Source organism: Panthera leo, chromosome B3 (genome assembly GCF_018350215.1).
Source record: "Panthera leo isolate Ple1 chromosome B3, P.leo_Ple1_pat1.1, whole genome shotgun sequence".
Classification (NCBI taxonomy): domain Eukaryota; kingdom Metazoa; phylum Chordata; class Mammalia; order Carnivora; family Felidae; genus Panthera; species Panthera leo.
The window spans coordinates 115,572,598-115,644,686 of NC_056684.1; the positions used below are offsets into that span (position 1 = coordinate 115,572,598).

Below are 72,089 nucleotides of genomic sequence, written 5' to 3' on the forward strand. Positions count from 1 at the left end.
ACCAGCCAGGGCGCGCCTGGTGGTAGTCTGACATAAAGGCGGGAACCAATCAAGTTCTGCTGAGCGTTCAAATTTAAATGTCAACCTATAACAGCTCTGTAACCTCAAAAAAAAATCCCTACCTTGTTTGTGCCTGTCTATAAAAGAAGCTGTAAGATCCTTGCTCGGGGCCTCTTAGCGTCACCGGCAACGAGTGCGCGGAGGACTGGGTTCGAACCTGCAATAAACGACCCTTGCCGCTTGGCTTTGACTCTGGACTCTGGTGGTTTGTTTTCAGGGGGGGTCTCTCGAATCGGGGCATATCAAAAGAAATGGACTTATGTTGATTCATTTGAGAATGGAACTCAGGACCGCTGGCTAACATCAGTCTAATTCTTTAACCAGATTTTCTTCCCTAATTATCAGTCCCTGGAAAAGACTTTCGTAAAGAGCCATCACCAACTTGTCAGAATAGAGCCAACTGTCCTGGAATGTCTGGATCAATTAATCTTGTAAATAGGGACTTTTGAGATGATTTTCATAGTCAAGTTTACAATAATCCAAGGTAGACAGGAGGCAGGGTTGATTTCTTCATGATACTCTCTGCCCAGAAGGAACCTCCAATGGTTAAAAGGAACAAAACATATAAACTTATAGGAAGCAAATAGCTGCTAAGTAAAATATCATCTTATAAAAGGGAGACCCACTGGTATTTTAACACTTATTCAGATAAGGGATAGGAATAGTTTTAAAACCTCAGATTACATTTATTTCAAAGGGATTTAAAACACTTAATAGACTGCCATCTTTTTCATGGAAATTCATTATGTTATCCCACTTGATCTTAGCCAAAAGGCCGAGAAGCGATTCATTATGTTATCCCAAACTGTTTCCAGAATCTGGGAGTTTTGACTGCTAGATCTGACCACTCTGGTGACATCTCTGGTGCCCCTCTGTGAAAGCAGGCAGGACCCCTGAAGCTATTCAGTAGGTCCATTCAAAGGCAGATGCAGGTAAAAGACGAGCCGGATTGCTACTTTTTAGGATCAGATTTTTCCATTTACAAAGTAGTATTTGGTGTTAGTCAGGAAAACTGCATTCACTTCTATTATGCTTGTGAAGAGTTCACTTGTAGCCAGTTTCTGGAGGTGGTGGTAGTAATTAAGCCAATTACACAAAGACCTCATTTTGATAATTGTTTATTGTCAACAAATGACTCACAGTTTTGGTATCTGCAGCTGGTTAGGAAAATTCTGTGGAGACACTGTCACCTTGGCTCACTCCTTCTCAGTGTGGGCAATGGAAACTAGTTCTTAGCAGGGGTGTAAAAAAAAAAAATCTTAACTGCTTTATGTATAAAGCACAGATATACATGCAGCCCATAAACAAGTATATCGTATATCAGCCTTATTAAAATTTCATAGGGACCACAGATTATATGATTCCTTTCATTTATTTATTATTATTTTTATTTTTGAGAGCACACATGTGTGCATGAGCAGGGGAGGGGCAGAGGGAGAGAGAGAGAGAGAGGGAGAGAGAGAGAGAGAATCGTAAGCAGGCTTCACACTCAGTGTGGAGCCCAACACGGGGCTCAATCCCAGAGCCCTGGGATCATGACCTCAGCCAAAATCAAGAGTTGGACCCTCAACCAACTGAGCCACCCAGGCACCTGCACAGGATTCCTTTTATATGAAGTGTCCAGAAAGGTAGATCTGTAGAATTAGAAAGTGGATTAGTGATTGTATAGGACTGGGGGAAATGACGATGGGGGGCTGAAGGTGATAACTAATGGGAACAGGGTTTATTTTGGGATTGATGAAATGTTCTAAAATTGACTGAGGTGATGGTTGCACAACTCAATATACTAAAAGCCATTGATTTGTGTACTCTGAATGGGTAAATTGTATGGTATGTGAATCATATCTCAATGAGGTTGTTAAAAAAAACCACTTCCCTCCTTTAAAATAAATCATTGGGCGTGGGGGTGACTAGGAAAAAATGTTCAAAAAATGCTCCTTAAGGGGGCAATAATGAAGAGAGAGAGAGAGAGAGAGAGAGAGAGAAATTGCCTTGGACCAAAACACCAAGGAATTTCATTTTCAATCTCTGCATTCCTAGCCTAAACATCTGCCCTGACAGATAGTCCCCACTTAGCTGAGCAGTGCCTTGCCTCCTGGATCCTACGCAAGCCAGGTAGTATCCCACACCTCTACCAATGGGTGGAGTCTGGAATTAACTCTGCTGCCCAGAGCCCAGAGTCTCTACTAAGAGTTGGGCTGAGAAAAGGCATTGGGGGAGGTATGTCTTAGGGGAATCAGGAATCATGGCTGCCTTACAGGAATCATATTAGGAACTCTCTCCTAAGACCTGGGTAGCTTAAGACCACGAGAGGCTCCCTGAGCACTTAGATGTTGAACTCAGGTTCAGTCCTCTGGGATACCAACTCTGGGGTGGTTAGAAAACATGGTTTTTGTTAAGGGGTACTCTCAGAATCAACTCTTGTGGAAAAGAGGGGAAGGAAGCAGGAGTCAACTGAGGGAAAAGTTGAGCTATGACACAGCTCTGGCAATGGGCTCAGCCAGCCCCAGGAGAAGCTCTGAAGTTGAGTTAGCCCTTCAGAGTTGTCCCAATAGCTGAGCATGAGCCCTTTATTCCTGAAGGGATATCTGGGTGGCACCTCACAGCATTCACCCCCCCGCTCAACATTTCATAAGGGTCAGAAGAACGCCCATAGAAAGCTCATGAGGTAACCTGGTCGCCATGACTAAAGCAGACTACAGAAAATGACCTCCCAGATGAATGCATTCTTTTGGTCGCAGAATCATAGAGAATGACTTCGTATAGTATTATAATGAGTGTGCAGTTAACACTAGCTAATATCACAAACTTATATTGATATTATGATGACATAGATGAACCAACAGCCACCAAAGAAGCGTCATCTGTCAATGTAAGGATATTTAGTAAGTGCTGTCAATAATGTGCATGTCAAGGGGCGCCTGGGTGGCTCAGTCGGTTAGGTGGCCGACTTCGGCTCAGGTCATGATCTCGCAGTCCGTGAGTTCAAGCCCCGCGTCGGGCTCTGTGCTGACAGCTCGGAGCCTGGAGCCTGTTTCAGATTCTGTGTCTCCCTCTCTCTCTCTGACCCTCCCCTGTACATGCTCTGTCTCTCTCTGTCTCAAAAATAAATAAATGTTAAAAAAAAAAAAAAATTAAAAAAAAAAAAAAATAATGTGCATGTCAATACCATGCATCAATGTGTTGTGTTATCTGACCTGTGGTATCAGGTATGTTACACTATTTCCTTAAGGCAGATTGCCACATAATATAAAACACTATATAAATATGTTTAGTTTTTTCGAACATATTGAAGAATGTACTCGTCAAGATCTCACATGTTCTGTCAGACATAGTTTTGGGAAACCCTGCCTTTTTTTAAAAAAATTTTTTAATGTTTACTTATTTTTGAGAGAGAGAGACAGAGCACAAGGGTGTGTGTGTGGGGGCGGGGGCCGGGGGGCAGAGAGAGAGGGAGACACAGAATCCTAAGCAGGCTGCAGGCTCTGAGCTGTCAGCACAGAGCCTGATGCGGGGCTTAAAACTCACGAATTGTGAGATCATGACCTGAGCTGAAGTCAGACACTTAACCGGCTGAGCCACCCAGGCACCTCAGAAACCCTGCTCTTATCAAAGCTACTCCCATCCCTAAGCCTTCCATGCTGTGTTCCTACTACATCTTTCTGGCTGCTATTGCTCTTCTAAAGAACCCTATATTTAGAAGGCATGAAGAACTCAGACTGTTCACAGAAGGGCTTTGGAGAGACTGTGAATTCCCTAGAATTGAATGAGAAGTGTGTGCATCATGGTCTATGTACATTTTTCTAGGACAGGGGTGTATAACTCTCATAAAATTCCCAAAGGGGTCCATTCCTTTGGGTTTATTAATCATTTCATCTTCAGTGATGCTCTTTTTACTGTTTTCTTACATTCAGTGTGTATTTTTATATTCCCTCGGGTGTTATGAAGCAGATGAATTCCCACATTTCTTCAGTGCTTCCACTAAGGTTCCTCTTTTAACACACTCTGGAGTTCCTCCTTAAAAAAAAAAAAATCCCCAACTTCTTATGTGTCTTTTTTGAACAGATACCTCTTAACTGATGACACACATACATTAATATTCACCCCCTGATAGTGGATATAGTCCAAGTAGGTTCAGTTCTAATATATCCAAGAAGCTCCCTACAGTGGTTGACATGGCTGCCCAAGATGAGAGCATGTTCAGGGAGTTCCTTTCCTTGCCTCTATTTCCGCATATACTCCCTTGTCTTGGTCTGAAGAGAAAGCCACTGGGCCTGTTAAAGCATACAAGCAAAGAAAAAAGAAAAAAAAAAACGCCATTGAATGTTTGTCTTTTAGCTACCACTTACTAGCACTTAACTAAGTATCAAGCACTGGGCTAAGTGCTATATAAATAATCTCACTTAAGTCTCATAACAAGTCTATAAGGTGGATGTTACTGTAATTCTCATTTTACAGAGGAGGAGACTGACGCTTGTCAAGGGTAGAGAGCTCCAACTCACACAGATCATGAGTAGTCGAGCCACAGTTGACTCCCAAGTTGATTAACTCCAGGGCTCACACTCTTCACCACTAACCTCGACTACCCCAGAACCATGCAAGGCTGGCTTTTTAACTTTTTTATTGGAGGGGAGGAATATATATGTGTGTATATATATATATGTATACGTGTGTGTGTGTATATGTGTGTGTGTGTGTGTGTGTGTGTGTGTGTACTAAAAAAAGTTACAAGGCTTGGGGCGCCTGGGTGGCGCAGTCGGTTAAGCGTCCGACTTCAGCCAGGTCACGATCTCGCGCGGTCCGTGAGTTCGAGCCCCGCGTCAGGCTCTGGGCTGATGGCTCGGAGCCTGGAGCCTGTTTCCGATTCTGTGTCTCCCTCTCTCTCTCTGCCCCTTCCCCGTTCATGCTCTGTCTCTCTCTGTCCCCAAAATAAATAAAAAACGTTGAAAAAAAAAAATTAAAAAAAAAAAAAAGTTACAAGGCTTAATTAATGATTACAGAATGAATGCCATTTAACCACCACCTGGGTCAAGAAATAGAACATGGCTGCCCTGTGTCTCTTCTTATCTCAACTTCCTCCCTTCTCACTGAAGGTAATCACAATATTGACTTTTATGATAATGGCTTCCTTGCCTTTTAAAATATTTTTACCAACTAACAATGCATTCCTAAACACAATTGATTAGGTCTGCCCTTTTTTTTTTTGGGGGGGGGGGGAGGGTGGTGTGTAAATGAGATCATACAATTTCTCTTTTTCTATCTTGAGTTTTCCATTTGCTCGACTTTATGTTTTAGAATGACCTAAATGCTTATGGCTGTAGCTTGTTCGTTTTTGTTGCTGAATAGTGTTCAGTTGTGTTAATGTGTCACGATTTATTCTTTCTGCTGCTGGTAAACATTTGGGTTGTTTTCATTTTGAGGCTATTTGGAATAATGCTGCTATAAGCACTCTTGAACCCGTGTCCTGAGGTGCATGTGTACACATTCTTCTAGGCTATAAACCTCAAAGTGGGATTTCTGAGTCATGAGCTATACATGTATTCAACTTTAGAAGAAAATACCAAATTATTATCAAAGTGACTTACTCCATGCTCCCAACTGCAGTGTATGAGATTTCCCATTGCTTCATGATAACGTGTGTTTAAAAGATAGGCTACAGCTTTGTTCCTTGCCTTTTATGGGGAAGAATCTCAAGTCTAAACACTGCCACTCTATCTCCCATAGGTACACCAGGGCTGCTTTGGTTAGTGAACTTCCATTTTCCAGCCACATTTCCTTTTTCCACTTATATCCTGTCTTTTGGAAAACACCTCTGAATTATTATCAGAAATGAATTCAGCAGAGCTCACAGAAAGGAACAGGAAAAAAAGACCAATAATGGAAATTCCCTATGAAGATATTCTCTGTGTAGCTACGCTACACAAATGTCCCAGACATAGGAATGATTTTCCATTTTTCAGGTTATAACACATACAGCCCACATGCTGACCAAACACACAGGTTTAACCAAGTGTTTCCTATTGATGCTGTACTACGATTAGTAATGAGGGGGTGGCAGGTTTAGTTTGTCAGAGGATTGAGTCAGACTGGAGAAAGAAAGCTCTGGAAAGGATTTTTGTCTGATGTTCAGAACAGAGTCCAGCACATAGTAGGTGGTCAATGAATATTTGTTGGTTGTTTAATGTAAGCTAAGTGTGTCAAACGTCATTTCTAATTTTTTTTAATGTTTATATATTTATTTTTGAGAGGGAGAGAGAGAGCACAAGTTGGGAGAGGGGCAGAGAGAGAGAGAGGGAGATACAGAATGAAGCAGGCTCCAGGCTCTGAGCTGTCAGCACAGAGCCCGATGTGGGGCTTGAACCCATGAACCATGAGAACATGACCTGAGCTGAAGTTGGACACTCAACAGATGGAGCCACCCAGGCGCCCCTCAAACATCATTTCTAAATATTTCAGGGAGAAGCCCAGTGACTTTATGGGTTCTTGAATCTGTAAGGGATGGAAACTTTTGACATCCCAAGCTGTTACTATAGTCAGCATTTCAACACTCCTGAATCAAGCACTTTTCTCCCTCCCTCTTCCCTCTAGGCTACATGCACTGGACTGAGCATGTGATGGGATGAAAAGTCCCAGTGATGAACTTGCTGAAGACTCAGATCAAGAGAGAACTTCAGGATCTTTCAAGTTCCAATTACATGTTGATATCACCAAATATAGCTGATTTTACCTTAAGCGGGCTGCCACATGACAAAAGGATATTTTTTGTGTTATTATTCATAATTTATTTAAAAATATATTTAGAATGTAACCTCCTGTGCCAACCACTATAATAGATGACAGAGAAATAACAGTGAATAAGATAGAGATGGTTTCAACATTTTAGTCTAGTGAGGGATGTGGACCAAGTAAAGCCCTGACAATTAAACTTCATTGTAATTGGAACTATGATGGAGGAAACAAAGGAGTCTGAGAGCATGAAAAGAGGGTATAAAACGTGTGAGGGAGATGGAGGAAGGCTTCCTGGAGGACAGGATATCTAAACAGAGACAAGAAAGAGGAGTAGGGGTTTGCCAACTGAGCAAGAGAGGTAAGAAAACGCAAGGCAGAAGGTAGGGCATGAACCAAAACCAAGAGGCAAGAGAGAACAAGAAAGTGAAAAATGTTCAGAATGACTAGAGCACAGAATATATGAAAGATTGGGAGAGATAAGGTTATAGCAGAATTCAGTGGCAAGATTATTAAACACCACATCAAGGAGTTCAGAGCAGTGGGATACTAAAGGAACATTAAAAAAAATTTTTTTTAAGTTTATTTATTTATTTTGAGAGAGAGAGAGAGAAGGAGAGAGAGAATCCCAAGCAGCTCTGCACTGTCATTGTGGAGCCTGATGCAGAGCACGAACTCATGAACCATGGGATCATGACCTCAGCTGAAACCAAGAGTCAGACGCTTAACTGACTGAGCCACCCAGGTGCCCCTAAAGGAAGAATTTTAAGGAAGAAAGTGACAAAGTCAGATTTGGATTTAGAAGTGTGTTATCATAATCTGAGCCTGAAAAGATGATGACCTATACTAAGCTAATGACAGTAAGAAATGAACTATATTTAGGAGGTGCAATCGATAAGGATTGGTGACGAGCCCGGGGTGAGGACAGGGAGAATTCAAGAAACTTAGCTTGGCAGTTGGGTGAATGATTTACTGAGATAGGATACACACGGAAGAGCAATTTGGGGAAGGGGGTAGAATAGTGGGTTTTATTTTAGTTGTGTGTGTTTGAAGTGCTGGTGAATTATACGGTGAAGATGTGTACTGGGCAGATAAAACTCAGGAAAATCTCTGAGTCTTCTATGTAAACTTAGGAGGTCCAGCGGCCACTGAGTAAATGGTAGAATACTGGGGCTGTGGCAAACACATTAAAGGAAGCTAACTGGTTTGGTGGATATTTTTTATTCCTCCATCATAGGCTTACATTGGTTTAATTTTCTGTTCTGGCTTCCTGGCCGTATTTGTTGAATAAGGACCTCAAAACCTGGTGTTTGTTATAAAGCAGATTCCAACAGCTAAAATCCAGATCCTTTCTTTCCAGGCAGCTACCTGGGCTGCATTTCAAAGAAGGGACTCGAAGAGGGTAGCAATGAAGTTCACATTGCTTATTGGAATCAACACAATGACAACTAACTTTTTAAGTGTTTGGAACAGGGTGATGCCTAACACCTTTACAGCTGCCTACAGACACAGAAATAACTCCACCAACTGCCTCCTCAAACGAACTCTAACTCATTGCTGCAAAGACTTAGGTGTTCTTCCAGGTAGGGTCCAGCCTAGACTAGAATGAGGGTAGTTCTTGCTGAAACATAAGTTAGGTTGACTTGTATAGCTTAAGAAACATATTAGACCTTTGAATTCAAACTTCAGTGAGCTTTTTAAAACCCCAACCTCTGCTACACCCCTCCCTTTTAAGGATTATTGAAGTGTTTTTCTAGTTTGCCAACAAACCTTTCTATATCTCAGTTTATATCTCAGTTGTTCAGATAATGAGCTAAGGAGAGACAACATTTTTCCTTACCTCACCACAATCCTTGAGAGGGCACTGGGGCTGAGAAAGGTTAAATCATTTTCCCAAGGTCAGAGAGCCCACATTCGTTAGCAACAGTGCTATGTTGGCTCCCATTTGCTATCCGATATCTTAATCTTGATGGTAAGAATAATTTCCACAAAAATGATGAACATGTATTGAGCATTTATTATGCCCCCTAAACTCAATGAAAACACTTGACACAGATTTTTGGCATTTAATCTCCACAACAGTTTTATGAGGTACTATCGTTTCCACTTCTAAGATGCAGATTCTGAAGCCTAGAGAAGTTATCACCTGCTGAATGCATGCAGGTGACCGGTGGCAGAACCAGGATTTGAACACAAAAGACTGACCTCATTGTAATCAAATACACTTTGGTTGGGGGGACCTCTGAGGACCTTCTCCCACCACCCAACCCCCTGGTGCCACCTGTTCAAAGATTCGGTGATTTATTTCTGTACTCTGGAGCCTTCACATAAGTTGTATCATGAAAAGTATGGTTTTGAGTGGTTGTGTTGAGTTTATCTGGTTTAACAAATTTTTTTGTCTAGCTTAAACATTGGAAGTAGGTCAGGAAGAAGTAGGTAGAGCCAATCACAGATTGGCCCAGGGCCAAGCTGAGGTAGAGAGATTTATTTTTCAACCTTGAAGGTGCAGAGAAAGGACTGAATTGGTCTTCCACTTCACAGCTTGGGAGAGCCTAGTGCCTCCCCATACAGTGGAAGCCATCCTTGCCAGTAGGGGTCTCTGCTTCACAAAACAATATCCTATTGGCTCTTCTTTTGGATCCAGAAACAGGAGGCTGGCTGGATTTTGTTCTCAGTGCTCAGAAGGAACTCTAGAGCCCCGATTTACCGGGGGGGGGGGGGGGGGGGGGGGGGGGGGGGGGGGGGGGGGGGGGGGGGGGGGGGCGGGGGGGGGGAAACATATATATATATATATATATAACACAACATTTTACCTTTTTCTGGCTTTATTTTTTTAACTGAAAGACGATTGGTAACAGGCAACTAAAACATAACAAAAACTTTAAAAAATAAATCCTGAGCATGGTCGCCCCCAAAGTCTCTAAGCTAATGCAATAGACTTGGAAATGTACATTTGTCATGCTTTTTTGAACTTGTACCCTAGCTGTCTGATCGTCCTCCATTCCCATGATACTCCTGTCCTGCCCTTCCATTCAGGTCTGTCTGTGTTGATTCTGAACTCTTCTCCACACCTTCCCCCTCTTCTCAGTCCTGCTAAGGTGGCCCTGTTAAAGCTAGTACTTTGCCAATAATAGCCAACTCGAAAGGATGTAGTGCCTTACCTTCTCAGCATAGAAAGGTACTTGATGATTATAGAACAAATGTATCAATTATAATGCAACTTAGTTGCTAGAAAATAGATGTAAACGAAGATTGGAAGAAAAGAAAAAGGAAAGAGGTGAAGAAAAAAACCTGTTAATAAACTCCTCTATGTGATAGAACATGTGTTTTCACATGTTTCTCTCTTAATATTAGTCTTAGGAAGTTTCCTTAATCCCCACCAGTGAGCCTGAACTTTGATTTACTGAGAAAGCTCAGAGAGCCCTGAATCTCTGTTCTTGATAGGCCAGATATTTTACACTCCCAGCATATGATTATCTTGGAAGCAAGTGTAGTTGAAGCTGTATGATCATCCTCATTCTTTTTCTCCACCCTACCCACCGTATGTTCAAATACCTCCCTCCCAGGCTCTTACTTCAGCCCGGAATTTACTGACAAAGCCTCTGCAGCCTGTGAGCGGGAGGGTTGGGGCAGAATGTAAGGAAAGGAAATAAATAATGGATGATAAGTTTGGCTGGTGACATATTGTTACAACAGCAGCAGAATCTGCAGGAGTTTAGATGCAGTTCTGCAGATTTTAAGAGATCTTCAGTACAAGAGAAAGCAAAGAAACGCTGGCTGCCTTCAGCAGCTCTATAATTATGAGCCCACACTTCACAGTTATCATAAGGCAACCAGAGTGGGCCCACACGTCCAAACATTTGTGGTCGTCAAAAGTGTAATCCAATCCACCAAAAGGTGCAAGAAAACAGCTACCTGCTCAAAAAAAGCCCTCTCTTACACTCCCTCAGCCTGAAATGTCCCGTTTATTCATCAAAAATTAGTAGTTCTCTAGTTCTAACATTATGGCACCAGGGGAACAATATTGTATAAGACAGGTACTCAAATTCAACTGATCTGAGTAGAGGAAAGATTTGTTAAAGGTTTTGAGGGGAGAGAAAGACAACAGCAAGATGATGGACTAAGAAGCTATAGGCCTTCCTTCTCCAGAGATGCCATGTTAACAATATACTGATGAGAATACCCCTGTGAGAACCCTAGAGACCAGTCAAGAAGCTACAGCACTCAAGGCATTGTAAAACCAAGAAAGGATTCCAACAAAAAGGGTAGGAAATGTTCAGTATTTTCTCATGCAGAATAGTATGGAGCAACTGGGAGGCGATCCCTCAGACCAGGGGCTCTCCATCAGGATGTTAGCAAAAGAATGGGCCATGTGCCCAACATTCTATTTTGTCTGGGGTTGCCTGAATGACTGGTTTCTATCCTGCCTGACTGGGACCATCTAAGAAACTGGTACCAGAGTTTGGAAGCCTTTGAAAACAAGAGGTGAGCAAGTCAGAGCTGCAGAACCCCAGGTAGACACCAGGGGGAGCAACAGATCAGAAAAGGTTTGAGATGTCCTAGAACCTACAGCTGAATTGATTGGTGAAGGTCTTCCCCTGCGCAAAGCTAGCACACAAAGACCAATACTGCTGGGAAAGGTGGTTGTTTCTTCAGATGCTCAAATCCAGTAAAAGATTACAAGGCAAACAAGAAACACGGGCCAATTAAGGAACAAAAATAAAACCCCAGAAACTGACCCTAAAAAACCACAGATCTGGAGTGTCTGGGTGGCTCAGTCAGTTAAGCATCTGACTCTTGAGCTCAGCTCAGGTCATAATGTCACAGTTCGTGAGTTCAAGTCCCCCCTGCCCCATGGGACTCTGCGCTGACAGATTGGAGCCTGCTTGGGATTTTTTCTCTTCCTCTCTCTCTCAAAATAAATAAAGTTTTAAAAATCACAGATCTCTGAGCTCTCTGACAAAGAATTTAAAATAACTGTCATGAAGATGGTCAATGAGCTATAAGAGAACACAGACAACTAAATGAAATCAATAAGATGATGCAGGAAAATGAACAAAATAAGAATATCAACAAAGAGATATAAACTATAAAAAATAACCAAACAGAAGAGATCGAGCTTAAAAATACAATAACAGTACTGAAAAATTCATTGAGGGAGTTCAACAACAGACTTTGTAAGGCAAAGAAAGGATCTGTGAACTTGAAGATAAGTCATTTGGACATGACTTACTCTTCTGACTCATCATTGAGTCAGAGAAGTAAAAAGAAAAAAAGAATAAAGAAAAGCAAAGAGAACATAAGGTATGCATGGGACTCTATCAAGAGAAATAATATACATATTAGGGAATCCAGAAGAAGAGAGAGAAAAAGGAGTTGAGAGCTTACTTGAAGAAATAATAGCCCAAACTCTCCCAATCTGAGGAAAGAAATAGACATACAGATTCAAGAAACTTAGAGAATCCAACTATGATAAATCCAAAGAGAACCACTCTGAGACACATTACAGTCAAACTGTTTAAAGTCAAAGATAAATAGATCATTTTAAAAGCAGCAACAGAAAAATAATTTGTAATGAAGAAGGGAGTTTCAGTAAGATTTTCAGTGGATTTCTCTGCTGACACTTTGCAGGCCAGAATAGAGTGACCTGATATATCCAAAGTGCTGAAACTAAAAAAAACAACTGTCAACCAAGAATACTGTATTCAGCAAAACTGTCCTTCAAAACTGAAGGAGAAACTAAAACTTTCTCAGATAAACAAAAGCTGAGCGAATTTATCACTAATACACCTGCTCTACAAGAATTATTAAAAAGAGTCTTTGAGTTATGGCACCTGGCTGGCTCATTGGAAGAGTGTGCAACTCTTGACCGCAGGGTCGTGAGATCACCCATGTGGGGTGTAGAAATTACTTAAATAAATAAAAACTTTAAAAAAAGAGTCTTGGGGCACCTGGGTGGCTCAACTGGTTGAGCGTCCAACTTCTGCTCAGGTCATAATCTCGCAGCTTGTGGGTTTGAGCCCCACGTCGGTCCCTGTGCTGACAGCTCAGAGACTGGAGCCTGCTTCAGATTCTGTGTCTCCCTCTCTCTCTGCCCCTAACCCACTCGCATTCTGTCTCTGTCTCTCTCAAAAATAAATAAACATTAAAAAAAAAGAGAGAGAGTCTTTTGGGCACCTGGGTGGCTTAGTCAGTTAAGCGTCTGACTTCAGCTCAGGTCATGATCTCGTGGTTCGTGAGTTTGAGCCCCATGTCAGGCTCTGTGCTGACAGCTGGAGCCTGGAGACTGTGTCTCCCTGTCTCTTTGCCCCTCCCCTGCTCATGCTCTGTCTCTGTATCTCTCAAAATTAAATAAACATTTAAAAAATTTTAAAAAGTAAAGAGTCTTAGAGGAGCACCTGGGTGCCTCAGTTGGTTAAGCATCAGACTCTTGGTTTCGGCTCAGGTCATGATCTCACAATTTGTGGGTTTGAGCTCTGTAATGTGCTCTGTGGAGCCTGCTTGGGATTCTCTCTCTGTTCTCTCTCTGTCCCTCCCCTGCTCTCTCTCTCTCTCTCTTTCTCTCAAAATAAATAAACTTTTTTTTTTTTTTTTTTTTTTAGAAAGAGTCTTTGAGTTGAAACCAAAGTAGAGTAGACTGCAACACAAAGATTTATGGAAATATAAGACTCTCTAGTAAAGTAAATATGTAGACAAATACAGTAACTTGTACTATTGTAATTTGGTACATAGACTATATATAACAAAAACATTTAAAATAACTATAAATTTATGTTAACAGATATACAATATATAAAAATATAAGTTGTGGGGGTGCCTAAGTAGCTCAGTTAGTTAAACATCCAACTCTTGATATCAGCTCAGGTCTTGATCTCAGGGGCATGAGTTCAAGCCCTGTGTTGGGCTCCACCCTTGGCATGAAACTTACTTAAAAAAAAAAAAAAAAAAAAAAAATATATATATATATATATATATATGCACCTACATATACATGTTGTGACATATTAACAAAGTGGAGGGGTAATGCTGTAAAGGAGTGGAGTTTTTATATACATCCAAAGAAGTTATCAGTTTAAAATAGACTGCTGTAACTTTAAGATGTCTTATGTAATTTTAATGGCCACAGAGAAAACATTATGTGAGATATCTAGTCAAATTCATAAAAAGTGAAAGTGGAAAGGTGGTTACCAAGGACTGGGAAGGGAGGGAGGTGAGGTTTTTAATGAGTATAGACTTTCAGATTTGCAAGATGAGCAAGTTCTGGAGATCTGCCTCAAAGCAATGTGAATATACTTAACACAACTGAAAATAGACTTTAAAATGATTAAGAGGGTACATTTTATATTTTTTACCACAACGGAAAAAAAATGGGAGAGTTAGTGTTTAATGGGTACAGTTTCAGTTTTGCAAGATGAACAGAGTTCTGAAGATGGATAGTGGTGATGGTTGCATAACAATGTGCATGTATTTAATGCCACTGAAATGTATACATAAAAATAGTTAAGATGGTAAATATTATGTTTCATGTGTTTTCCCAGAATTAAAAAAAAACCCACTAAATCCAAAGTAACCAATAAATATCAATGAATTCACTTCAATCTAAATTGTGTTCCACTTTCCCTGGCATAGCACATTCAGAATCCATGACATAATATTCCCGAAGATTTGCCAATAGAAATAAGCAAAATGTTGGGGGGCCCTGGGTGGCTCAGTCGGGTCAGTCTCCAACTTTGGCTCAAGTCATGATCTCGCTGTTTGTTGGTTTGAGCCCTGCATCAGGCTCTGTGCTGACAGCTCAGAGTCTGGAGCCTGCTTCAGATTCTGTGTCTCCCTCTCTGCCTCTCCCCTGCTCACACGCTATGTCTCTCTCTCTCTCTCTCAAGAATAAATAACATTAAAAAATATTTCAAAAGGTGCGCCTGGGTGGCTCAATTGGTTTAGCATTCAACTTCAGCCCAGGTCATGATCTCACGGTTTGTGAGTTTGAGCCCCGTGCCAAGCTCTGTGCTGACAGCTCAGAGCCTGGAGCTGCTTTGGATTCTGTGTCTCCCTCTCTCTCTGCCCCTCCCCTGCTTGTGCTTTCTCTGTCTCTTAAAAATAAATAAACATTAAAAAATTTTTTAAAAAAAAGGAAAGAAATAAGCAAAATGCTGCCATTAAACCTGCTCCACAGGCAAGAACGGTGCCCCCAATCTACAATGTGGGCAGCAAGCTACCAGCACGAGGCATTGGACGTGCCACCTGCTCCACTACCACTGGACTCCGTCACTGGCAACACTTGTCAAAGCAGTCCACATCTTCTCCCCCGGGGAGACCAACACCCAGTGAACCAAAAGGTAGCAACTGACAGAATCATTTTATGGAAACTTCCTATTAGCCGAGTAGCTCCAAAGCAATGTTCCAGAAACCAATGATATTGTAACACCTTAAAGATGCATAGATAATATGTTTCAATCAGGAAGTTAAATTTACAGAAAAAGCCCCCACAAAAAAATTTAAATTCCTTTCAATGCCCTGAATTCCATCTGACTTTTATAATAAAAACGCATGCTTTTATACATATTGTGATCCATAGTCAGCCTACCTCATTTTTTAAAAAACATCATATAAAGACCCTCTTAAGTTCTAGCAGGTACCCTGTAAGTTGTAGCTAGGTACAATAAAAAAATAATAATACCTACTCTCTTGAGACAGCCGGTTTCCAAAATGTTCCCCTAACATTCACATCCTGTGTAGTCCCTGCCACTTGGTACCAAGGTTAGCCTGTGTGACCAATAGAATATGGCAGCAAGTGATGGTATATCACCTTCAAGATTAGATTTTAAAAGACTATGGATCTCTGAGATCTCTTGCTCTGGGGGAAGCTAGGTACTGTGTCATGGGGATACTCCAGAATCCTATAGAGAGACCTACCTGATAAGGAACTAAGGTGTCCAACCAGCAGCCAGCAGACAATGGAGGTCTTCCGACAAGGATGTGGGTAAGCTTGGAACTGGAAGCATGTCCAATATAGCCTTCAGACAATAAGTTCAGTGCCAGCCAATAGCTTGACTGCAACTTCCTAAAACACCTTGAGTCAGAAACACCCAACTAAGATGCTCCCACAGAAACATTTAAAAATAATAAATGATATGTTAAGCTGTTGAATTTGGAGATAATTTGTTAGGTAGCTGTATATAACCAATACATCTCTCCAGCCATTCTGTAAGGGAAAGGGGTGTGTGTGTGTGTGTGTGTGTGTGTGTGTGTGTGTGTTAAAATGTTGAACACCTGGTGACACACACACACACACAATTATGAGAAACGGAACAATGACCCCAAAATGCACATACTCATAATCTCACATACCAACAGCAGAACAGGTCTCAGTCCTTGGCCAATAGACTGCTGCCAGATTAGCTCCAAATAGCTAACCCTACTAACCTGAAGTTTTACCAGGAAAGATAAATGTCATTGGGTCTTGTAGTATCAGGTCTTTGAGAATCTCCTGGAAGGCACAACGTCTGAAAATAGCATTTATGATAAGGTCATGACAAGAAACAAAATCTAACTCTAATGATTCATCTAAGGAGACTTTTCACATGGAGACTCTTTACAGAAGTGTGGGAATGGTTATAGGAACCAAGAAGAATGTTGAAGCTTCCAGAGACTAGCGAGCTAGAGAAGATATTTGGGCAAAAGGCAGAAATTGTGTTACCAGAGTCCACTGACAGGTGAGCCCAAGGAGTAGGGGGCACCCAGTCATACCTATTGTAATGACGGGACACAGCCACCCCAAAACCATGGTGCCAAAGCAGGGAGCGAGTGGGAAAGAAATGTATTAATCTTTCTCCACTCCCATCCTCCAGTCCCATCTTGTTGGTGCTTTCCTTTGGGCAAAGCTGACCAGCAGCAAGAGGGCAAAAGAGCCCAGTTGATGCACAGGTCAGTTTCCCAGGGTACAAAGCTAGACAGAAAAGGGCGGAGGATGGATGGTGGAGTGGCACAGCATTAGAGCATTTTCAGATTCTTTTTCTTTATAGTGTTATTTTTTTAATGTTTATTTATTTTTGAGAATGAGAAAGAGAGAGAGAGAGCACAAGTGGAAGAGGGGCAGAGGGAGAGAGGGGGGAGACACAGAATCCGAAGCAGGCTCCAGGCTCCGAGCTGTCAGCACAGAGCCTGACACAGGGCTCGAACCCACAAACCGTGATATCATGACCTGAGCCAAAGTCGGATGCTTAACTGACTGAGCCACCCAGGCACCCCACATTTCCAGATTCCTAAAGACTCTTAAAGATTATCTAAGTCCACCAGTCTGTGTAAATCCTCTTTATCTCACCCCTAGCAGACATCCAAAAACTCCAAAGTTCGCAAAAAGCATAGCTTTTGGAGTCAAGCAGGCCCTCTCCCTGCTTCCGAGCTGTGTGACCTTGGGCAAATTACCTAACCTCCCCCAAATCGCAGGTTTCTGTTTTGTAAAGTGAGTGCCATAATAACCTAATAGGGTTATGGTGAAATTAAATATTAAGTGCAGAGATGAGGAGACTTATAATACTTAGAATTTAATATAGATAGGTAGGTAGATAGATAAACCGGAGTGATGCATGAGAAACAAGTCACAGTGAATGCCCATTGGGAAGAATTTTGAAGGAATGAGTCCAGGGTAGAAGGGAACTTTTTTTTTTAATTATCTGCTCTTTTTTTTCTTTTTTTAAAAGTTTGTTTGTTTGTTTGTTTGTTTGTTTAGAGAGTAAGCGCATGCACACACACACACATGTGAGCAGGGGAGGGGCAGAGAGAGAGGGGGAGACAGAAAATCCCAAGCAGGCTCCATGCTGTCAGCACAAAACCCCACACAGGGCTCAAACCCACAAACTGTGAGATCATGACCTGAGCCGAAATCCAACATCAGATTCTTAACCACCCAGTCACCCCTATTATATGCTCTTTTATAGACAGTACCGTTGGGATTTTTTCCACTTATAGGTACGATCTTTAAAAGAAAACCAGGGGCGCCTGGGTGGCTCAGTCGGTTGAGTGGCCGACTTCGGCTCAGGTCATGATCTTGCGGTCCGTGAGTTCGAGCCCCGCATCAGGCTCTGTGCTGACAGCTCAGAGCCTGGAGCCTGTTTCAGACTCTGTGTCTCCCTCTCTCTCTGCCCCTCCCCTGTTCATGCTCTGTCTCTCTCTGTCTCAAAAATAAATAAACGTTAAAAAAAATTAAAAAAAAAATAAAAGAAAACCAAAAAAACTCCCTTGACACCAACAGTCTTTCCAGTCAGTGTCTTGTATTCTGCTGCCTATCCCATCCATTCCACAACTATTATAAAGTGTTTACTACTATAATAGGTATTGGGGCTACAAAAAAATTAAGATACATCCCTGCTTTCGACTAGCCAGTCTAGCTGCAGAGACAAAAAGCAAGCAGATAAGCATTATGCAGTGTAGTTAAGTGTGGCCTATCTGATTTTTCTTATTTAAAATTTGAAGACACACACACAACCTGCACTTACCACATTCTAACATCCTATATAACTTATTTATTTATGATGTTTATTGTCAGACTCCCTCCACTCCGTAAGGATGAGGATTTTTGCCTACTCTGTTCATTGATAGATCTCCAATGCCGGAAATGGTGAAATTTTTCAGTGGATGTTTGCTGGATGAATAATTGCTATGTAATAGAAAAACATGACAAATGAGCTACCAGAACAAAGCATAAAAGGAACATCGAACTTGTATATGGAGGTCAGTAAGGCTCTACAGGAAGGGTGACACCTCGTACTTAAACTTGAAGCAAATCAGGTGGCTTTGGCTAAAAGACCTAATGTTGTTAAGAACAAGCAAATGAGAAATACAGAAAAAGGAAACACACAAGAAACTTGAGTCCAAAGGCATAGAGAGAGATGTAAGAGAATGGAACATATGGAAAACTGAACATATGGTAATAAATATTGGTTGCTGATAATTGTTTGTGCTGGCTGGGTGGTGGGTTCTTGAAGACTTGTTATACCGTTCTTTCTCTAGGTTTAAAATTTTCCATAAGACAAACTTCAGGGTACATGGATAAACTATTTTCAATAAGTGTAAAAGAATTTTAAAGATGAATGTGTTCTAGGCAGGAGGGCATGGTTATAGTTACCAGCCACATGTAACAGCAGCCCAGCTCGGATGGCAATAGTGGTGGGTGAAGAGGTAAATACCTGACAAGAAATATATAAATGCATCGTTTTTTTAACTGTAAATGACAACTCAAAATAGCTCAAGTATAAAAGGGAATTCATTGGTTCACATACTAGGGAGTACAGACTGTCTCTGGCATTAAAAACTACCGGATCTGGGGCAGCTGGGTGGCTCAGTCAGTTAAGTGACTGACTCTTGGTTTCAGCTCAGGTCATGATCTCACAGTTTGTAGGATGAAGACCCGTATGTGGCCCAGCGCTGACACTGTGGAGCCTGCTTAGGATTCTCTGTCTCTCCCTCTCCCTCTCTGCCCCTCCCCTGCTCACTCTGTCTGTCTCTCAAAACAAATAAGTAAACTTAAAATAAACCTACGGGATCCAAGAATTTAATTGATACCACGGGAGCTCTGTCTCTCCCCATATCCTTTTGGCCTCTGTTCAGTTTCATTGTTGAGATACTCCTCTAGGGGGTGAGCAAGATGGCCATTGATAGCCTCCACCTCAAATCCTCCCAACTTAAAGAACTTTTCTCTCCCAAGGCTCGTTTATAAATCTCATGGAAATTTCTGATTGGCTCTATTTGGGTCATGTGCCCCCCCCCCAACCAATCACTGCGGGATAGGGTGATGGAGTAATGTGATTGGTCAAGCCCAGAATAGGTGCTATAGCAAGTGAGGGAGGGGGAAACCTCAGCCATGATTGACAGCTCGCCAGGATCACATGGACTAGGGGAAGGAAGAATCCCCTAAGGAAGGGATGCTAGCAGATCCAGATAGCTGGTATCATGGCTCCCACTGAGGGCCATAACTGATACTGGAGATGAGAAGGTTGGGGGGTGCAGAGTGGATTGAGTAGTAGCCGAGGGTAAGGATAGGCAGAGAGGCCTTATTTTTCTAAATAAGGCTAGACTGAACTGGACCCTGGAATTATAAAGAAGTTTGTTGTTGGGTTGGAGGTGAGTGGACAGATGCGAGATGAGTGAAAATATGAAGCCTACGTTAGCCCTCATACAGCTAATGCTACATCTGCGCAGGAAATGGTTAAAAACCTCCCACTTTTCCATGGAGGGAGGATTGAAGGTTGAATATGGATAAAAACTTGTACTGGAAATGCTGTAATTTTCTCAGGTAAATTGTGAAGTTGAATGAGATTAGAAAAACATCCCCCAAATAGCTTTGGTTTGGTTGGCATGTAACCAAACCCTGAACAGCTGAGATTAGTATAAAAGAGATTCAAATGCATGTCTTTCGCACATGCTTAAGAAACCGAGCTGAAGGAAGGGGAAAACAGCACACACCATCTGTTTAGGAGGTGTGCAAGCTCCAGAGTGAGCTTGGAAGGAAAGGGGGCTTTCGTCTTTTAAGACCAGTAGGCAGGGAGAAGGGCACAGGCTCAGGGAACCAGAAACAAGGTCAGAAGGCAGGGCAGACAGAGCGTCTGAGACCCATAAAGCCAGCAGGAGCACGGTGCCTTCTGCTGTGTACCACGCCAAGTCCTTTCCATCAAAATAGTTCCACATACACCTTCTCTAAGAAACCTCCCCATGTATCTCAGCAGTAATGAGTTATTCCATTAGTGGTGAGGTCATCCGTAGGATTGCCCGTGCCCAGCACTCGCCTATTAGGAATAAAAGGAGAGGTTTTGGTTTGAGTCAAAGGACCTACTGTGGCTCGATCATCTCTCTCCCCTGTGAGGTTCATGAACAAGCAATACATTCAAGAGCCATCAACGGGTGAGAAATCAAAATACGACTTTATTTTCACTTGAATAAATGCTCAGTCTCTTAGTGCAGAGCTCTCTTGTGAAGACAAGGCTGGAGTAAGCAGCTGACGGGGAGGGCCCACCTGAGCCTCTCCTTCCCCACTACACACCGACCTCTTCCCACCCTCTGCCCTGCCACACGGGACCAGAAACCACAGCAATAAAAAGTATGTTTGGCTATGCATCTGAGGAAGAGAAAACAAGATGGCCAGATCCCAAGAGGAGGCCTTGGCTCAGCATACCTACTCCTGCTGCATGAGCTAGAAGGAAAGGCTGATGGAGGTTCCTAACCCTGCCCTTGTTAAATGTGGCCCAATTAATTTCCTGGAATCTGAACGATCCGATGAACAGGTCCTCTCTGGGAGAAGGCAAAGGCCAGGAGAGAAGGGGAGAGATGAACCTTCCCTTTTCTCTAAATACTTGCTCCCCGAAATGTGGGCCCTCGACCAGCGGTATCGACATCACCTAGCAGCTTGTTAGAAATGCACAATCTTGGGCCCCACCCTAGATGAACAGACTGAGGGAACTGCGTTTTAACAAGATCTCCAAGGGATTGACATGCACATTAAAGTTTGAGAAGTACTGAGTTTCTGAATCCTAAATTCATGCCCAAACTGTCATTTCAATCTCTGCTTGCTTCCCAAAATAGTGCTCTGCATATGGTCAATCGTTAATGAAAGGGTGTTTGAGAAATTCTCTTTGGCGTCTATTTAATTCCATGTGAAGGAAGGAGATCACTTCTGAGAAGCCAGCACACATTACCAATGAGTGGCTGGGAGACAGAAGCACACTGAAAACAAGCAAACAGAATAGTTCTAGACATACACACACGGCTCTGCCGAGCAGGACAGATGGGCATAGTAAATCTCTCGCTCCATCCCCCCACCCATAATATTCTCTCCCTCACTCATGCTCTCCTTCACCCAAGCTACTATTAAGCTCTTGCGTCAGCTCTGTTTCAGACACAGGATAGTACCACGTGGATTACATGTCTCTTGCAGCCCTGTCTTCAAGCTCAAAATCTGAGAACGATATGCTGCACCACTAAGCCAGGACATGGGAGGATGACAAAAAGCAAATCGGCACATCAGTGTTTCTCACCTTTACATAGTTGTGACTGTCACGACCCAATTCATATCTTATTTCGGAGCCGGGCCTGGATCTCCACTTGCCTGAGTAGGAAGTTAATGACAAAAACTCAGAGCACCCCACCCCCAATTTCTTCTCTTCGCTCTACCTGATAGAATACCTCATAGTAAAAAGGGCCAGGGGCTGGCAAATATGTATGGATAAACAAGAGTCTACCATAATTATTAGGGGATCTGGAGCGCCTGGGTGGCTCAATCGGTTAAGCATCTGACTTCCACTCAGGTCATGATCTCACGTGAGTTTGAGCCCCCCCCCCCCCACGCTCCCCTACCCTCGTGGGGCTCTGTGCTGACAGCTCAGAGCCTGGAGCCTGCTTCAGATTCTGTGTCTCCCTCTCTTTCTGTTCCTCCCCTGCTCACACTCTGTCTCTCTGTCTCTCACACTCTGTCTCTCTGTCTCTCTCTCAAAAATAAAGATTAAAAAAATTTTAAAAATTATCAGGGGATCCAATAATGACAGGATTTAATGACGCATGATTAAATGCACACTTACAATGTACTTCACAACAATTCTGTGAAGGAAGTAGTATTCATTGCTATTTAACAAGTGAGGGAATTTGACGTTTTCAAATGTCAAATAACTTACCCAGAAGCAGCAAAGACAGAAACCCAGCATGCACCTGAAGTCCAAAGCCTTTCAACCACTACAATAATATGGTATTTTACTTATCAGAAAACAATGCAAACTCACTGAGTGACTAAAGAATTATTTTTCTTCTCTGGGGCTAATGTGAGTTTTAAATGAGATTAAAGATGTTAACGCACTTGGAAAAGTAAGATACTGTAACATACAAGGTTTAGTTTAATTTAGTATATTAAGATCCTGCCCAAATAAAAGCCCTCAATACTATACAAATGGCAACTCTGCGTGTAACAAATGTCCACCCTTATGATTCAAGATACCCCAGTCCACTCAATATACAGTTCTCATTCATCACAGGCTTTAAAAGACTATTTAATCACATACAATTGAACATAAATAGACCAGGAAGCTGTATATAACACTCCCTACCACTCATGTTGGTTAAAAGAGTACTTTGTACAAATAAGGATGTAGAACACAAAGGGTGGGAATTACACCAAAATATTAGCAGAGTATATCTGGGTGTATACGTTTCTGGACTTTGCGAATCGTCTAGGGCAGTGCTTCTCACACTCTAATATCTTTGTCCCTTCACAGCAGCCAGTTCCCAGCCGACAGCCGACACTCAGACAGGCTGGAAGAGCAACCGAAGGAATGGAACCTCCCGGGAAAGGGCACTGTCCATGGAAACTGGAACGCATGCACGCCCAGCCCGATGACCAGCAGTAACAGGTGTTTTCCATCTCTGATCTGTGATTCATTCTGCACAGCTGCGGGCACACAGAGGTGTCAGCGGCTCCTGGAATACCGCGCCCCACACGCCGAAGTGCACAGGGTTCCGGGCGCCTGGGCGGCCACAGAGGGAGACACACCTCGGCGACAACCTGGATCCACAAAAAAAAAAAAGAGGCCCTGCCACCTTAAAAAAATATTACTGCCTGACTGCAAAGAACAAGAAGCTCGGTGGCTTGTGCCTACGCCCCTTGCTCCTCGCCGCACCTTCCTTTCTAGTTTTCAAGTAATCTATTGAGGGTGAGTCTGCATGCGTCTGGTTGCTGGCGGACCCCCTCCCTAAATACACACACACACACACACACACACACACACACACGTGCGCGCGCGCGCACACACACACACACACACACACACACACACACACACACTACACTCTCCTTCCCCCATCGGTCTCTTGCAGACAAGGCGCGTCTCCGAGGGTTGGGTTGAATGGGAAAGAACGGGGCCGTCTTTGTCATTAATCCTCCCCTCCTTCGGGCGAGCCAAGCTTCTTCCGGGTCAGCGACAATCACCGCCACCCCAATCAGGCCCACGGTCCCCCATCCCGCTAGTCCCGTGCGCGCGAGGGCCAGGTCGCCACCGCCCGCAGGTTGCGGGAGGGGAGGAGGGCGAGGAGGAGGAGGAGGAGAAGGGCGGGCGGCGCGGGAGAGGGGGAGGGAAGGAGGGAGGGAGGGGACGGCAATCCGAGGAGGAGGAGGAGGAGAGAGCAGCCTCCCGCAGCTGGCGAGGAGAATGGGAGTGCGGGGCGCCAGACCGCCGCGGGGTGTCACGGCCGCGGCCGAGCTCGGCAGGCGCGGAGCAGGCGCCCGCCGCTTTTAAAGCCGGGAGGGCGCGGCGGCGGCGGCGGCGGCGGCGGGCGGATCGCGGCGCGCGCGGGGCGCCGGGCGGCGGCCGGATGGAGAGGAAGGGCTCGGCGGCCGCGGCCAAGGGGAACCCGAGCCCGCCCGCGGCTGGCGAGGCGCAGCGGCCGCCGCCGCCACTGTGCGTCCCGGGCGGTGGTGGTGGTGGTGGCGGCGGCGGCGGCGGCGGGGTCCCGACGCGCGGCCAGGTTGGGGCGGCGGCCGAGCCCGCCGAGTTCATCCGGCGGGCGCACGAGTTCAAGAGCCAAGGGGCGCAGTGCTACAAGGACAAGAAATTCCGCGAAGCCATAGGCAAATACCACAGGGCGTTGCTGGAGCTGAAGGGGCTGCTGCCGGCGCCCGCGGAGCAGGAGCGGGACTCGCGCGCGGCCTCCCCGGCAGGGGCCCCCAACCCCGGCCGCCTCTCGGAGGAGCAGAGCAAGACGGTGGAAGCCATCGAGATCGACTGCTACAACAGCCTGGCAGGTGAGCTGCGCCGCGCCCCTCCTCCCCTGCCCGTCCGCCCCCCGCCCGGCGCCCGGCGCCGGGCGCAGGGGCCCCCCCACCGGTTCTCGGGTCCGAGCCTACCGCTGCGGCGCGCCCGCGCTGCCCGCTTCCCCGCTGGCACCGTGCTGCTCCGGGAAGGAGAACCCGGGAGGGGGGCGCTTTGGAAAAAGTGACTTTTAGGATTATACCGTCCAAAACTCGTTGTCATCCCGTGTCCCTTCCCCCTCGTCCGTCGTAAATCTCACCTAAAAATAACTGGACACACAGAAGGGGACCCAGCTGGCCTGGTGGCGATCGCTGCTGCTACCGCTCACCAGTGGACCTGGGTCCAAATGCGGGAAGTGGCGCCCAGGGTGGGCACCCGCACCCACCGCATGCCCAGTGGCTGCTCTCCTCGGGTATCATTGGCACCAGAGCTCGCCCTCACCTTGCCCTCAACTGACCGCATCCCAAAGGCTAAGGTCCTTCCCCAAGTTCCCTTGGCCTCAGTAGCAAAGGGCAGTTTGCCACGAGCCTTCAGCATCTTGAGCAAAATGGATTCCAAAATGCCACTTTCTTCTCTCTCAGCTCTGCTGGGGCCCCCGGTTGCCAGGTGAAGAGAGCGATCTCAAAGGGAAGCTAGTTCATGGTTGAGCTTGAGCTGTGTGTAACATCCTCCCTCCCTGTAGCGCTGGTCCTCTCCCCAGCTGGCTGCTGGGCCTGATTTGGAAAAAGGGGACCCTTCTGTTGGGATGAGAAGGTGAGATACACATTCCAGAGTTCACTTTGGGGATTTAGGTCAAAGTCAGACATTTTTAAAAATTTAACTTTGCCACAGGAAAATGTAAAACCTCACAAACAACAACAACAAAAACAAAAGGAAGAGTCTGGGTCTTTCCAGGGCCTTCCTGTGAGAAGGTGGGAGATGTTGGCAGACGCAATGACCTTATATTTGAAAGGCACTCTCTACTCCTCTCTCACCCCATTTGATGGGATTTGGGCATGGTCCAGCTCCTCTGGCCAAGTAAAAGGCCATTCCTCCTAGTTCCTAACCCTTGAAGTTGCCCAAAACTAGCTCCGGACAGTTGGAGCAGAGTCACTTTTCGAGAGTGACTGGGTGTGGCTGGGGATGGTGGATGTGTCTGGGGTGCAGGCGGTCGGGGCATGAAAAAAACCTGGCAGTGATTCTGCTCTGTTCCCTTTGAGGTTGCTAGTGCCAGCCTGCCTCTGTCTTCCCGTGATGCCATGTCCAGGATCATCCCGACCCAGGCAAAACCCAGCCACTTTATGAATTGTAGTTTGCAAATGTAAAGGATTAATAGACTGGTGGTAGTAGCGGCCGTAAAAATGGTGGTGCTAGCAGTGATGGGGGCAGATAAAGTAGTGGTATAGCCAGATGGACTCTCTTGGTCCATCGTAACGTACAGCTTGATTCTCTTTATTTCCTGTAAGTCTCTGGCATCCTTGCTTCCGCCTGATGAATAGTTAAAGGGCAGAGTGGCCGTGGGTGGAGGAAGAGGCACTCTGGATCACTAATGCGGCGGTTTCAGAGTGGTAATGGAGTCTTAATATTTAGTGTTGTCCATGGGCATTCTAGGCTTGCCCCTCACCCCACGCTTTTGGCTGCTGGCCTGTGGCTAGGACTGCCCATCTCCTACCACAGAAGTGGTTACATTTCCATGGTGAAACCAAAGACGTGTCCTGGGTCAGGCGAGCCCAGTCAGGGTGGGGCTCAGGTCCGCCAGCTCCTCCCCACCCTCCCCACCCCCACGCCCCACCCGCGCCCCAGGCACTTTGGAAAACTTCTGTGGTGGGAGAACGGGGAGTACAGGAGCAGATTTCCCCACTGCTGCCTTCTCCAGCACTCACCACTCTTCATATTAATACTTTATTGTGTGCACTGCGCTGGGCACTTCACGCACAATGTGCTTTTTAATTTTTTTTTTTTTAATGTTTATTTATCTTAGAGAGAGAGAGGGAGACAGAGAGAGACAGGGCGCGAGTGGAGGAGGGGCAGAGAGAAAGAGAGACCTACAGAATCCGAAGCAGGCGCCAGGCTCTGAGCTATCAGCACAGAGCCCTACTCGGGGGCTCAAACTCACGGACTACGAGATCATGACCTGAGCCCAAGTTGGACAGCTAACCGGCTGAGCCACCCAGACACTCCAATGCACTTTTTAATCTTTACACCAACTTGCTAAGAGATTGTAGAGAAACAAAACAAAACAAAACAAAAAACAACCCCAGGTTCCAGAGCCATTCAAGTTCAAAATCAATGTACTTGTCGTCACACCTTGATGCACAAAGTCAGTGTCTGTCTCTAGGCCTCTGTCTCCCTGAATCCAGGGTCAGGTGGGCTTTAGAGCCCTACCCTTGAAAAATTCTGTTGGGGGATCTGAGCCCTGGTAACCAGGAGGAAGTCATACAGTACCTTAATTCAAAAACCTGATAGGGCTATTTCTAAATATTTTCAAGTTTTAATGAAAAAGAAAAGAAGAGTAATTACAAGCTGAGCAGTCATGTCAAAGCCAAAATCTGTATACTGTATAGAAAATTCAGCTGGGAGAGGGGATCCTGGAAGTCACCTGGAGAGGGAGAAGCCTGATGTTGGTTTCCTTTGGGATAATGCATTAAATCTGTTACTACGATCTCAGAAATTCTAGCTAATAGGAAAGTATCCTTTCTTGTCAGATTACAAAAGTAATCCGTACCTATAAAGTGTTTTTTTCTTTTAGAAAATATCAAAAAGTTTAAAGAAGAAAATACCAAATTACCTTTAATCCCACCACCTAAAGGCATTCCTTGTGATGTATTTTCTCCCTGTGTTTTTTTTCCTACACATAAACGTAAACTGCTCGCAAAGCAAGGACCTCCTTTTTATTTCCACTTACCATTATGCCAGGAACACTGTTACGTTTCATTAAAATATTGTTGTGAAGATTGTTCGAAATGGGAACATGAACATTTTAAGTGTGGGTTTACAATTATCATCGGATGGCAAGGGAAGAAAAGATCACTGTTATTGTTGTCAGTGACACAACAGTGCAGTGTCGCCCATAATGTACCCTGTCCCCCTCACGCCTGCTAATAGGAAGGAGACAGCAGCTGCACATTCTTTCTGGCAGAAAGGCAACTGACCCTTCCATCTGGGCCACAGTGCCTGCTGAGTGGCCCAGCCAGCTCCTGGTGGAAGCAGCCTGAAGATGTTCGTGCCCACAAGGATCTATCCTCCTATGATGTCCTATGGACATCAGCTGTCCATAGAGGGAGATGTTTGGGAACTTGGACTAGCCCAGAAGTACCTAGAGGATTAGGCTCTGTTGCCGAGGGCATCTTCGCACCAAATAAAATGCTGCGGTGAGGCTTCTGGAGAAAACTTAGGTCTGATGAACCCTGGTACTCTTCGTGGAAGGCTCTAAGAGAATAACAAGAGGGCAGCTAGAATGTGCTAAGAAATGCTAGTCTAAAAATCCACTTAGATGACTCGAGGAGGTCTCATGAAGGGTGTGAGAGCGGTTATCAACGTGCCCATAGTTGTGGTCCATTCTGGCTTGGAGTCCCTCCTGATTAGGAGGGATCTGGCCAGTGCCTCAAGACCCCTGGATTTGATTTTACCTGTCTTATTCTTCAAGGAATTAAAAAAAAAAAAAAAAGATAGGAAGCATCCTGTTCTTTCAGAATTTCAAATGACTTTGACACAGTGATTGAAAAGATCTTCTGACCTGCCTGGGGAGACACAGGAATCTAATCCTTACCAAAGCTGCCAAGGAAGGCTGTGTTGGCCTGGTGATCGACTCCTGTTGACCTTGAACAAGACACAAGACTCCCCTGGGGCCTTGGAATGTTTTGTGCAGAATCTCTTGAAAGGCAGGGCCTTTAGCTCTACATGATTCCTGTGGGGCTGTGGTGGCCCCAGCTGGGGTGTGATCAAAAGGTTGCAACATGTAATGACTTTGTTGGTATTTTCAAATGATATTCGAGACTCAAATGCCAGTGGTAAAGATGAGTGCCAACAGGCCATGGCATTGGATCTGAAGGCTAGATGAGAGTCAGCTTGTGCCTCTATCACTGACATACCCTGGGACGTTGGTTAAGCCCATACCATGTCATTTTACCCATTTTCCCATCGATTTAGAGCTATGTTTCAGAGGGTTTTTTCATTTTTTTATTTTACCAAAGGGACAGATAATATCCACTGATCCCAACTGAAGCCCCAGGACAGGGGTGTGACAAGGCCTAGAGGAGTCACACTGGGTAAAGGCCTGGGATGGACGTGCCTTAAAGCCACGAGACCAGAGCTGGCTACATAATTTATGGAGCCTAGTGCAAAATGAAAATGTGGAACTCCTTGTTCCAGAAGCAGGGAGAAAGTATCATTAAAGGTGTTAAGAGATAAAGCTTTTTTCTTACTTTCAGGATCTGTCTTTCTCTCTCTCTTGACTTGACATGGTGCTTTTATTTGCTATTTAATGTCATTATAAGAAAGTTGAAATTTTAAATTATTGGCATGAATGTCACTGTTCATCTTTATATTGTGCGATGCTAGTTTTAAGCGCAAATGTGAAAGCACTTATGTTGTGCGTGAAATCACATAAATTACACAATTCACATTTTGTAGCTTATACAGGCATATGTAGTTTATTCTTGCTAGAACAGTGGAAATGCTGACAAAGCAAAATCAACTGGCTTTATTTCATTTCTTTGTATGCATTCTTTTTTTTTTTAATGCTTTTTTTCTAAGATTATTATTTTTTCTTTGGAGAGAGAGAAAACGATCTGGGGAGCGGGGCAGAGGGAGAGGGAGAGAGAACCCTAAGGAGGCTCCGAACTCAGTGGGGAGCCTGACCTGGAGCTTGATCCCACGACCTTGGGATCCCGACCTGAGCCGAAATCCAGAGTCAGACGCTCAACCGACTGAGCCACCCAGGCACCCCTCTTTATATACATTCATCATGTGTGCACTTTCCACCAAGTTTGGCTTTCTACTGACTAGGGAAAGGAACAGGAACTATTCCCTACTCTTACCCTACTCTTTGCTTCTGTGTCATCACTTTCAGCACAAGTGGTTGGCTAGTATCCAGGGAAGTGACATAAGTAAGAAAGGATATGAGGGGACTTGAGGTCATTTGTGCTTCTCACTGCTTTCTTTCTGCATGTGTAGCAATTTCTGGGTTGAATGAGAAGCATACCTCTTGGGGCTGTTAGCTGGTCTGCCTGTTGACTTAGTTAACATCCCTGACAGTCTTACCTTGTACTCGAGCTGGGTCTTGATGAACTCTTACGCACTGTGGGCCCGCTGGAATTCTGTGCTCATGGGGCATCATGACTGCTCTATGCAAGTGGGGCTGCAAAGAATGGCTGTGCCTGTCTCCTCTGCTCACATTTGTGCTTCATTCCCATCGAACTTCACTTACAAGACACAACTCCAAAGATAAAGTTGTTAGGAATTTCCAGGAAGCAACAGCAGAGCATTAAGCCCAGTGCAGGGCCCTTCTGAGCACAAGTCCTGTGTGATTGCATGAGTCACCCACCCTTGAAACCCCCCTCAGTGGAATACCAGAAGATGACTGACTGGGTGGATACATCTAAGGTGGACAAAATTAGATGTAGACTCTGAGGCAGGTTGTAAGACAAAGGGCACTCAACAGAAATTGATGTGGAGCCAGAGAACCAAATATAAAGATGGATGGATTACAAATGCAAGAATTCAGTGGTAAAAAGGGAGATGATGAGCTAGAGTCAACGTGTACCTCAGTAGCCAGAAGATGAGTTTTGGGGTTAAGGATTGGTCAAAGGAAGGGGAAAGAAGAGGGGTTTCATGCTGAGATGCTCAGCCAAGAGCTTGCCATCTGGACAGGAGAGCTTGACCGGCCAAGCCATTGCTGGTCCAAAGCTGTTCCTTGGGCAGCATCTTTGCCAATAAATCTTTGCCTGTAAATGTGGCTTCTAAGATCATGTTCCAGGAGAAGATGGGAGAGTTGAAACTTGTAGGATGCTTTCAAGGAAAGAACGTTCTGAATGTAGACTTTGGGCTGAGTTTCAAGAGTGGATTCTGGGGCACCTGGGTGGCTCAGTCGGTTAAGTGTCTGACTTCAGCTCAGGTCATGACCTCATGGTTCATGAGTTCGAGCCCTGCGTCAGACTCTGCTTCAGATCCTCTGTCCCCCCTCTCTCTGCCCTTCCCCGTGTTCTCTCTCTCTCTCTCTCTCTTTCAAAAATAAATAAACATTTAAAAAATAAAAATAAAATAAAGTAGACTCTGAAGGTCCTTAGTTTACCAGCAAGGGAAATGAGTTGGGTGGCTTTTCGCCGGAAACTCTTTAGGACACCTTAAAGTCAAAGTCCCTACAGCAAAAATACATGGGAGTGTCCCATCCAAGGCAAGGGGACTCAGCCGCAGTGAGGACAGGAAGGCCAAGATCTGGAGCATCCAAAAGTTGCTACAGGAGCTTTACAAGTTGTGAGTGACCTTCAGATGGGATATTCCCTTCTTACAGCCTATCTCTTTCACCACCAGCCTATGTCTACTCCAAATAGCTCGGATAAAAACGAAGTGTTTCAACCAACCCGCCATCAACTTCCTGGTTCCCCAGTGACTTTGGGAAGTCAGATATTCATGTTGGGAACAGAGTTTCCCATTTTCACCAAAATGGTTAGTCCTGCCCCAACTACATAGCCACAACCTCTAGCACTGACAGTGGTACCAGACATAAAAAAGCCAAAGATAATGCTACAAAAGATGAAAGGAGTTTAGCCTTCTTGCTGGTATTCACGTGACCTTGAAATCATTCATTAGCAATGTAAAACTCATTCCCTTTCTCTTATCCATAGACATTTTCATGTCAGCAATAAAATGATGCCAACGTCTAGTAGGATCCAAACCAACACTTCCCAGATATTTTTGAAAACGAAGCAGGATGTGTAGTGCCAAGGAAGGTTGACTTGAACTAAAAGCATCTCAAGTTGAAATGGATCCAAGTGGACCTTCCCTTCCCTTTCTGCCAAAAGGACATTCAAAGAGTACTCAAGGGATATCTGGGTGGCTCGGTCGGTTAAGCATCTGACTCTTGATCTCAGCTGAGGTCTTGACCTCAGGTTGTGAGTTCAAACCTAGCGTTGAGCTCCCTGCTGGGTGTGAAGCCTACTATGAATGAATGGATGCACGAACGAATGAATGAACGAATAAATAAAATAGCGCTCAAGTTACAGACAAGGTTTACATGGAGGAAGCTCATAGGGCAAATGTTTCCCTTCCATGGTGTTTCTGCATATAAAGAACAAAAATTGAGAAGTGGTGCTAACTAGCTATCTTGAGAGTTATGTAAAACCAGAATTATGATTTCAGATTTGGTTGGGACCCCAAACCTTACTTACGTGTGTGAATTCCCTTGTCAGCCTGACCAACCTGGCATCTAGTATAAACTTAGGTACTTCCAACAATAGAGATACTCACCACCACCACAAAATAACAACTACAATAATAAAATTTTAGTAACAATCATGGAGCTAAAGACTACCATGACAAGCCCAATTCCTAGCACCAGGTTGATGTTTTAAGAATGTGTTTGAAGAGTGTCCTGGCGGCTCAGTCAGTTAAGTGATCCGACTCTTGATTTTGGCTCAAGTCAGGATCTCATGGTAGTGAGATCAAGCCCCGTGGCAGGCTCTGCACTGGGTGTGGAACCTGCTTGGGATTCTGTCACTCCCTATGCCCCCCCTCACCCCGCTCAAGTGCACACGTGTGCACTCACTCTGTCTGTCTCTCTCAAAAAACAAAAAAAAAAGAGAATGTGTATGAAATAAGTGACAATGCTTATTCCAGCAGCTGTCTCATATTAAGGATACAGTAAATTCAATCATTCCATTAATATTAATTGAGCATTTAATATGTACTAGACCCAGGGCGTGGGGCCTGAGTATACAGGAATAAACATGAAGGACAAGGTCCTCCACCTTGTGTGTGTGTGTGTGTGTGTGTGTATGTATACCACCTACATGTATATAAACATATAAATTACATATAATTTACACATTTATATTATAAGTATATTTGTTTTTAATATATATAATTTCATTTGATCTCCCTTTGTGAGACAGAAAACTTAAACTTGGAATAGCTATGTCACTTATCTGTGGTCACATAGTAGTATGTGGCAAGCTGGGGTTTCTCATCTGCCACTCTGTAATTCCAAAGCCCATAGTCCTAACCGTTCACCTCACAGCCTCCATTTTTAGGAGTTTCTTCCTTAACTACTAAAATTTGTCTCCTTGAAATCCATCCATATTCTGTCTACCCTTGGAGGCAACATAGACATCTCACATAGACTACATCTCTTCACCTTTGTAGTAAGGACAAGCCTTGGCATTTAAAAAAAAACATTTTTTTTAAACGTTTATTTATTTTTGAGACAGAGAGAGACAGAGCATGAACGGGGGAGGGTCAGAGAGAGAGGGAGACACAGAATCCGAAGCAGGCTCTGGGCTCTGAGCTGTCAGCACAGAGCCCGACGCGGGGCTCAAACTCACGGACCGTGAGATCATGTCCTGAGCCGAAGTCGGACGCTTAACCGACTGAGCCACCCTGGCGCCACAAGCCTTGGCATTTTTTTTTTTTTTTTTAAATTTTTTTTTTAATGTTTTTTATTTTATTTTTGAGACAGAGAGAGACAGAGCATGAACGGGGGAGGAGCAGAGAGAGAGGGAAACACAGAATCTGAAACAGGCTCCAGGCTCTGAGCTGTCAGCACAGAGCCCGATGCGGGGCTCGAACTCACAGACCGTGAGATCATGACCTGAGCTGAAGTCGGACGCTTAACCGACCAAGCCACCCAGGCGCCCCAAGCCTTGGCATTTTTAAGGCAACTCACTTGCTCATCTTCCAGTCTTATGTTCTGTAGGTCAAACATCCTTTTGTTGTGATTGTGCCTTCTGTGATTAGGATTTCCATTCCGTGACCATCCCGGGTGGTGAAGAGGCAAGTGGCCTGCATTCTGTAACCAGGTCAGAATTTCCCTGGGTCTTTTGTCATTAGGAAGATGACCTGAATTTGTATGGACAGAGAGGTGTGAGGAGCCAGTGAGGCATAATTTCCAGTGAGCCTAAAGACTGCAGAAGCCCCACCCATATGTCCTCCTCTTTTCTGTCCCCCTTGCTCCAGTTAGGAGGTCCTGAGAAATTTAAGTGGAAGGGTTAAGAGCGGAAATTCATTTCAGCCATTACCGTCTCAGTAATCACTTTGTGGACACAGTGAGAAATGACCCACTAGATGAATAGCATCTGGAATTATCCAAATGCATTACTCTAGACCTGGTCAGTTTTAATGTCATAAGAGGGATGATACCATCTTTTTAAAGTATGTTTCAGTTTTAGTACCGAGTGAGGTTGGCCATGTATTATTTATTCCGTGCAGTGTGGGGCATTTGCAATCCTAACATCCCGGAAAGTACTATTTATTTTTTGGTTAGTGTCTTTATGATCGGCTGGTACTAGGTTCTGACTTTGTGGGTCCAAATGTCATCTCCCAAGAAACAAAAACAAAGAAGCCCCAAAGCCAACACTAAGGAGACCAGCTGGCCCTGTGTCTAGTGCAACACTAACTGAGGTAGACCCGCATGACATCTGGGGGCACATTCGCCACATATGTGAACTTGTTCGCAAAATCCCTGACCTTGATTTTCCTCACTTATTAAATGGGTATGGTCAGGCCGGCTTGACTCACAAGGTGAGGGCGAGGCGCAAGAAGATAATGTATGTGAATGTGCTTCCTAGCCTACAAAGCATTAGAAGTATAAATTGTCGTTTTAAGTGATATGAATTCGTCCTGAACGTTAGCAATGTGCCTCTGGTGTTGAGGAAGGGACGGCGTGTGTACTCAATGCTCCAGATTCTTATTTGGCCCCTGAATCTCAGAAATCCTGACCACGTGTATTGGTAGCTCAGACGCAGCAGACTGAGTATTGGAAGGAAACTCACTCATTCATTGAATCTTTACTGTTCACTGTGCAAATCGAAATCTTCTCTGTTCTCCTCCAAACATGGCACGGGGGCAGTGGGAACTAGGGTTCTAGTCTAGGGTCTGCTGCTCACTTGCTCCGTGACTGTGGACAAGTCACAGCACTCTAAGCCTCCGTTTCCCCAAATGTAAACAGTGGGGGTTGGGCCAGTGCCCTCACAAGTGCTGGACTGTCTAGGATTTTGAAGGCCTTTCGGCGACTCCCCCCACCCGTGTCCCAGCCTCTCTTTCTGGGAGCAGATTTAGGAAAGAGACAAGAAACAAGCTCTCTTTTATTCTAGTTTACTGGTATGTGCTGACAAATAGCCATGAAAAGATCTCGACTAAGATTTCCAAGGCAACCCTTGCAAATATGGGAGTAAACCGAAATAAGGGACCTCACAGCCTCCCAGGATGATAGAGTCAGACAGAGGGTCTCTGCCAGAAACCAGGGTAAGTGTTGGAAGCCTATTTAAAATGCCATCTGGCCCCTGGACTCTTAATGGATGTCACAAAATATCACCTGTTACTGCTCTATCTTCCCAGATTATTTCAAAATTCAGACTTCGATTTGGAGCAGGCAACAGTTGCTGGCTAAGTTAATAGCGTCTCAGACAGTTGCTGCCCTTGGCCCAAAGCTAAAGATCCCTCAGGAGTCTGGGGTACAGCCAAGCATTTGGGGATATGGTTCTGGGCCTCATGCTCACCCTGAGTCAGAAATGAGCTCCTTGCTCAAATGGATCTGCACCCTCAGGCTGTGGAGGCCGCTGGGTCATTGGGAACTCGTGTAGACTCTTCTTTACGCCATTATAGGGAAGAAGGGCTGTAGCCCTGTGTGTGCCAATGAGGATGGGAGGGAAGAGAGAGAACACAGAGGGACAGACACAGGGCAGTGTGGCCTCATGGGAGAGAACTTTACTTAGTATGACAGGATCTAGGTTTGAATCCTGACTTCCTGTGGACTCCTCCATTAACCCCAGGCAGGTCCTGACCTCTCTGAGCTTGTTTCCTTTATAGTATGGGAGTGATAATATGCAGCACACAGGACTGTGATGGTGATTGAAATGAAATGACACAGCAGGCGTCATTAATAAATGATGGCTTGTGTAAATCTAACCCCTACTCCGGTAGGGACCAGGACGGGAAAGTATGTGAGACGGGAGGGACAAAGGACCCTGCAAAGGAGGTTATGGGGGCGTAGGGGAAGCAAGTGAGCAAACAGAGGAGGTCAAAAGAGAGGCCAGTGGCTTTAGGGCAGGGGAAGTGACCAAGGTGTAAACTAACAGCCTTCCGTGTGGGTGTTTCGAACCTGGTGCGTTCCTGGGCCCAGGAGGCTGAGTGAACAGGTAACCCATCAGGCTTCCTCTGAAGGGCAGCAGAGCCAGAAGCAAGGGCCGCCGGGACTTGGGGTCTGTGCCTTCTTGCAGCTTCTCGGGATACAGGTTGGTCCAGGAGACAGAAACTGCTGGGCTCTAGGCAGACGTGTTTCGGCATGAAACTGTATCAGCAAATAAGCTCCGGTTAGAGTCCGTTCTCTGCCATTTTCCATCCTCTACCTCAGGATCCTCTGACCGTCTCTTTGAACTGAATGAGTGGGGTTAGAACCTGGGCTCTCTCACAAGTCAGACCAGTTCAGAGTCTGAGAGCAGAGTGTAGGATTTGCCAGGGAGAGAAGACGCATGCTGTGATCAGTTGGGTTCCCTGGGGAGCCTAATGAGCAAGAAAGCTTACTGGCGGGAAGGGGACACGGAGGAAGGCAAGGCCTCCTTGAGAGGAAGACATCTGAGGGAGAGGCTGTGAGGCCGGTAGCCTCAGGCCTGCTCTGTGTGCTCTGTTGTGCCACATGCTGGTGCCAGCTTCCCAAGCTTCCCTCCTGGCGTTCCACGAGGAAGGCCCTTGGCTTGCACAGGCATCCTGAGAGTGAACACACTAGCAGGCGTGTCCCTTGGACTCTCCTGGTAATCCCCCCTTGCAGGCGTGCCTCCGCCATGATGCCCAGGGCCCTCTCTTGGCCCCAGGTCTTCCCAAGTCAGGGCCCCGGGAACAGGCAGTGCTTTCCACTCAGGACACCCTTCAGAAGCCTTCTCTGCACTCTTCTTTGGAGTTCTACCCCTGCTCTCTTTGAAGACATAATGGGCGGAGGTGATTTTTAACATAGTTTTCCAATTACAAAAGTGAAACGCCGTAATTGTAGAAGATGCTGCAAATAAAAGAAATTCAAAGAAGAGGCAACAACTCACTTGTCATCCAGCCATCCTGTCAACTCTTTTCTGTTTGGGTTGATTTCCTCCCAGTCTTTCTTCTGTGTCCATATAAACATGTATCAGCTAGCCCACTTCAAGGTCCACCTTTCTCCAGTTTATTTAGGAAGGAAGGGGTTTGTCTCATTTGTGCTGGGGCTGCCCCCGGGGACCCCTGACTTCCTTACCCTGTCCCCGCAGGATGCCGCTCACTCTCCCCGGGTGTCAGCCAGGGGCACTTCTTCCCTTTGTGGCCTCTTCCCTTTCCCGTCCTGTGCTACCACCCCATCAGGCTGTACAGTTACTGAAGGTTGCGGGATCCAAAAGGGTTTACATCTCAAAAACTGAATATTCAAAATTCTTTTTTTAAAAAAAAAATGTTTATTTATTTTGAGAGAGAGAAAGAAAGAGAGCACGTGCAAGCAGGGGAGAGGCAGAGAGTGAGGGAGAGAGAGAGAATCCCAAGCAGTCTCCACACCATCAGCATGGAGCCCAATGTGGGGCTCGATGTCACGAACCATGAGATCATGACCTGAGCTGAAATCAAGAGTTGGACGCTTAACCGACTGAGCCACCCAGGTGCCCCCTTCAAAATTCTTTTTCTTAAAACTCATTTGGCTATCAGACTACCAGGAGTCTCTTATTGACCTCTTAACTTTTTTTTTTTTAATTTTAGGGAGAGAGAGGGAGAGAGAATGCACACAAAAGCTGGAGAGAGGAGCAAAGGGGAAGAGAGAGAATCCTAAGTGGGCTCCATGCTCAGTGCAGAACCCACTGCAGGGCTCGAGCCAATGACCATGGGATTATGACCTGAGCTGAAATCAAGAGTTGGGTGATCAATTGACTGAGCCACCCAGGTGCCCCGACCGCTTAACTTTTTTTTGGCAGGTTCCAACATCCTACCATGTTTCCCAGATTCTTTTCTCCCCTACAAACCTTCTGTTTCTTAGATTCTCCCACTTTCACATTCAGGTCGTTTCACAGACAGAGCAGTTTGCTCATCTTTTTATCTGCCTTATTTGCCTCCAACTCATCTCTAAATTTCACCTTACCCACTAGAGCAGTTGGTGAGGGTATTCTTTTTTTTTTTTTTTTTTAATGTTTATTTGTTTTGAGAGAGAGAGAGAGAAAGAGTGCAAGGGGAGGGGCAGGGAGAGAGGGAGACACAGAATCTGGACTCCAGAGCTCTGAGCTGTCAGCACAGAGCTCAATGCGGGGCTCGAACCCACGAACCATGAGATCATGACCTGAGCCGAAGTTGGATGCTTAACCGACTGAGCCACCCAGGAGCCCCTGATGAGAGTATTCTTAAAAAAGGGTAATTTCTTCCCTAAGAGGAACTCTGATGACTGCTATTGCAAATTCTCCACCCTGATACATACACACACACACATGGTTATTTTTCACAAGATTCACATTGTACTGCACAAATGTTTACAACCTTTATTTTTCCACCAATGTTTTCCACTAAAAATGTCTTTTCAGTGTCATGAAGTATTTTTCTACAGCATGATTTTAATGTCTGTCATGTTCCATTATACCCATGTCCCATTATTTATTTAACCAGTCTTCTACTGGTAGATAGTTTGGTTATTTCCAACACTTGGCTAATATATACAGTGCTGCCATAGAGAGGCCACAGAAGTGCTCTGTTACATATGTGCCTGTTAATTAACTTACCCCCAAAATATCTGGTGACGTGATGTTGGCACAGGTGCCATGGAAGGATTGTGGGGAAGGCAACAGGAATAGGAGAGAGGATGCTGGGGTCCTAAAGGGATGGTGGGCGAGGTCATCAGACCAGGAAAAGCCTTCTTTAAAGTCCAAAAGGAGAATAGGATGGGATTTTGCCTTCTGAGATTTCCCTTCATCCTGACTCAGAATTCCTGACACTAAGCATGACATGTGTCTTGGCCAGAGCCAGCAAGGTAAACATAATTTCAGGCAATGGGTTTCTTCTATTGCTAGGTATATACTTATCATCACATTCCAAATGGCCCAGCTGCTCCCCCCACCATTCCCACTTCCAACCCAAGAAAGGGATGTTAATGAAGACTCCAATAAGCATTAATCCTGTCCTACCACCCACTCCTATCCTGTGTGTCTACCACAGTGAGGTCAAGAATGAGAGTTAGGGGCCACAGGGAGATAGCTTGTCAGTATGCCACCATAGCACCTGAGTGGTTCCCTCATGAATAGGGGTATGTGGAAGGCACCAAAAAGCTGAACTGACCTCAGGCTTTGGCATTACACTCTGTTGAGCAGACTCTGACATCTCTTAAAGGACTACCAACATGAGCCTTCAACGTAAAGGATTTTAGATGGGTTTTTCACCTTAGCTCTCTCACCTGCCATGTTAACACCCAAGTGCTGGCCAAGAAAGGCTGAAAAAGAAGAGTGTCAGCTCCTTGAAGGTACCACTGTCTTTTCAACGCTGTCCATTTTTCTTATGAAGCCCTGGGCATAGGCCGTGATGAATAATTTTTTAAAATTCTTTTAATGTTTATTTATTTTTGAGACAGAGAGAGACAGAGCGTGAGTGGGGGAAGGGCAGAGAGAGAGAGGGAGACACAGAATCCGAAGCAGGCTCCAGGCTCTGAGCCATCAGCACAGAGCCTGATGTGGGGCTCGAACCCACAAGCTGTGAGATCATGACCTGAGCTAAAGTTGGACGCTCAACCAACTGAGCCCCCCCAGGCCCCCCTGAATAATTTTTTTTTAAGTTTATTTATTTTGAGAGAGAGAGAGAGCACGAGTGAGTTGGGGAGGGGCAGAGAGCAAGGGAGAGAGAGAGAGGATCCTAAGCAGGCTCCACCCTATCAGCGCTGAGCCTGAAGTGGGGCTTGAACCCACAGACCATAAGATCATGACCTGAGCTGAAACCAACAGTCAGACACTTAACTGACTGAGCCACGCAGGTGCCCCGAATATATCTTTTTCAAATAAGTTTACTAAGAGGCCCTGCCCAAATTGTGTGGCGATGGTGAGAGCAGCATCCCTTGTTCAAGCAGCTCTTGAACGTTGGGGACATCCAAGTGAAAAACTCAAAGGGTGGGGAAACAAAGAGCAGCTGGGTCCTGGTGCAAAGTAGGGATCTTCAAAGACAGTTTTGCTAAAACAAAGAAAGCAAAGGAAGCCATTGGCAGTGTGTGTTCAAATCAAATGCGAGCATGTGCTGGATTGGAAAACAGAAGGCCAGAAATGAATGTGAATGGCCCCAGAGGAGACTGAACCCACTGGACAAAGCCACACAGTCCTGGCAGTGGGAGCTGCAGCATCACTGGCGGGAGAGCTCTTGTCTGGGCACCAGGCAGGGCAAGGCTGGTGTGAACAGATACAGCCATCTTCCTGCTCTTATAGTTTCCCAGTGCCTTGGACTCGGAAGAGACCTTTAGAGATCATGGAGTCCAGGTTTCCAGGTCAGCTGGAGTGGAACCAATATGGGACTTGGGTTTAGATGACTCTGGCTCTTTCCTTACAAGTCAGATGGGCTCAGCAAGCCACTTAACTTCCTTAAGCCTCAGCTTCTGGAAACAGGACGAATAATACCTATTTCCCACAGTCATCTTGAAGGTCAAGGGAGTTGTGAAACAAGATACTAATGTTAGGTATTGCTACTTATCAAGCATACAATGTATGCAAATCACAATGATGTGATTTTGCTGTGGGAGGATTTAAAGATGCCCTACAGAATGCTTGTCTGGAAGGGCAAAGAAGACATGTTTCATGAATAATTGCAACGATGGGCATGATCTGAGTATATGGCTGTGAAAAATCATTTTATTCTCGGGAAAACTAAAGGGTCCACTTGATAACTGTACCTATAGATCTGACCTCATTGGAAAAAAAAGAGTACCCAACAGGAAACCATTACCATCAGGTAGTAGAAACAAACAATGATTTCCCAGCAAGTTAGAAATAGAAGGAAATTACCTGATCTTGATAGTTTCTACCAAACAACTAAAGCTAACACCATGCTACATGATGACAGATTGAATGTTTTCCCTCATGACCCAGTGCACCCTTGGGCATTTGTCCTAGACAAATGAAAGCTGTCTGTGACTGTTCACAGCAGCGTTATTCACAACAACCGAAACACCAAGAACAGCTCAGATGTCCTTCATCAGATGAAATGGTCAGATGATGGTACATCCACACCGTGGAATACTACTCAGCAGTGAAAGGGACGAACTGTTGATCCATGCGACAACTTGGATGCGTCTCAAGGGGATTATGCTGAGTGAAAAAAAGCCGACTCCCAGAGGCTTCTTACTGTATGGTTCCTTTTATGTGATGCTTTGAGATGACAAAATTTTAGTAAGGAAAAATTGACTAGTGGTTGTCACGGGTTAAAGAGGAGTTGGGGATACAGGAGGGGTAAAGATGCAGTTATTAAAGGGCAATAGGAGGGATCCTGATGGCAGTGGAACTGTTTTGTAACTTTGAAGGTAGATAGAGGAATCTACATAAGTGATAAAATGGCATATAACTAGACATACACGCACGAGTACAAGTAAAGCTGCAAAAATCAATCTGAGGATTGTGTTAGTGTCAGTTTTATGGCCAACACATTATGCTATAGTTTTATAAGATGTTACCATTTGGGGGAGACTGGGTCAAGGGCGCAGGGGAGCTTTATGGATGATTTCTTACACCTGCATGTGAATCTACAGTTACCTCAACAAAAATTTCTGTTAAAAAATAATACTAAGGGGGTTGGTTTTACAAGCACCAGCTAAAGTAGGGGTTGTTTCAGGAAGAAACCAGAGACGGATCATGTCAGCCCTAGGAGGATAACATAGACTCTCGATGGAATTGGAGATGGTGGTGGTTTTAGAAGTTTAAAAAAAAAAAAAAAAGGCTTGGTGGAAACTCTGCACTTGGTTTTGTTTGTTTGTTTGTTTTCCTCTTTGATGCAGAGAGGGATCTAGAGAGTTATACAGGAAGCTTCCAGATGAGAAGTATACATAAAGAGCGGGCAGTTTGGCACTGTTCAGGGCCTCACACTTATGCCTCACAAGAAGCAGAACTCAGGCCTCAAATCTGTCCAATGAAGGAAACGAGTTAAAATTCGTTATAGGCAGTTGAGCATCCTGGGAAGGCAGTGTGTGTAACACTTGGGAGCACAGTCTCGGGGGCCAGGTGGCTCAGGTTCAAATCCTGGCCCTGACACTTAGTTGTTTGTGACCCTGGGCAAAGTGAATGAACTTCCCTGGGCCTCAGTTTCCCCATCTAGAGAAGTACTAGAGCCTTAGGTTGTTATCCAGATGAAATGAGTTAATGCTTACAACAGTGCTTGGCCCATTCATACTTAATAGAAGTTATCTGCTCTTAATTTAACTACCCTTCCGGAAGGATGGATGGACACTTCCTCCTGGTACAGGGCTAGATTCTCTTGAGCTTATTATGGACCATTTCAGCCTTCTGCCCTGTTTCCCCATTTCCCTGGCCTGAGCTCCTGTTCTCCAGCGAGAAGTCTCTAGACTCTAAGAAGAGAAGAACCCAAAGTGTCACAAGCTGATCATCTGCCCGAGAACAATTGTTTTCCCACACGTGCAGGTTTTTCTAGCTCTAGGATTGGCCATCTGGGACGTGTTTGCCCTCGTGGGTAATCCTGGAGCTCCTCCCTGCTGTCCTGGGCTCTCAAGGTTTAACCAACTGGTTGATCCCTAAGAAACATATATCCAAAATGCTAGTATATAAAGTACCAGCTCAGAAGGTGAAGGCCACCTGCAGGCACCTGCTGGGGACTTACTAAATCACCCTCCAGAATGTCTCTGACCCATATTGAAAATTTGCTTTAAATCCGGCTTGAGCTCTGGGTGTGTATGTGTCATACCCTGTGTGTAGGACTCAAAATGGAAATGTTCTCTGACGAATGTACACGTTGCTGGGGAAACCATGTTTGACAAATGGCTTCCTAAAGAGCTGGCGCTTATGAGAATCGGTTTCTGTGCCCAGCACCGTGTGAAGCACATACCATACGTCAAGGGCTACTGGGCCTAGCCCTTGGGAATCCACATCACTGGGCATGGGGTCTAGGATCTCCACGTTAAACAAGTTTCCACGGATGATTTAATGAGAAACATTTGTCTGTGGGGTTCTCGTCAGATGTCAGACTTTTTTTCATCCTGCCAGCAAGCCTTCAAGGAAAAGGTGGATAGTGGGGTGCCTGGGTGGCTTAGTGGGTTAAGCATCCGGCTTTGGCTCAGGTCATGATCTCACAGCCTGCGAGTTTGAGCCCCTTGTCGGGCTCTGTGCTGACAGCTCAGAGCCTGGAACCTGCTTTGGTGCGGCTCCCTCTGTCTTTGCCCCTTTCCCCACTCACGCTCTGCTCTCACGGGCTCTCTCTCTCTCAAAATAAATAAACGTTGAAAAAAAAATTTTTTTTAAGGAAAAGGTAGATAGCAACCACAATTATCTTTATGTTTACCCACTTCAAAGTTGAGACCCTGAGAGGTGACGCATTTTAACCCAAGGACACACGCGTGAATGCCACTGCTGGGAACACCGTCGCATCAACTAACTCAGAGGCACTGAAACTGACCAGCAACTTGTCTGCTAAAAACACTTCCAACTTCCCTGCTCCCCCCCACCTGCCAGACTCTCTATTGCTGTATAGAGTCAGGAGCTGACTTACTAATTTTCTTGCCACGCTGGCATTTAGAGCTCCTAGCTCTCCTGGATTATTGGGGCTGCAGAGGAGCTCAGTGACTTTGGGTCCAGCCCCACCCCATCCATAAAGCTGTCAGCCAGATACTGACTATGCAACCTGCTCATCCATCCTCGGTGAGGGAGCAGGTGCAGACGGCACTACTATTTGCGGTTGGGTGTGTAGAGGGGTAGAACCACCTGTTGACTCAGAGGCTGTCCCGGGTGTAAGGGAGGAGAAAATAGGCCCGGAGCCCCACTCCATTCATTCCCTTAAGCCCCCTTTTCTGGCTGCAAAGCTACTTTTGGAATGTTCTCTGCATATACCCATCCACTCCCAGTAGAGAAGACCCACCTCTGAAAGGAAAACCGGCAGGGAAGACCAAGCCTCAGACCTGGGTTTGGGGAGCAGTGGGGGCACGTGTGAGTTTATATACATCCAGGCCATGAAGCAAAACCGAGAAATCAAAAGAAATCAGGGTTTTCAGAACTCTGAACTCCAGCATTTGTGTATGTAGAGGAGAAAATCAGCGCTTTCATGGAGAGGTGGAACTGGGGTGGGGGTGGGGTTGGTCATTCCAGTCCTGGATACGGAGCCACACGCGTAAAGTTTCCATCGTTTCACTGCCCAGGCCGCATTCTCACGGCTCTGTCATAGAAAGACCCTCTAAATCACCCTCCAGAATGTCTCTGACCCATATTGAAAATTTGCTTTAAATCCGGCTTGAGCTCTGGGTGTGTATGTGTCATACCCTGTGTGTAGGACTCAAAATGGAAATGTTCTCTGACGAATGTACACGTTGCTGGGGAAACCATGTTTGACAAATGGCTTCCTAAAGAGCTGGCGCTTATGAGAATCGGTTTCTGTGCCCAGCACCGTGTGAAGCACATACCATACGTTAATTTTCTCATTTTCTCATCACAAGTGTTCCCACAAAATAGATATTATTATCTCCACTTAATACATAAGAAGAATGAGGCCGAGGGACATTAAGTAACATGCTCAAGGGCCTGGGCTACTAGGTGGCAGAGCTTGGATTGCAGCCCAGTCCTGGATCTCCAGATCGAGCAATTGATGTTCAGCCAGGACACCCCAGAACTGGCACAACGGCACGATACTATATGCCTATCCGGATAGGTTATGACCTATCCCGGTCGTTAAATATTCCGAATGTCACCTCTGTCCCGATCCAGACTCCATCCACTTTACGTCTATGCCGTGACCCCTTAAAAATAAATTCGAAAACCAAATAATGTGGTCCACTTTTGGGAGATTTCCCCCCACTAATGCAATGGCCACTCCCTGAGCCCACGTCTCAAAGGGATGAGCAGTAAGGTGTATTAGTTTCCTAAGGTCGCCATCACAAAGCAGCACAAAGTGTGGCTTAAGATAACAGAAGTCTTGTCACAGTTCTGGAAGCTAGGAGGGCAAGGCCAAGGTGTTGCTCACGTTGGTTCTTTCTGAGAGCTCTGAGGGAGAGTCAGTTCCATTTCTCTCTCCTAGCTTCTTGTGGCCTAGGTTTCTTGGCTTGTAGATGGCCGCCTTCTACCTATGTCTTTTCACATCGTCTTTCCCATATGTGTGTCTGTCTCTGTGTCCAAATTTCTCCTTTTTCTAGAGACACCAGAACCCTGTATTGATGGGCCCTGTCTTGAATTAGGGCCCATCCTAGTGACCTCATGTTGACTTGATTACCTCTGTAGAGACCCTTTCTCCAAATAGGATCATATTCTAAGGTATTGAGGATGAGGACTTATCTTTTGGAGAAGTCACAATTCAACCCATAAAGTGGGGCAACCTCCTTCTCCTCACTCCCGGCCCCAATCCGGTCTTTCCTTCCCTCCCATCCAGTCCATGCTTCCCTTCTGGGCAGCTGGTAAGGACAAACTATAGCAGATCAGTTGTAAGAAGAAAACCAATGACTGCATGAACTTGTTCTTCCTTCTCTCATCCAGCTTCCCTTCATCTCATGCCAGTGAGTGGCACTTTGCCCAGGCAGTCACTATGCCCTGCGTGCACCAGGAAAAACAAAAACAAAACAGGTGCCAGAGCCAGGAGAACCTGACATGTTTTAGCCTGAGGTCTCAGTGTGGTTGCTTTGGAGAACATCAAACATATGATTTCCTCTGTTTGAGTGCACGGCTGGGCCATGGGGTTCTTTCGGTTGCCGACTCTCTTTTTCCTACCACAGACCCCTTTGTGGAGTAAAGAAAGCCTGCCAGCTCCTTTTATAAAAGCATACTCTAACCACCCAAGGTTGGCAGTGGAAGAGGAATCTCCACATACAAGGGATGGTTGGACATTTATAGCCCAATTTTTGTCCCCCCAATTTACCTTTCTCTTGTAACTTGCACTGTCTACAACTTCTGTCACCATTATGGGCTTGGGGAAGGCTTTTCTCTTCTAGAACTTCTTCCCAACCATTAGAAACTTGTCTTAATTCTCCACAGCTTGGTTGATGCAGGGCTGCAGCATTTGTTTAAACATGTCAGAAAACTCAGAGACCGGAAGGTTAATAACATTTCTTTCAAAAGGGTTTCCGGGTGTGATTGGGAACTCAGGGCTATCTTTACATGTCCACCGTGGACACGGCTTCCCACTTTGCACCCCCTCTGCCACCACATGACTACATCTTTGGATCCAAATATATACTCAGAGTGGAGGCCACAGACAGGAACAAGCTTCCTCTCCATCCAGCATGAGGCCTGCCTTCCCAAGTTCACAGCCTCCTCTGCTGAGACTGACTGATGGTGGCTGAACTTACTCCCTTCAGGGAAGATCCTGCCCCGGACCATGGCCTTGGGAGACCACATAATCCAATCTCTATGTGGAAAAAAAAAAAATCTCCACATAGAGGGAGATTTGTCTTACAGAAGCCCTTTTGATCTCTGCCCTACCACTCCTGAGTGCCATCCCCAACAGAAGATACCTCACCATAAGTCACAGGGAGACAGAATTCCTTTCGAAGAGGAACCAATGAAACAATGGCATCTTTCTGTTAAATGACAACCATTTGTATTCATAGGCTGTTAGATTGCAATGGAGAGCACAGATTATTCAGCCAAGTGGAGGCCCCTCCCTTTACAGATAGGAAACTGAGGCCCAGAAAGGGAAAGTGATTTTCATACTGTTGGCTAATGGCAAAAGTGGGACTAGAATCCAGTTTTTTCTGATCCCCAGCCCAGTACTCTAAAATATTGGCCCATTCCATATAGCAGAGCACTTAGACTGTCGTATTGTAAACTTTAATTCACATGGAGACCAGGTTACAACAACGTGGAAGAATACTTCTGAATCATCAGTGAACCCAAAATGACAGTCTTAGCCCTCCTGGATGAAGGGCTTTAACCACACGAATGTGACAGCAGAGGGAAAATATTTCAGAGGTCCCCTAATGTTCTATCTCCTGGTTGCCTCTTAAACTGATCCCCCTCCCCTGTCTTTCTGCCTCCACTTGAGCCAACCTAGTCAAACCATTTCTTCATCCCAGGGTGACTAATAACAAAGTCCCAGATCCTAAACACAGTCCAGAAGGGTCTGGGTGTCCTGGTTTCATCTTACTTTTCCAGCTTTTTTAGAAAAATGTTTTTATTTTTGAGAGAGAGAGAGAGAGAGCATGTGCATACATGAGTGGGGCGAGGGACAGAGAGAAGGTGACAGACAATCTGAACAGGTTCTGCACTTTCCACACAGATCCTGAGGGGGGGCTTGAACCCACGCACCAGGAGATCATGACCTGAGCGGAAGTACGACGCTCAACTGACTGAGGCACCCAGGTGCCCTCACCTTTCCTTCCTTTTACCCATCCTTTCCATCTCTCTATTCCAACCAGGCGTGGTTCCCCAGAACTCCTCAAATAAGTCATTTGCCCCCTACCACCATCTCTTTCTCTAACAGAGAAAAGAAAAAGTTCTGCCTAGAAAGAAAAGAAGAAGGAAAAGATTCTGCCTAGAAAGCTTTTTCTCCTTTCCACCACCGAGATCACTGGTTCTCCAACAGGGGGGAATTTTACCCCCCACAGGACATTTTGCAATATCTGGAGACATTGTTTTGTTCTCACAACTGGCATCCAGTGGGTAGAAGCCAGGGATGTTGCTAAACATCATACAACGGGCAGGGCATTCCCCCACGACAGAAAATTATCCAGCCTAAGATGTTTTAGTGCTAAGTTGAGGAACAGTCTTCAGAGCTTCACTTAAATACCACTTCTTCCATGAAGTCCTCCCATGATACTGTATATTGGTTGAGGTCCCTTCCCCCTCAGTGTGTTTCCACTCTTCCCTTCTCCTTCTCCATCTTGGCACCTGGGAGTATCTGAGATCATGGAACCCGTGCCTTCCCTACCAGCCCATTAGCTCCAGGACAGAATAGGTGTTTGGTTCACTACTGATCCCAGTGCCCAGTGCAGTTAGGGATTGCTTTTTGCCTTATTGACCCTACCACACAGAGAAAGGTGGTTTACACAGGTGACGTGGCTTTTACCAGGGCTTACTTGGGTTTTGGAGGGCTTCAAACACAGACCCACAGATACCCATGGTCAAGAGCACAGTCTGGGGATCCTGGCAGAAGTGGGTAAATATCATAATTCTACCACCTCCTAGTTGAGTGACTTTCAGTAAGTTAATTTCTCTGGAACTGGGTTTCATCATTTGTAAAAGAAGCATAAAAATAGAACCTGCTTCATGGTTACCGTGAAGTTGAAAAGGTGTGGTATATGTAAGGTACTGAGCGCCATCTCTGACATGGGGTAAGGGATTAACCACTAAGAGGAAGGGCCTTGGGATAACGTGACCCATTCTAAAAGTCCACCATAATCCCCAGGCCCTGGGTGGTGGGCATAGTGACGTGGAAGGAACATCAGGAGATTGCCGATCAACCTCTCCTGAACTCTCTCCACTCCTTAGAGTGTGCCTACAAACATCCCCTCTTACCTCTCCCTTGGGCTAGTTGTATGAACCATAAATAGCTCCCCACCAAACTAGAGGGGTACCTAAAAATCATCTATAGGTAGGGCTGCAGGTAGGGCTGCAGGATAATTTCCAGACTGCCTCTTTCCCCCTCCCTCCTGGACCCTCTTAAGAGCTCTGGCCTGGCACCCCAGGTTTCTCCTCTGGATCCCACCTCTCTGGCCAGCCTTCAGACGGCAGCCCATTTAGACCCAACTCTAGCTTTCTCTGTCTTCCTGGGCTCCGCCTGTGGTGCCAGCTGGGGCCCACCCCCTTACCAGCCTGGCCCCACCTCCCACCCGGTCTGAACCCTGGTCCACAGTCAGGTATCACTGTTCCCAGCGGATCTGGCTCTGCAGGGGAATTTGCAACATTTGCACGGAACGATTCCCAGAATTGGATTGCATCCTTCCTTTTGCCCCGGAGGAGGAGGATCTTTTCCATTCCCAGCCCTCTTTGCTTCCTTTCCCCAACACCCCACCCTCATTTGAGACATTCAAAAGCTGTTTTTAAAAGAGACAAAGGTCCATTTCCTACGCTGCTCAGGTCAGCAAACAGAAGTGTCCATCTGAAGATGGACGGCTAGATGGGAAGAGGGCGGCCCCGCCCGGGCAGTGAGAATGCCAAATGAGGCACGTGGGAGCCCAGACAGGAAATCCTTTAGCTCTGGGAGCAGGTGTGGGAGCCGAGTCCCACACGGGTAGCCATGCACAGGAACCCCCTTGAGAGAAACCCCTCCCTGTCCACAGAGCCCTGTGAGCAGCAGGGCGGACTCCAACAGGGGTCCCCACAGCTGATGGAGGAGAGGAGGAGGCTGGTGGCAGGAGCTCCGCCGGATGGACCCCTGGCCACCAGCCATCCTGGTTCTCTGTGACCCAAGCCGCCCACTCCCAAGGGACTAGCAGGCCTGTCACTTCTGTCAACTCCTTTGGCTTTCTGCCCCGGGGGGGGGGCCTGTGGAACCTGATGGGTCAGTTTCTAGATCTAGGCTGACTCTCTTTCCACTTCCTGGTTCTCACACCTTCAACCCGAGAGAGACTGTGTGGTGCCCCTCCCCCTCAGCCTACAAGAGGGATGTGGGTTTTTTGGTTTGGGGTCTTATTTTTGCCCAGAATGCCCAGTGAAAGGGCATTAGGTCTCCTACTCAGCAATTCTGACCCCTGGGAGGTTGTTTAAAGGACCAAAACAGCTGAAGTTAGACCCCTGAAGATTTAAATCACTGACTTGTCTCCATCCCAAAGAGACCATGCTTCGTCTCATGTAGGATAAATGGGAGCACAAGGCCTGGAGGTCTGCATTCTCCCACCACCACCCAGTCTGGTCTTGGCGGGAAGAGCACTTTTGTTTCCTACATCTCTTTTTATTCTCTCTTTATTCACTTCAAAGAAGCAGACAGGTGTCTTTCCCTGCCCTGCATCCCATTTTTTGGCAATCCCTCCGTCACGTGTAAGACAATCTTTGCTCAATGCCTACTAAACATTTGAGTGATCGCACAGAGGGGGAGGTAGCTAGCTCAGCAGGGCTGGGAGTAGGGTGAGGCAGGGAGGCCCCTGGGCACACGAGGAAAGAGGGCATCACTCTCTAGGTTCTCACGCGCTTCCTGACCCTGACCCTGACCCTGGCCCTCTGGTTGATTTCTGGTGAGAGAAAGTTTCAAGGAGAGATGATTTACTCAGAGATGGCTGATAGAGAATAGGAACGGGCCCCACCATGGGTACCTGCCAGCCTCAGCAGGGACACGGGGCCTCGCGGGTCCAGAGGTGTGCCCTGTACAAGCTGGGCACTGGCCCATCAAAAGGTCCCTGCTCCCAGGAACTGCAAAGACAAATTCGTATGAAAGGGAACTTGAAGAAAGTCAGAGGCAGTTGTCCCTGAAGGGGTGCAGGGTTGAAAAGAATTGTAAGAATATTAAATAACACCTTGGGTACTTGCTGTGTACCAAGCCCTGTGTTAAATACTTTATGGCCATTATTTTAGAAAATCCCCCTCACCAACTCAATAAAGAACTTGGGCTGTGGAGCCTGGCAGCTTAGATCTGAATTTCAGCCTTGCCTCTCTCATGTTATGTGACCTTGGGAAATGACCTGATCTTTCTGAGCCTCAGCTTCCTCATCTGTAAAATGGGAAGAAGAGTAGGACCTATCTCGTGGTATCCCGAGGATCATGTCAGGGAATACAAGCAGTGACACAAGCGCCCCGCACAAGGTGAGCACTTGACAAGTATTAACCACAGTTAGTATTGTTATTGCTTCTTGGAGCTTATTCCTAGGGCTGCCACAACAAGTCTCGTAAACTGGCGGCTTAAACGCTGGAAATTTCTCGCGTCAGAGTTCCAGATCAAGGTGAGGGCTGTGAGGGAGAATCTGCCCCATGCTTCTCTCCTACTTCCTGGTGACCTCAAGCATTCCTTGGCTAATAGATGGCCATGTTTTCCCCGTGTCGCTTCATGTCGTCTGAGCTCCGTGTGTTTCTGTGTCTGTGTCCGAACTTCCCCTTGTCTTAGTCTGTTTGGGCTGCTGTAACAATAGCATGGACCAGGTGGCTCTAACAACACAATTATTCCTCACAGTTCTGAAGGCTGGGAAGTCCAAGATCAAGGTAGTAGATTTGGTGTCTGGTGAGAGTCTGCTTCCTAGTTCACAGACGGCCATCTTCTCGCTGTGTCCTCACGTGGCAGAAGGGGCAAGGGAGCTCTCTAAGGTCTCTTCGAAGAGCACAACCCTCATGACCTAGCCACCTCCAAATACCATCTCACCGGGGACTGGTTTTCAACACATGAATTTGGGGGGGGAAACATAGACATTCAGTCTATAGTGTGTTTTTTTATGAAGACTCCGGTCATATTGGATTAGGACCCACTCCAACGACCTTACTTTAACTTGATTACCTTTTTTGTAAAGGTCCTATTTCCGAATAAGTCACATTCTGATGTACTGGGAATTAGGATAGGACTCCAACATATCTTTTTGGAGGGGACACAATTCGACCCATAATGCCACACCAGGTAACTCACTTAAGGTCACACAGCTTGCTGGTCATGAAACTGAGTCCGAGGACCCTGGATTATTTGATGACAAATCCCATGTGAAGCCCCAACACGACTAAACCTTTTCTGGGCAGGGAGAAAGAACCAAAGAGAGACATTCTGAGTCTGCTGTGTTCATAACTTTTCCCTTCCTTTCTCTCTTCGTCTGTAGCCTGCCTGCTCCAGGCCGAGCTGGTAAACTATGAGCGAGTCAAAGAGTATTGCCTCAAAGTCCTGAAGAAAGAAGGAGAGAACTTCAAGGCCCTTTACCGGTCTGGTGTGGCCTTCTACCACCTTGGAGACTATGACAAAGCCCTCTACTACCTGAAAGAAGCAAGGACCCGACAGCCGACAGGTAAGGAAGGTGACAATTGCTTTGTTTTCTTACCGTCAGCCCCGCTGGCAGCTCCTGAGGCCTTCTCTTGGCGGTGCTCAGCTCCCTGGCTAGCACAGCCCAGTGTGGGCCAGGACCTGGAATGAGGAGAGTAAACAGTCCGTGCATTTGCCTGGGGTCTGGGTTCCAGGGAGCTTGGGCACCTCTTTGAAATAGAATATGGAATTCTTTGTTTTTTTTGTTTTTTTTTTTTCCAACCCAGGATCCAGCTCTTTTCACTTACTCAATAAATACATACTGAATTTTTAGTGCATGCCACAGTTTGTGCTGGGCGCCAGGGATGTGACTGAGAAGGTATAGTCCCACCTTGTGACGATCTCACGCTCCACTTGGCGAGACAGAATACGAATGGATGCTCTTGGCACTAGGCTCGGCATCTTACGGGAAGTGTGCTCTGACTTCTCTGGTCAAGTGCCGTTTCTTAGAGCCTGCATTACCTGGACCACCCACTTAAATTCATATCCACCAGCTCAGCCATGCATTCATTCCACGGATATTTATTGAGCGGGTCCAATGGGTCAGGAAGTATTGCGTAGATAGCGAACCAAAGGAAGCTGCTACCTTCAAGGAGTTTCTTACGTCATGACAGAGGAAGATGGACAGTAAACAAATGGACAGATAATGTAATATTTAGTAGTGGTAAGTGCTAGGAAGACAATAAAGCAGCGTAAAAGAATCAGGAGTAAAGGGGGTGCTGTTTTAGGCCGGGTCGTCAGGAAGAGCCTCTTTGAGGAGGTAACCGGTGGCATTACTGTTTGCCTTGAGTTTGACTTGATGTTGCCATGGTCGTTCACGTGGCTGATTTTTTAAAAAATGCGATTCTCCTTCAAAAAGTCTTTAAGAACCTCAGGACCAGTTTGCCAACATCCAAATGTATACTTTTCTCCCCATAGTTCGAAAGAACACCCATATCTTTCCTTTTATGTGCTGTTGATTTGTTTTCTGCATATAAATTGTGTTCTATAGAGCAGACTAAGGGAGACGTGAGGACGAAGAACCAGACTCGTTTAACAGAATTTTCTTGGACGCTTCTATATGCCAGCACCATTCTAGATGCTACCGCTGGCATTTTTGAGTAGTAGACGACATCCATTTCTGCTTCCTGAAGTGTCGCATCCCAGGCAGCCCCGAAGTCCTTGTATCGCGGTGCGCGTAGAGCTAGGTGGCTGTTCCCTGCCATGCCCCAGTCACTAATTCAATGCCTGACATTGGGGGGGGGAAATGCCCCATTTGTGGCGAGGTGGTGCCTGACCTTACTGATCAAGACAAATATAAGACAATGAAGCAGAGTCATTTTAAACTCTTCGATTGGAAAACATTTACATTCCCTCAATATGTATCGCTCATTGGATGAAGCGCTTTTAGACTTACCTATTTTGGTCCTCGCAACAATTTTATGAAGAAGGCACCATGATCCCCAGGGGAGGCAGGCTGCCGAGTCAGGTGCACCACTCACCGCGCGTCTCCTTGGGCGTCTTAATCTCTCCAGGGCTCAGCTCTCCCTTTTGTCACGGTGAGGATGATGCCAGGTACTCGAGATGATTGTAATGAGGGTTAAATGGATAATGAAGGTAGCAAGCGAGGCCCAAAGTAGGCATTTGAAAAACGGAAGCTGTTTCCTGCGGATGAGACAGGAGGCTCAGAGAAGTTGGTAACTTGCCTGAGGTGAAACTCCAGAGTCTCCACCAGCTGTGCTGACTCAGCACCACTGGGATGTGCTGCTGCCTGGGAGTAAGTGGAGGGAGTCCCCCCCCCCCCCCCCCCCCCCCCCCCCCCCCCCCCCCCGCTCTCCTCTCCTTCCCGTCTGCCCCCTGGGTCCCAGTGACCCGTCCACATTTGGTAGGGGCGGTGGAGGGGAGGCCGGACTCCTGGTCGCCCCCTCAGGCTCCGTGATCTGCAGACACAGCTTTTTTTTTTTTTTTTTTTTAATTTATTTTTGGGACAGAGAGAGACAAAGCATGAACGGGGGAGGGGCAGAGAGAGAGGGAGACACAGAATCGGAAACAGGCTCCAGGCTCCGAGCCATCAGCCCAGAGCCTGACGCGGGGCTCGAACTCACGGACCGCGAGATCGTGACCTGGCTGAAGTCGGACGCTTAACTGACTGCGCCACCCAGGCGCCCCAGCAGACACAGCTTTGACCTGAATCTGCGTAGAGACCCCACAGTTCCCCCACCACGCGTTCCCTAAGGTGTGCTTTTGTCCTCGCAGACACCAACGTGATCCGGTATATCCAGCTGACAGAGATGAAACTCAGCAGGTGTTCCCAGAGAGAGAAGGAAGCCATGTAACCAGAGCACCTCCCTAGAGCTGCACCTGCGCCAGACCTGGGACTTCAGGTGAAGAGCCCGATGAAGAGCCCCTCCTGGGTTTTGTTCCCTTCTCCCCACTTCTTCCGGCTCCCCCTCCTTCCTCCTGCTACTCCTCCACAATCTGTCTGCTCCCGGTGTGAAGAGAAGGAGACACGCAGTTTGGGAATCTGGTCGGTTGCCTGCAATGGAGAGTCCCCTTCTCTAGTAGGTCAGCTACTGAGAGGGACCTCGCTTCTTCGGGGACAGCTGGAGAGGACTCTTACGGGCTGGGAATGCTGTTGCAGCCTTGACTTTGGCCAGTGCTTCTGACGCAGGCAGAGCCTGGTAGGTGTACCGTCGTCCCAGAGGCAGCAGGCATGGAGACCACGGGCTGGACCCCTCCACACTTTCCCGACACGCCAGAGCATCTCCAGGCAACCGTGTCGAATGCGGGGAGGAGACAAACACCAGAAGCATCGGTTAAGCCAACAGACCCTGAATTTGTACACTGGATTCCCCACCCCGACCCCCCGTAACCTCAGCCCCTGCCTCCCTCCCTCACTTGTTGTCTCGGCTTTCTTCTCTCCCCGCTTGGGGATCTGAGACTCTGCCAGGTTTCACATGCCACTGAAGCCCACTCTCAGTGCCCTCTGGTGACCACACATACCATTCTGCCATACTCCCACCCAGCAGGCAGCTGTGACAGCAGAGGGGCAGGGTGAAGTGGGCCCCGGGGCCGACTGCATAGGTGACGGAGGGGAGGGGAGCTGACGTCTAGGGGAAGGAGCATTGTATGGACTGGGGATCGAACTGTGGACCGAGTGTAAATAAAGATACATTAACGGGCAGCAGTTCCTGTCATTTCTGTTGGAAGCGGCCCACTCTCTCACTGTCCCTCCCTCTCCCAACTCTCAGAGCTACTTCCAGCCGGGCAGGACTGGCTTCCCCCACAGCAATGGGCCGTTTGTCCGGTGGTGAACAATGTTGGCCGCCGCCTTTGTGCAGTAGAGTGGGCTGGTGTCGTGGAGACTGCCCGGGGACTTGGCTTTGTAGGAACTTGCACGGCCTCCTTGTGATGAAATTATCTGGACTCAATATCTAGCACATAGAATGTGTTCAACAAATATTTGTTGAATGAATAAATTATGACTGCAGACTGGCTCCCTCCTGCCTTAAACGAATTTTATCCCAGCCTAGTCTCCCGATATCTACGCTCTTTACGCTATGCCATGTTGCTCCAGTCAAATAAGAAGCATTTACTGAGGGCTTACTGTTTGCCCATCGTCGTGCAATACACTGTGGGACATAGGATGTAGTCCCAGTCTTTAAGGAGGTGGAAGAGTTGAGAAATACTCCTACGAGATGATCACCACTGACACCTTTAATTTATATGATGCTTTAAATTTTTCAAAGCACTTTCGTGTATTTTTTTGTGTGACTAGTGAGACAACATTGTACAAATTAAAATATATACAGATGCAATAATGTTAATAGTTAGCATTTATTAAATGCACTGTCCTCAGATCTTTACATGTATAATCTCATTTCTTTCATGCAGTTACCCCACGAGACACTATTTCCATTAGGTGGAGAAGGAAACTGAAAACCAGACACAGTAACTATCCCAAGGTTACATGGCCTCAAGTGGCATAGCTAGGATTTGAACCAGGTCTGTCTGACTCCAGAGCTCTAGCTACTAACTACTCTGTAGTTGGTAGTAGGTGCTCTACAAAGTATTATATTGAGTGGTTACAACCAGTCGAGAGCAGGACAGTGTGTATTAGGTTGAAAAGCCTTGACTGTGCCAATGGTATAGTAGGTACCACACGTGGGCTGCCTCTTGTATTTAGCTCAAGGTTAAAAAAAGGTCCCTAACACTAGGCTCCCCAGTGGTCCGGGCGGGGACGGGCCAGGAAAAGACATCTGAGACCTAGCAGTTATTTCTGCGTATCGTTCATTCTATTTTCTGATGTCAGCACATATCCCAACCCACCTAGCATTCCCCCAGCCATCGGGGAAGATTCACAATTATAGGTAGAGCTTGAAAGGAAACACAAAGGTAATTATGGGTTATTTGTGTAATCAGAGACTCTACCACTAAAGGATCTAATCACTGCTGAGGGGCCCCGGAGCCAGAAGCCCAGGTTATATTCACACAGCTCCTGAAAGGCTTCCGGCCAGGGTTCGAGAAGGTGCTAGGAATCTCTAGGGGGGTTCGCAGTTGCTTGCCGGTAGCTCACCTCTGGGGAAGAGGAGAAGCTGCCACGTTCTCCCCCACGCCTACCATATCCTTGCCTCTGCCCTCTTCTTCCAGGGTGGTTTCACATGTTCTCAGCTCAGAGCCATCCCGCAGCATACACAACATAGGCACGTGTGTAAAACTCCCCTGTTCCCAAGCTTCCGGCCCAGAAGGCTTGTGAGTTGGCCAACTGCTTGTCAGGGTCTGAAGTTTGAGGATGAGGTCAGAGGTGGACTGCAGAACCAGTTCCAAGCAGCACGGTCATCCTTTGCTCCCTCGTGCCATCAGGAAGGATTTGGACTTAACTGCTCCAACACGGAGCAGGAGAGAGGGTCTTGCCTCATCCAGTAAGTTGGGGCAGGGCTGGACAGTTGAGGATAAGACTGTTGCCATCCTTCTAAAGAGAAATGTGGAAAACCAGATTGTCTGGTGATTCACACATACGTGCTTACTGGAGTCCATTCACTGTGACCCAAAGATAAGTGATCCCAAAGTAAAAAGCTGCCTTGGCGGTGTTGTTTGATATTTGGGGCGGAGGGATTGAGTTTGCTGTGCGTTTGTCCAACAGAGACTTAAGAGAGCGAGTAAGCAAAATCAGGTCTATTCACCTTAGCAGACCTTCAGCTTCCTTCTCCCATCCCTCCCCCAAGCAGGGACTGTGATCACATGCTTTGTTTGCAGATGTCCCTGAACTAGACCTGGAGCACTAAACCTGGATCTGACCTGCTTCGTCATCCTGCTTGGACTTTTGTGATAGACTCTTTGGGGGGGGGGGGGGGGGCGGAGGGGCGGGGAATTGTACTTTTCTTGTTATTGCTAGGAAAGCCTCACGTGTGTATTGTGGAAAATTTAGGGAGGGCGGGGGAGACAAACTCCAACCCGTCATCCTACCACCCAAGACAAACATAGCTATCCTTTTGGACTCATCGTTAAGTTCTTTTTGGTATAAATGTAGACGTGCCCGTGCAGGGTTGTTTCTTTTTTTAAAGACAAAAACTGGAGTACAGTGTATATACTCTTTAGTAACTTACTTTTCAAAATGTGTATTTCTATTTCGGAATATGTAATACATGCACAGATACAAAATTCAAAAAGGGCAGAAAGCTTTACAGCAAGAAGTAAATCTCCTTTCCACCCTGTCTGCCAGCATCTAGTTCCCTCCAATTACTTGTACTGTATATCCTTCCAAAAACACTTATGCATTTTCAAATATATGCGTATATATTCTTTTGTCACACACAAATGGTAGCACATCAGACACACTGTTTTGCACTTTGTACTCCTTCACTTCCTATACCATGGACGAAACATTTTTTGTACGTCTCTCCAACTTTTTCAACAGCATCTACGTTATGTGGATGGGCTCTCATCTGGTAACCAATCTCCTAATAGCGATTATTTTCATTTGTTCTCAATCTTGACTGTAAATAAATGTTGCAGCAGACATTCTTGTAGCTAAATTTTGCATACACCGATGGCCATTTCCTTGGGATAAAATCCAAGAAGGAAATTGCTTGGCTACCTTTAAGAATTTTGTTATATGTTGCCAACTGCCCTCCAGAAAGTTTGTACTACACTTTGCACTCTCCTATTTGCAGACCTGAGAGTGCTCTGTTCCCCTCACCCTCACTAATAGTGGGTATTGTCGCTTATCAAACCTTTCCCAGTTCGGTAGGAAAATAACGGTATGTCAGTGTTATTTGAACTCACGCTTCTTCAATTATTAGTGAATAACATCTTCAAATGCCTACTGACCATTTGTACTTGTTTCTTTGTGATTTTTCTATTTATTTGATATTGCTATGTTTATCTTTATTACCAATTTGTAATTTTATTAAGAACGTTATTTTTGTCAAGAAACATCCCAAATAGGCTTTCCAAGTGCTTTGCTTTCAAATTTTGTTTATGGTGCTTTTTGACACACATAAATTCTTAATTCTGCAACTAATTTGTTTCTCTGTTGCCACCTCCTTCTGCCTGCGGTCCACCCTGTCATTTCTGTGAGAGTTCCTCTTCCAGAACACAGTCTGATTATGTCATTCCACAGCTTAAAAATCTTAAGCATAGCACACAAGGTTCCCTAGGTAATTTCTCCCACTGACTCTTCCAGGCTCCCCCCCCCCCCCCCCCCCCCCGGTCCTCTTCCAAAGGTATCCTATGTTCCACAGTCACACAGCCCCTTGGGATTCTCCAAACTCACTGCTTTGGGTCTCTGGGCATTTCCATGCTGTTCCTTCTGCCTAGTTGGCCATGCCTCAGCCCTCCAATCCCCTCTTTGTCTTGCTAACTCCTATAGGACTCCACCAAGGCATCACTGCTCAAAAGCTTTCCCTGACCCCGTGGTCTGTACTTCTAAAGCAACATAAGCCTACCTGTGTGTAGCATTTGCTACAAAGAATTGGACCTTCCTACTGATGTTTGTCTCGCTCACTCCCTGCACGTTCCTCAAGACAGGTGCTATGGTTTATTCACCTTTGCAGCCAGAATGCTGAGCACAATGCCTGGCAAACAGTAAGTGCTCGATAAATACTGAGCCCTGAGCCTGGAATGAACGGGTTAATGGATTCAGTGGCAAATGTTACTTGGGGTAAATGCAGGCCTGGACTGGATCTGTGCTTCTGAAAACTGAGGAACTGTAGGAGGCTCAGGTTGGAAGAGAAGCCACGTTCCCCAGTGCTGTGCTTCCCAAAACATCAGAATCACTTGAAGTAGCGTTTTAAAAATACATAATCTCAGCCTCTGCCTTAGACCCATTGAATCAGACGCCTGGGGATAATACTCAGGATACTATAGTTTTTAAAAAATATCCTGAGGTGCTTCCAATGACCAGCCTGGTGAAGGAGCGCTGTGAGCTAGACCAGCAGACAAATCAGAGCACCCAGACACACGGAGCTTTGTTTGAATACCAGTTTTGACACCCACGCGCTGTGTGACCTTGGGGCAGTTGCTTGACTTTTCTGATCCTCATTTTCCTCCCCTATATATGGGGATAATTTTATGTCCCTTAAAAGGTTATCAGTAGGATTAAGAAGCAGGCGTCTCCTAGCCCAGTGACCAGTACAGGCTAAGCGTGGAATAAACATTCATTTTCTTCCCTCCACCTTGTGAGCCCCAGTTTCCTCAGTTATGGTATGGCTAATACCGGTATGTTCATCCTCCATTTTCCCACACTGCACTCTAGAAGGAAGGAACTCCCAATAGGCTCTCAGATTACTCTCTAATCAAATAGGACACGTACTTGGTGGGGGTGGGGGTGGGGTAGAGGGGAGTGCAGAGGAAGCCACTTACTTTCTCACATGCCCTCTCCCAAAATATCAGAGACTGCACAGCAATCAGTTGGGATAATTCTGCTGGTTTTCAGAACCAAGTATCTTCCAGTCCCATCCAAAGATCAATCCAGTTTTTTCCCTGTGGTTCCACCCAGAGGCCAGTGGCTTCTGGGCTGTAAGAGGATGGCGACCATCAGGAAAGAGAGTAGTCCTTGCCTGTTTCCTTCCAATGCCCTGGGATCCTACTCACATGCCTCAGGGCAGGAGAGACCCCCCCCCCCCCCCCCGCCCCCTGCACAGACAGGGAAAGTGCATTCAGCCCATCAGGCATGACAGAGTTCAAATTACCAAGTCAGCATGAAAAGTCCCACTCTAAATGGACTGAAATTGGATTCTATTAAAAACCACACTCAGTGAGGCCCTTGGCTATTAATATTTGCTAAGACATGGAGGAGGGGGAGGAGGCAGAGGCCCCCGCAGAAGGTCGGGGATCTCAGCTGTTCAACTGAATTGCTTGTCTGGAAGCAAGCCTGCAACTGAAAGCCAGTTAGCCTTTTTTTTCTAACATCTCACAGAATATTAGGGCTGGGAGTAGTCTTAAATCTCACCAGTTTAGCCTTTCATCTGACAGCCGACGGATCAAGTCCAGGGAAGGTAAGTGACTATTCAAGGTCACACAGCTAGTCAGTAACAAAGCCAGAACTGGAACTAGGTCAGTTTTCTGACAACAAATTTAAGATTCTGTTCACTGAACCAAAATGCACTTATATAGACAGCACCTGTCTTAAAAAAAAAAAAAGAAAGTAATGCTGTAAAATTATTCTCCTCTAGGGGAGCCTGGGCAGCTCAGTGGGTTAAGCATCTGACTCTTGATTTCAGCTCAGGTCATGAGATCGAGCCCCACATTGGGCTCTGCAGTGGCAGCATGGAGCCTGCTTGGGTTTCTCTCTCTCCCTCTCTTTCTGCCCCTCCTCCTTCAAAATAAATAAACTCAAAAACCAAATTCTCTTCTAGAGAAAGAAGGAACATAATACACATTCATTCATCCAGTCCCTCACCCAATAGTTATCATTCCAGTCACTTCATTCTAGTGGTTCAATGATTAACAAGGTATGTTCTCTGCTTGAGAAGATTATAGTCTATAGACAAGAAAGAAAAATAAGCAGGCAACTTCAAATCTGTGTAATAAATGTTACAAAACACCAAGGGCATGCACGGAAGGGGCATTTTTACCAATCCTGGAGGATCAGTGAAGATTTTCCTTTGTGGGTACCCACTGGTGGAGGAGAACTGGTGAGAGATGAGTGAACTTCAGGGTCAATGGCAAGGCTCTCTTGCTCCTTTTCTTGGATATAATACGAAGGGATTTGAGACCATCCTCATGAGCTATCTTTTCTTATGCTTTTCCTGGTTTTTCAAGCCTGGGCTCAGGCAATGTCACTTTTACCACCTGCGTAGGCCCATGGGCTGAGAAGTCGCAGAAGGCCTTGAAGGTTACAGCTGATTAAATCCCCTCCATGTAGAACAGGGACAAATGGCTGCATGTGTTGTCTCTGAGTGCAACCGGAAGCTCTTCCAGACTTGTGATTTCCCTAATAGGCAAAAATTCTGTACCCAGTTTCACAAATGTAGCTCCAGAGTCATGTTTCTTGTTCCTTTGTTTTCTCTAATCTCAGCCTTTTTATTCTAGAACAGCACTATTTGAAATAAAATGTGTGCCACTCTTTGAAATAAAATTTTAAATTTTCCAGAAGCCACACTTAAAAAAGTAAATGTAAACAGAAAAAATACTTTTAATAACATATCCTAAATAAAAATAAAGTTAAGAAAATAACCAGAAAGAATAAAATACTCCGGAGTAAAGTTAACGAAAGAAGTGCAAAGCTTCAATTCTAAAGACCATGAAACATTATTGAAAGAAATTAAAGAAGACTTAAATAGATGGAAAGATAGCCCATGTTCATGAATTGGAAGATTTAATATTGTTAAGATGTTAATATGTTACTACTTCCCAAATTAATCTATAGATTCAACATAATCTTTACCAATACCCCAACTGACCTCTTTGCAGAAATCTACAAACTGATCTTAAACTTCATTTGGAAATTCAAGGGACCCAGAATAGCCAAAACAACCTTAAAAAAAGAAGAGCAAAGTTGGGGGACCCACAGTTCCAGAGTTTAAAACTCACAACAAAACTGCAATAGTCAAGACTGTGCTAGCATAAAGGTAGACAAGAGATCAATGGAATAGAAATGATAGTCCAGAAATAGGCCCTCACATTTGTGGCAGATTGATTTCCAACAAGGAAACTAAGATATTTCAGCAGAGAAAAAAAAGAGTCTTTTCAACAAATGATGCTGAGACAAGTGGACAGTCACATGCCAAAGAATGAAGCTGGACCACTACCTTACATTATACGCACAAAAAAATTTACTCGAATGGATTAAAAACCTAAATTCAAGTGCTACAACTTTAAAACTCTTAGAAGAGAATGTAGGTATAAATCTTTCTGATCTGTGATTAGGTGATGTTTTCCCGGACATGAAAAGCACAAACAATAAAAGAAAAAAAAATAGATAAAATGAACTTTTTATCTACCAACATTAAAAACTTTTTGTGCTTCAAAGGACACCATCAAGCAAAATGATAACTCACAAAATGGGAGAGACTCTTCCATCTTTTGCAATCATATATCTGGTATTTGTAATTAAGAATATATATTCACATCACTGTGAATATACTAAAAGTCACTGACATACACATTTTTTAAAATTTTAAAATGTTTTTATTTATTTTTGAGAGAGAGACAGAGACAGAGACAGAGCATGAGTAGGAGAGGGGCAGAGATAGAGAGAAACACAGAATCTGAAGCAGGCTCCAGGCTCTGAGCTGTCAGCACAGAGCCCGATGCGGGGCTGGAACTCATGAACTGTGAGATCATGACCTGAGCCTAAGTCAGACGCTTAACCGACTGAGCCACCCAGGCACTATGGAAAATTGTTATTCTTAATCTTGTCTCTAGGATTTAGCAGAGGGCCTGGCACACAGCACATACTCAGGAAACCATAGTTGTCTACACTGGAAGCTATGATATCCCCAACAGGTGGTTCTCTGCCTGAGTACTCGAAAAGAAGTCCTATATCAAAGATACCCCATTCCATTTTAGGTAGTAATACTTGTTAGAATCTGCCTTCTTAAATTGAACTAGGACCTATCCTCCAGTAGCTTCCATCCATGACCTGCCTTTGGCTCTCTTCAGGGCCAACCAGTCTTCTCTTCAACATGACATTCACCTGTCTGGACTCTCTAAAGTCTTCTATTTTCTGGTCTATATGTTCCAATTCCTTCAACTAGTCTTCCCTCACAGGTTTTCTAGTTCTGGCCCTTGCTTTTCAGTCTATTCATGTTCCTCTTAAAATGTGACACACAGGGGCGCCTGGGTGGCTCAGTCGGTTAAGCGTCCGACTTCAGCTCAGGTCACGATCTCACGGTCCGTGAGTTCGAGCCCCACGTCGGGCTCTGGGCTGATGATGGCCCAGAGCCTGGACCCTGCTTCCGATTCTGTGTCTCCCTCTCTCTCTGACCCTCCCCCGTTCATGCTCTGCCTCTCTCTGTCTCAAAAATAAATAAACGTTAAAAAAATATTAAAAAAAAAATGTGACACACAGAACCATAATGGCCAGCACAGAAAACAGGAGACCCTCATTGTCTCTCTACATCCAGACTGCAAAAGTGCCCAGCTTTTTTTATCAGATCATTTTGCAGCTGGCTTGAAGTATATGTGTGGCCCCATCTTCTACTTATACCACTGATGTTAAAATTTTTATTTTGGGGGTGCCCAGGTGGCTCAGTCGGTTAAACGTCCAGCTTTGGCTCAGGTCGTGATTTCATGGTTCCTGAGTTCGAGCCCCACATCAGGCTCTGAGCTGGCAGTGTGGAGCCTGCTTGGGATTCTCTCTCTCTCCCTCTCTCTCCTTCATGCTCCCCCTGCCTCAGAATAAATAAATAAAAACTTAAAAAAACAAAGCATTTATTATTTAGTTATAATTCTGTATTATAAAATGTGCAGATCTCGTGTCAATAGATAAGTCCTAAAAATGAATACACTCCTGTAATCAACACAACAGTCATAATATAAAACATTGCCTTCACCCTGGAAAGTTCTCTCATGTCTCTTTCCCATCAGTTTCCATCCTAAAACCCTAGAGGTGACCACTATTCTGATTCCTAGCCCCACAGATAAGTTTTGCAAAAACAAAACTTGTTTTTGAAATTCATATAAATGGAATAGTACAGTATTGTAAGATTGTATTTTTACCTTAATGCACAGCTTTATTCCTATTAAATTTAATCACATTGATTTCGATCTTTACAGCTTATGGTGAGCATTTTCATCTTGATTCCATCACACCCATATCTGCTAATTTCCCCAACTTCGTGCCATCTACAGATTTGACTATGATTCCTTCTGTCCTTAATCCAAAATAAAACTAGAACAAAGACGGAGAGTGCAGCAGTACTAAACTAGAAACCCTTCAATTTTCAAGCTTAGGAGATGGAAAGCATTATAGAAGCACTGGCCAACAGTGCTGAAATGGAAGGGGGAAAAGAGCTCCCAGTGGGGGAGACCCCAGGACCAGTCAGTCACCTGGAGCGAGAGGGCCATGAAGTTTTCCATGGGCGTCTCAGGAGTCCTGAGCTCAAGTTATTGGTAGTTCTGGTTTTCAGTTTTGTTATGTTTGTTTTGTTAAATCCTAAGTGGAGTCTGGCGGCTTACAAGGAGAATTATTTTCCTGGATTTGGAATCTGCTGAAATTGTTAAATCACAGAGGGCTCTTGGTCTCTTCTCCCACTCCCTCAACTGGAAAACAGTGAGTGAGGCTTGGGGGACAGGCTGTGCAGGCTGAGGGTGGGCCTGGGGGGAAGGACAGAGGAATGTGTTGGTTCTTTTCATCTTTCAGTCAGGGGACAACTCTCCCACAGTGAAGCTCCCCTTACCAAAATGTCGCTTGCCTTTTTACTTTTTCATTCTTTGGGTTCAGCATTATAAGCCTCCTGTTTCTTTGACACACAACATGTAGGCTTAGAAATGCAGATAAGCACAGACCTGTGACTGAGGAAACCTGCACCCCACTCACTCTGCCATCCCTGGCCATGGGACCCTGAGTCTGAGGGGAGCCTCCCCACCTCATGCTCATCTATAAATGGGCAGAGGTGGGTCAGAAATCTCTCTGGGGCTCAGAATCACCCAGTCAGCGTAAAAAAATAGATGGTGGGGTTCAGGAAATTGCACTTTTTTAAAACTGTAATTCTGATATTGGTTCATTGGGTTAGTATTCTATAAGTCTGTGGTAGGATATCTTAGCTAATCCCAAATAGAATTGGTCCTTTCTGATCCATGCATTTATTTCATGTATTTGCTTGAATCAATGAGAATGTTAATCAAAGATTGGAAAGGCTTTTTTTTTTTTTTTTTAATAGAGAAGATTGAGAGAACATAGAGGGGTAGAAATAAAGACACGGGTGACTGACCATCAGGCATGGTAGAGTGACAGTTGATGGAAATTTCTATGGCAAGCAAATGAAGAGATTAAAAAGGCATTGCCAATGCCCCCATTGGGCACATAATTCAGTGTAAGCAAGGTGCTGACACATCATCACCAATGGACCGGACTGTGTAAACTTCGAGGTAACTCAGAGCTCTTGGGTACCATCAGAGCTAACCCTGAGCTTGTAGAAGGGCAAAATTCCTTAGCTTCCTCCATTTCCCTTCCACTCCTTGTGACCACAGCTTCCTTTTGAGCCACTAAGCCCCGCTGTCCTGGCCTGGGTCTCATCTTGCCCCTGCTTGGGTTTGCACCAGCTTCTAGTTAAAAGAACCTGAGGTCTTAGTTGAATCATGTCCTGAGCTCCAGAAAAAGGAAGAAAGGAGCTGAGAGCTGTTCACTGAGCTCTTTTTGTCAATCATGTTGATCATTTTGCAGGTGAGAAATTGAGGCACAGAGCAGGGGTGTGTCCTAGCAAGAACATTGCCTACTTGGCCTTTGCTCCTTCAGGGATTCGCTGCGTGGAGACCTCAAGGTTTCCCTTCAGGGTTGCTGGAGGTTGACTGAATTGATTTCCTGTGTTCCCTGGCAGGTGGCAATAGGTGAATTTTAAATAAGACTGTTAATAGAAGTTATCCATGAGGGAATGTCTAATGAATCCACTAATAGAGAAATTGTGTCTAGTGATTTTTTTAAAAGCTCATACTGAACACTGCTGATGTTAACTTGTGTATAGATGCCAAGGCAGGAATGTTTGATATGTCAAGGCATATTGGTGGTATGGTTACCTCTTGCTGTTGGTCTATATAGAAAGACTTCATTTAAAGATGAACCCACTAAAGCATAAAGTTAATTTAAGTTTAAAAGGTAATCTGTTTCAGGGTGCCTGGGTGGGTCAGTCGGTTAAGCGTCTGGCTTCGGTTTAGGTCATGATCTCACAGCTCATGAGTTCGAGCCCCGCAACAGGCTCTGACAGAGTCTGGAGCTTGCTTTGGATTCTATGTCTTCCTCTCTCTCTGACCCTCCCCTGCTCGTTCTCTGTCTCTCTCTCTCTCCAAACTAAATAAATATTTTTAAAAAATTATAAAATGTAATCTGGGTCTTAGCATCGCATCCTGTCACAAAGAGTTTAAAAGTCCCAGCAGCTCACATATCCCCCTGAGAACAGCTTGGGACGGAAATGGGTGATTGCGAACATCAGTGCTTCTCATGCTGTAATGTGCCCACAGATCACCTGGGGATCTTGCTAAAAGGCAGATTCTGATTCAGTAGGGCTGGAGTAGGGCCCCAGATTCTGCCGTTCTAACAAGATTGCAGGTGATGCTATGAAGCCAGTGTGTGGACCACACTCTGAGTAGGGAGAGAACAGAGGAGCCTCACTCCTGAGCAGAGGCAGCCAGTTTCCTACCCTGTATCCAGATACTCTCTCTGACCATATCTTTATCTAGCCACATATTATTTATTAAAAAAAAAAAACTACTGTATTCTTGAGTGTCACTGAGACTTTTGAGTATTCCCTCCACTCTGAGCGTCTTGGGAATCAGGTGAAGAACCCCACACCCCACCTCTACCTCCAACCCCTTCTGCTAACCCCTAGGTCCTTCTTTGCACAGGCACCCCAATCCACCCCTTATAATTTATACTTCTAAACCTATACACTCCCCATTTTCCTCTCTCCAGAATAAGCCAACCCAATAACAGGTTGACCTCTATACACCAGAACTGTGTTTTGCGATCCTTACTGGGTTTGTAACCCAGTTATGAGGTAGTTATGATTATAACAACATCCATTTTATTAATGAGGAATTTGAGACCCAGAAAAGTCTCAGGTTAAATAAATTGCCAAGGTCATGCAATTCATAAGCGCCAAGATGTGAACCTGACCCTCTGACTCCAAAGCCCAAGTTCTTGGCCACTGTGATGTGGGAAGTTATCCTGGGAGGGTGAACAGTCCATTCTCCCTGGAATCTCAAGGGCTCTCACATCTTCTTCTCTGCCTGATTGTATGTGGTCCCAACCCACTTTGGTACTTTCATCCTGCCTTAGGCTGGAATGAAATGGCATTAGGTGCTGAATATCCAGGATAAAAGTCTGGCTTAACCTTCAAGCATCTTCAGCACATGAGAAGTTGGCTAGAGTGATCTCTGAGACCCGTAGCCTCCCCTCACTGAGCCTCCCCACTATCCTCCAAGGGACCATCTTGTGGCCCCTCCTCCACTCTCCTCAGGAGCTTCTGTCTTCCTTTGTTCTCTACCCTCCTTTCCTTCCACTTCAAAAGTGGCTTTTAGAGAAAGATGTGAAAACACTTATTAGTGACTCCACATGTATGAGTTGTTTGAGGCATTCTGCATTTTAAGCCTTATAATTTAATGAAGGGAGAAAACTCTTGGGGAGCTTAGGTCTAAAGGATAAATGATTATCCATTATACCCTGGCTGGAAAGGAAAATGGAAGAAGGAAAGGCATTCTAGACAGGATGATCTATTCTTGCATATCGTCATTACTCAATAAATGTCTGTTGATGAGACACTGAGGAAGAAAATGACACATTTTTGTCCACTGGGATCAGGGAGAGATCTTCTTGCAAAAACCCTAGCGTCTGCTCCTGGGCCTTTTGTCCAAGTCTAAGAGGAAGAGTTGGACAAAAAAAAAACCCGCTTAAAAATAGTGTCTTCCCTCTTCACCTGGCAATATAGGTTGATTTTTCCTTTAATTGAGTATTTCAAAAATAAAATAATAATTCTACCAGGTACCACTTAAGGAAGAGGAAATCTATGACTTCCAACTGAAAAGTACTTATTTTGACAGAACAAGGTGGTGTTGCTTCCCTCACCCTCCCAGTGGCTCATTCAGTCATTTAAGGCTCTATATAGTTTTTTCTAGGATAGCTGCATAGTCATTTGGAGTCTGGTCTCTGACCTCTGGGACCCTGTCAGGAATGGGAACCAGAACCTAGAGCTCTTCTGGGGAGGCCACACATCAACCCAGTGTGTCACTTGAGAGTACCACCCACTTTCTTTGTGTGGCTCATTTTTCTTTCTTTCCTTTTTAAAAAAAATTTTTTTTTACATTTATTTATTTTTGAGAAACAGAGTGAGACAAAGCGTGAGAGGGGGAGGGGCAGAGAGAGAAGGAGACACAGAATCTGAAGCAGGCTCCAGGCTCTGAGCAAGAGGTCAGCACAGAGCCCAATGCGGGGCTCGAACCCACGAACTGTGAGATTATGACCTGAGCTGAAGTCGGACACTCAACCGACTGAGCCACGCAGGTACCCCCTCATTTTTCTTGGCTTCACTGTCCAACCCCTTGACTTATCTGAGTTATGGGGACCTATGGCTGCTCCTCTAAGAGAGAAGCAAGCAAGAAGACAGTAGCAAAGTCAGCCCTGGGGTGCCTTTCAGGCAGCTAGAGGGATCCAGGATTAGTTAATGCCTTTTCACCCCTGAGTAGAAGTGTGTTAAGCTAGAATAGAATAGAAGATAGAAATGTAAGGAATGGGAATTTGGGGCTGCCCTAGGATCATATGTATGGGCCAAGGAATAAGGGCTCAGACAAATAGCCAGCTCCCTTCTTATCATCCTCTGAAACATCTCCACCATCTCTTGGGTTGGGAACCAGGGCCACTTGACCAGTAAAAGCCTATATATGAGAACAAAGAGCAAGATGAATGTGTTAGCATGGACATTTAGAAGGAAAGGTCTGAACAAGTATAAGACAAGAGCATCGTAAGTATTTGAACCAAGTCTTTTAACCACTAGAGCATCTTGCTAGAAAAACAAAAGACAGGTTCTCATTCACAGGATGTTTGGACAGTGACCTGGAAAAGAACTAGCTTATTCTAGACACAGCCAGGTTGAATATCTTAAAGCAATCTCCAGCTATTTAGTGAAATGATCATTGAGATATTAGTCTCCATGCTTACCTCTCCTATTAGACACAAGTTCCTTAAGAGTAAAGACCATGAGTCTGGCTTACTTTTGCATTCTTGATGGTAGGCATGTAATAGTGTTGGTAACCCACTGGCCTCTCAGCGATTAATAGCCTGGGGGAAACAGTCTACGGTAAAGATCAAGGACAAGAAAAAGAAGTTAAATAGAACTACTTCTGTGATACCTACTTCTGCACAAAGTTTAAGGCAAGGGAAGACCTATGCCCTACATTTGCCCTGATGAAAATCCAGCTTTTCCTCAGCCTCTGCTGCTCTTGCTTTGCATTTTACCCATCTCATTGTTGCCTAGCATTGCAGCTTTTGCACCCAAAGCAAAAAATTCCCAAGTGAGCTACAATTCTCAACACAGTTTGGTCACTGAGTCTCAGTTGGGACAAACCAACTGTACGGTGTATGACTCCCTGATAACTCCATAGAGCAAATCAGTGTCACTTGTTCAGGGGTCATTTAGGAAACATAGTCTTAAGGGTGTTACCGACCAGTTCAGGAAGATCATTGGGAGAATTTGGGCTTTCACATCACTGGCTCGAAGGAGTAGCTCCCAGGCTGGCAGACCCTATGTTGCCACAAAACAGAGATTCCCCCCTGTCCAAAGCAAGGAGAGCTTAAATTCTTTCTCTACAGCCCCTCCTGAAATGCTGATGACCCCCAACAGAGCTAGTGAGGGCATGGTGACACCCCAGAAATGGATGGGTCTGCTTCTTGGCAAGAAAAAGCTACCCTTTTGTCACCTATATGTCATCCATATAGCCCTGGAGCTTACAGAGAAGTTTCATTTGCTTTCTGAAAGACAACTCACAGGAAACATGAGAATAAAAACAACTGGGAACAAGGAAACTAAACTCTGCAGGTGTCACCTTCTCTTACCCCTCATTTCTGCTGACTCACTCCTTCGCCCTTCAGAGCCGAGCATCTTTAGCTCAGGCTCTTGAATGAGGCCCATTGACAGAAGGGTGATGAGCTTTCCAGGCCTGGGCCAGGTCCTCTAGCTCAAAGACATCCTCTCTGTCATCAGGCCATTTTTCAAAAATGTAATTCACCTATCTCTCTTGATTTATAGTTAAATTGAAAAGGTTAAATTTAAGGTTAAATTTAAAAGGATGAAGACACTGAAGAAGCTAAATCCACAGAAGTAAATATCTCAGGCAAACAAAATGCACAAACTTCATGGGCCCTTAGAGCTTGAAAGGAGCTCATCTAACGGAACCCCCTTCTAAAGAGACTGAGGCCCATAGTGACAGGGTTGGGACTCAAATCCATTTCCTTTGGAGTTCAAGTTCAGTACTTCTGAATGGCACTAATTCTTCCATGCTTTGCTCAAGTGGCAATTTGTTTCCAGGGTTGGAAACTCAATTCTGGGATCCCTAAAAGTGTACCTCAAAACTAACAAGAGAAGGAAGAAGACTTTTGGGACTTCCCTGTCACGTCACTAAAGAAAGAAAGTTGCCACCACAATAAAAATTCTTCATGCCTCCTCTTTGAGGACTTGGGTTTAGAGCTTTCTGACCTCAGGAGCCATGGTTGTGACCGTAGAGGTCTTAATAGGTCCTCTAAGCCTTGGGTCTCCATGGAAATGGGTGACCCATGAACATGTCTGCAGAGACATGCCCTGCAAGGATTGGCTGTCAGGAAGAAGGACCATGTGCTAAGTTATATTTGGGGGCTCAGACCTGGAATTTACGTCACTGCAGAACAAAGCAGTAGTTAAGCTGGGTAAATCCCATCAGTGTTACTTTCAAAATATATCTGGAATCTGACCACTTCTTTCCACTCCTACTGTGACCACTCTAGTCTAAGATATCAGCTCTAGCTCTCCTAGCAATACTCTAACTAGATTCACTACTTCTATCCTAGACCTCCTCAGTCTTTTCCAAAGTGATTCTGCTAAAACTTGGTTATGATCATGTTACTCCTCTGCTTAAATCCCTCCGATGGCTTCCCTCTCACTCAGAGTAAAAGCTAAAGTCCTTACTATGAACTACATGATCGACAAGATCTGGTCCTGTAATACTTTAATTAAAGTATTAATTACAGTATAAATATAGCAGGCAGACTCCCACCTCAGGGCCTTTGCACTGGCTGTACCCTCTATCTGGGATCCTGTCCCCCATCCCATAACATGGCTAGCTCTATCACTTCTTTCAAGGTCTTTAATCAAAAGATACCTTCTGAGTGAGGCCCTCCCTGACTACTTCCATTTAAAACGTTAACACTCACTCCACCTAACTGACATTTCACATATCTCTTTCCCGTTTTATTTCTTCTCTTTAACACTTGCCCATAACATTTATCTTCTTTCCTGTCTTCTCCCATTAGAACACAAACACCGTGAGGGATCACTGCTATATCTCCACCAGACAGAACAGTACCTGGCACACAGTAGGTATTCAGCTAACATCGGTTAAATGAGAGAATGAATGAAAGCGTGGTTTGAGAGCTTAAGCTCATGACATGGTAGTGCTGACTTGCCTTCCAGCTGGGAATTAGGAGTCGGGCCTCCTGAAACAAGAACATTTGAGCATCCGCCTCCTCAGCTTTTTGCAACTCTGTCTCCCCAAATAGAGGGTGAACGGAGATACATTCCCCATACTCACTCCTCCTCAGTCTGTCCCTTCTGAGCATCCTTCCCCATCCAGGCCCATCCCAGCTCAGAGACCCTCCTGCCAAGTCCAGAGAACCTACCTTGAATAAGAGCAATTGTTCAACAAGTGACAGAACTTACCATGTGTCAGCCATGATGCTAAGTGTTTTATGTAGAGCACTTCATCCTTAGGAGGTCGGCAATATTATTTCCATTTTCACATGAGAAAAATGAAGCTGAGAGACTGCACACCCTCCCTTTTTCTCTTCTTTGAGAGCCTTCTACCTACCCACAAGGGTGGACTCCTACCGGCATGTTGATACCAAGAAAACCCCAGCAACTCTTTGGGCAAGGGTAGAAACTTGACCCTAGTGGGGCAGGTTAGTTTCTTTTCCCTAGAAAT

The 72,089-nt window shown here is 45.5% G+C and overlaps 1 protein-coding gene across 1 annotated transcript; it reads left to right on the forward strand.

Annotated features, from left to right (window-relative positions):
• The first annotated feature begins 24,132 nt into the window (after window positions 1-24,132).
• Window positions 24,133-55,488, forward strand: TTC9 (tetratricopeptide repeat domain 9). The gene is made up of 3 exons (XM_042940659.1): window positions 24,133-24,562; window positions 51,589-51,771; window positions 54,021-55,488. Exons 1-3 carry the CDS (start codon window positions 24,133-24,135, stop codon window positions 54,098-54,100), a joined length of 693 nt encoding a protein of 230 aa, XP_042796593.1. The 3' UTR covers window positions 54,101-55,488.
• Window positions 55,489-72,089: the final 16,601 nt, after the last annotated feature.

Excerpts from the sequence above, each read along its gene's own strand:
- TTC9 (XM_042940659.1), top strand. The coding sequence starts at position 24,133 with ATGGAGAGGAAGGGCTCGGCGGCCGCGGCCAAGGGGAACCCGAGCCCG. Across the intron at positions 24,563-51,588 it reads CTGCTACAACAGCCTGGCAG|CCTGCCTGCTCCAGGCCGAG; the intron begins GTGAGCTGCGCC and ends CTTCGTCTGTAG. Across the intron at positions 51,772-54,020 it reads AAGGACCCGACAGCCGACAG|ACACCAACGTGATCCGGTAT; the intron begins GTAAGGAAGGTG and ends TTGTCCTCGCAG.